Source organism: Hemiscyllium ocellatum, chromosome 34, assembly GCF_020745735.1.
Source record: "Hemiscyllium ocellatum isolate sHemOce1 chromosome 34, sHemOce1.pat.X.cur, whole genome shotgun sequence".
NCBI classification, from domain to species: domain Eukaryota; kingdom Metazoa; phylum Chordata; class Chondrichthyes; order Orectolobiformes; family Hemiscylliidae; genus Hemiscyllium; species Hemiscyllium ocellatum.
The window spans coordinates 9,392,573-9,460,396 of NC_083434.1; the positions used below are offsets into that span (position 1 = coordinate 9,392,573).

General features: G+C 41.0%; 1 protein-coding gene across 6 annotated transcripts; it reads right to left on the reverse strand.

Annotated features, from left to right (window-relative positions):
• Nucleotides 1–21,085: 21,085 nt before the first annotated feature.
• LOC132832277 (activity-dependent neuroprotective protein a-like) lies at nt 21,086–59,713 on the reverse strand. 6 transcript variants are annotated; one of them, XM_060850141.1, is made up of 5 exons: nt 59,584–59,713; nt 58,262–58,393; nt 36,114–36,232; nt 26,918–27,007; nt 21,086–24,652 (listed from the first exon to the last, which is right to left on the reverse strand). In XM_060850141.1, exons 3-5 carry the CDS (start codon nt 36,219–36,221, stop codon nt 21,971–21,973), a joined length of 2,880 nt encoding a protein of 959 aa, XP_060706124.1. In that variant the 5' UTR covers nt 36,222–36,232; nt 58,262–58,393; nt 59,584–59,713; the 3' UTR covers nt 21,086–21,970. The 6 variants fall into 6 exon arrangements, 4 of the variants coding, with proteins under 4 accessions (XP_060706124.1, XP_060706123.1, XP_060706125.1 ...); XM_060850140.1 differs by having other exon boundaries at nt 58,236–58,393; XM_060850142.1 differs by lacking the exon at nt 58,262–58,393.
• Between the last annotated feature and the right edge of the window lie 8,111 nt (nt 59,714–67,824).

The following is a 67,824-nucleotide window of genomic DNA, read 5'->3' on the forward strand; positions in this document are numbered from 1 at the left end:
TCAAATAAGGGAATAGGGTTAACCCTGGGAATTACAGGCCAGTTAGTCTTACTTCGGTGGTAGGCAAAGTAATGGAAAGGATACTGAGGGATAGGATTTATGAGTATCTGGAAAGACACTGCTTGATTAGGGACAGCCAGCACGATTTGTGAAGGGTAGGTCTTGCCTTACAAGTCTTACTGAATTCTTTGAGGAGGTGACCAAGCATGTGGATGAGGGTAGAGCAGTGGATGTAGTGTACATGGATTTCAGTAAGGCATTTGATAAGGTTCCCCATGTTAGGCTTATGCGGAAAGTCAGGAGGCATGGGATAGTGGGAAATTTGGCCAGTTGGATAGAGAACTGGCTAACCAGTTGAAGTCAGAGAGTGGTGGTAGATGGTAAATATTCAGCCTGGAGTCCAGTTACAAGTGGAGTTCTGCAGGGATTAGTTCTGGGTCCTCTGCTGTTTGTAGTTTTTATTAATGACTTGGAAGAGGGAGTTGGGGGGGGGGGTCAGTAAATTTGCAGACAATACGAAGATTGGTGGAGTTGTGGATAGTGAGGAGGGCTGTTGTTGGCTGCAATGGGGCTTAGATATGATGCAGAGCTGGGCTGAGGAGTGGCAGATGAAGTTCAACCCTGTCAAGTGTGAGGTTGTCCATTTTGGAAGGACAAATAAGAATGCGGAATACAGGGTTAATGGTAGGGTTCTTAGTAAGGTGGAGGAGCAGAGGGATCTTGGGGTCTATGTTCATAGCTCTTTGAAAGTTGCCACTCAGGTGGATAGAGCTTGTAAGAAGGTCTATGGTGTATTAGCATTCATTAGCAGAGGGATTGAATTCAAGAGTCGTGAGGACCTTGGTAAGGGCACATTTGGAGTAAGGGCACATTTGGAGTAATGTGTGCAGTTCTGGTCTTTAGGAAAGATGTGGAAGCTTTGGAAAGGGTGCAAAGGAAATTTACCAGGATGTTGCCTGGAATGGAGAATAGGTCGTATGAGGATAGGTTGAGAGTGTTAGGCCTTTTCTCATTGGAACAGTGAAGGATGAGGGGTGACTTGATAGAGGTTTATAAGATGATCAGGGGAATAGATAGAGTAGACAGTCAGAGACTTTTGTCCTGGGTACAACAGAGTGTTACAAGGGGACATAAATTTAAGATGAAGGGTGGAAGATATGTGGGGGGGGCGATGTCAGGGGTAGGTGGGGGCATGGAATGCGCTGTCTGTGGGAGTGGCAGAGTCAGAATCATCGGTGACCTATAAGCAGCAATTGGATAGGTACGTGGATAGGTGCTTAAGCTAGGACAAATTTTTGGCTCAACATCATGGGCCGAAGAGCCTGTTCTGTGCTGTATTGTTCTATGTTCTATGTTACAACACTGTGCCTACCATCCAGCGAGCACTGGGGCAGTGGAAAGAGAGAATGCTACCCTAAAAAATAAATTGACAAAATGTTGTGAGGAACTAGGGGTGACATGGACAAAGGCACATCAGATTGTGCTAATGTATATGAGATCTAGGAGGAGAGGAAGAGCCAATCTTAGCCTGTTTGAGATTTGGTTTGGTAGGCCGCCCAACACAGGAATTGACCCAAGACCTAGAGTAAGACAAATAACAGGCCAATGTGAGGATGAGATGTTATGTTACTGTATGAAACACTCTACACTTTTGTCTCAAATACAGAATCAAGTAAAGGCAGCACTACCCCAACCAACAGGAGGGAAGTTGCATGATCTAGAACCTGGAGACTGGATAGTAATAAAAGACTTCAGGAGGAAAATCTGGAAGGCGAAAAGGTGGCTGAGACCTTTGAATGTTCCTTACAACACAGACAGCTGTTAGGAGCGCAGAAAGAGCCATGTGGATTCACGCCAGCCATTGCAAACGTGTAGCTGGACCTGAGAAGACATCAGACGACACCAGAACCAAATAAGTGCAAATAGTGGCTAGACGCCTCATACAAATATGGGGCTGCCCCAGCTCGCCCAGAATATCACTAGTGTAATAAATCATATGAAGGCAGCAGTAAAACCACCTCCCCCAGCAGGTGACTCCTGGTTCCAGTGGCTTCCCTCCCTTTGGGGAGGATGGGGGTACTGGATCCTACACGCTCTACTAGTTGTAGGGCTGGTCATACTTATAGTGCTTAATATAGGACCCTGCTTGTATACCTGCCTATGGCATTTGCTTAGGAGTATGGTGGGATACCAAATGGTAAAACAATTAGAGGCCCCACAGCAGGAAGACTCAATTGCATGGATCCCACCATACCATAATGTTGAAGTGTGTGATGTATGAAAATGGGCTGTGTACAGGGCACACCAGAGTAAGTGACGATACCACCAGAGAGCTGTGTTACAGGTAGATGGTGTCTGAGGAAGGCCTGGTGCTCCCTAAGCAGTTTGATGTATAGATATCTGGCTCTGTATGTTTTTGTCATTGTTGTCATGAAATGAAGGGGGGAAATGTAATGGAAAGTTAACATTTATTGTGAAATCTATAAAAGCATAGGGGAACAAAGATGTAACGGTCTGACTGAAACAAGGGGTGCTGCAAACCAACAGAAAATGTAGAGGCAATTCACCTAACAGCAGGCTAAACTGCCATATCAGCAGTCAAGAAATGAGAAAAACAACTCTATATATGGAAAGGAACTCAAATGTTCCAGGCCTCTAGTCATGCAGGTGCTGATAATGGGAAGCGAATTATAGTATAAAGGGAGTAAATGAAAGCTATCAAACGCCCCCTTACATGAGACGTCTTGCCAATGTATTGGGGCCCTTTGCGAAGGTCTGAAATAAACGTTTTCTTTGCTCTTGCAAACATTTGAGTCATGTTGATCTAATTTCCACAACACACAGAGAAATACAAAAATGAATGAATTTTTCCTAAAGGCTTTGCTTCAGGAAATCTTATGGCATCATCCCTAATCATGAAAAGACACTGATTCACCTGCCTGGTTTAAAGTAAGGTTTTGACACAATCTATTAAGATCCTGCTGAATGGTTCTTTGAAAGTATCAGACTAAAGGCACAGATTTAATTCATGGTCATGGCATATTAGACAAATTTGACCATATGTTTACGTAATTCTAGTCAACATAAAGCTTTTAATATTTCAGCCTGCACTTTCCTCAGCTTAAAGTGATCCTCCATTAAAATTTTGTGAGCCAGTTGTAAAATCTGGATACTCAGATAAAACTACCACCTGATGGGCCATTGCCCATTCCTTATTAGCTGGTATTTGGATGACCTCCAATTTATCAAATCGTTGAATCTTACAGCACAGTACCTCCTTGGCACTCCCTCCAGTGAAATCACATCCCTTCTATAGTGTCCAGAATTGCACAGTATTTCAGCTTGTTAAAGGTTTTGCTGAAATCTATATAAACCCCACCAACTACATTATCCTCAAATTGCTTACTGCATCCTCAGAATATTAAACCAAAAATTGTGCATATCTTCATTCTGACAAAGCCATATTGACTATCCCTGATCAAACCTTGTCTCTCCTAGTGGAGATTAACACTCCTTCAGAATCTTCTCCAATAGTTTCCCTAACATATTTTTAATGCCCTGGTTTATCTCTCCCTTCTTGACAGGGGAACCACATTAGCTGCACCGCCCCTATGGCTAGAGAGGAATTAAAAATTTGATCATAGCCCTTGGAATTTCCTCTATCATCTCCCAAACCAACCTGGCATACAAGTCATCCAGACATGGAGATTTGCCCCCAAATCAGCCTGCCAAAACCATCTCACTCTTCAAGACAAACTGGTCAAGAACCCGAGTCTCTTTCCAAATTTTGTACCTATACTCTGACTCTTCAAAGCGAAGATAGATGTGAAGTCACTTAGCACTCTACCAATGTCCTCCAGCTCCCCACAGTTTTCAGCCTTAGCCGCTAATGGACCATATTCTTTCCCAGGTTATCTTCTTCCCTTTGACATGTAGAATAGCTGGAGTCTCCCAAATGTTACCTGCTAGTTTTCCACACCTTTTTTCTTTCCTAATTGTTTTATATTCCAATGGGGTCTCTAGTTAGATGTTTCCTTTGTAACTATTAAAGCCTTTTGATTCATTTAATCTAGTCCTGAATATTCCTAGATAATCCAGAGTTCTCTTGGCTTACTACACTTACAAAAGGAAGATGTTTAGCTGGTACTCCCATCAATTCCATTTTAAAGTCCCACCCCTCCGAAATGTGGATTTACTCATTAATAACTGCCCCTGTCTAATTTGGCCAGATCCTCATATTTTAATAAAATCTGCCTTCTTCCTTCTGCTGTTTGCAGAAGACCTGGCGGAGATCAGATTTAAGAACAATTTCTCTTGAAGAAAGGATTTAATTCAGAATACAGAGTTCTCAGATAATGCACATTCTGGCAGCGCGATTTGTTTATGTCATTGAGGAATTAAGGAACGGGAGTTTTGATAATGCTTACCTCTGTTTGCAATAGCACACATGCCAATGTCAGCTGCCAACAGAGCAGCCTTCTGTACAGGACTGTACAGAGAGCAGCTTTCTGTGAAAGGTACACAACACCTAGATTATCCCTTTTTATTCAAAAGGATGGAAGGGCATAGTGACAAGAATGTTAGCGAGAAGCATCCTGGTTATAAGATTGCGTGTGGTGAATGCAGATGAGAGGCTACCACACTGGAAGAGAAGCTAGATATCATAAAAAAAATTTTTTGAATGTAAGGACAGAATGTGATATAGCTCACTTAACAGGAATGGGGGGGGGGGGGGGGGGGGGTCTACCTGATGATTACGTTAGCAATATTTTTTAAATGTACTGTTAAATTTACTTTTGATAAACATGATTTATATCTTCATTCAGGCTGCGCTATACTTTGTGTTAAGACTTTTGGGTGATTTGAGTGATTGAGAGGGATAATCTTTGCTGGTCTGCCCCAATATTGCTGATAAGTCAGCGTGAGTATAATTTAGAAAGAACCACCACATCTTGTGAAACGGTTCTGTTTTGTGGTGCATCATATTTGGGATAGTCTTGGGGGGAGATGCTCCACCAGCCTATGCCATCCCATAAGACCTGACCATTTTTCCAACGTCCAATTACTTAAAATGTTCTTCCTCGCAGTGGGTAAGAATGTTACACAATCTCTTCCTGCATTCCCCCGAGGGGGCAAATTTGGCAACCCCAGAAGAAATACTGGATCCACATTAACTTCAATCCCCAGGATGTCCTTTTGGTCCCTTACTATAGCACTCCAGTATCTCTGGATCTTACAACATGACCAACAGCAGTGTGTGAGAGTGCTGATACTAACTTTACATTTGGGATACCCTGGTGATGCTCCTCTTGAACCCAGCTAGTCTCTCTGGCACCATATGAGCCCAGTGTAAAATGTTCGATTGCACGGCCTGCACTGTTAAATACTGAAATTTTCCTTACATTTTCCCAAATCTCCAATGATGCATCCTCTCCTACCTCTCAATTCCACGTCCTACAGAATGCCTCCATGTCCGCTAAGGCACGTCCTTTCTATAAATGATACAAAGTACTAACTGAAAGAGCGCCCGTACACCAGAGCACTCTTTCTCCACGTCTGACTTGAAAGGCTGAGCCAGGAGCACGGTCTTCCTCTGTATATAATCCCTTACCTGAAAGTACCAGAAAAAGGTCCTTATTAGACAATCCATAATTCTGATTTAGCTGGCTAAATGACATCAAGACCTCTCTCTCAAATAAATCTCCCAGACACGAGATTCCCTTATTCTCCCATAACTTAAAGCTGGAATCCATTGGCCCAGGTTTAAATCCTTGGGTTTTCAGCAGCGGGGCAAATGGAGAGGTCTTAAGGCCAATTGCCTAATCTTGCCTCATTATCCTCCAGGCTTTCACCATATTTAAAATGATTGGTCTCTTACACTGCTCGGTCACCATTTCATCTTAACCATAAATAATAGGTTAACTAGGCTCCAATGTCAAGCCAAATCGACTGACCCCTGTAGCCAGTCACCAACATATGCTAACAGGGCGCTTATTTGATATCTCTTCAAGTCCGGAAGATCCACCCCTCCCTCACCTTGTAAAAGCTGCAAATTGGAAGATTTAGTTAGGGGATGCCTGCGACACCAAATAAAAGAACCTAGCCAACCACTGAGCCTCCGTAATACTCGTCTAAGAAGCAATACCGGAAACATTCTCATGGGGTATAACAGGTGAGAAAGAACATTCATTCTAATCAGGGCTATTTGGCCTTAGCATGATAACGGTAATCCCTCCCACTGCTACAGATCCTGTTTTATCCTCTCCAGTAGTTGTACATAGTTAGCTTTATACAGCTGGTGGAAGGCAGCAATATTAAAAATTCCCAAATACAAAAAAACCTTTTGATGACCATCTAAATAGGAACTGCATTCCATCCTTCAGATCAGGCACCTCCAGTAATTCCCCCCACCAGCACGGCTTCTGATTGTAAAGTTGGTCCTGTAGCCCCCAAAAAATTGCCAAATAAGTTAATTGTTTGAATCAATTGAAGAACAGACTCCTCCAGCTTGATTAAGAACAAAAGGACATCATCAGCGTATCGGGATCTTATGCTCTGGCACCACTATTTCAGGATCCCTCTTGATCACCTCAGGTAACGGAACAATTGCCAAGGTAAATAACAGCAATGAAAGAGGTCACCCGTTGACTACCTCTCCCAGTATTAAAGGTATCTGACGTATTGCAGTTTGTGATGACTGCTGCCTTAGGATCATGATACACCACCACCCATCTAGCAAAAGATCCCCCCAGACCAATGTGGTCTAGGACCACAAACAGCTACGGCCATTCGATCCAGTCAAATGCCTTTTCTGCATCAAGGGAGACCACCAAACCTGGGACCAATCTTTGCTGGCGTACCTACACTATATTCATTACCCTCCTGCTATCCTTGGAGGAGCTATGGCCCTTAACAAAACCTCTCTGATCTTTTATAATTTGGGACAGGACCTTTTCCAACCTCAAGGCGAGCATCTTAGATAGAATTTTAAAAGCTACATTCAGCGGTGAAATTGGTCTGTGTGAAGCACATACCTTTCCTTTTTTTATTAAAAAAAGGAGTGCGATATTAGCCTCCTTAAGAGTGGGTTGTAGACAATCTTGTGCATATGAATAGCTATACATCCCCAGAAGTGGTACCACTAACACATTTATGCATTTCTTATAGAATTCACTTGGGAATACATCTGATCCAGGCACTTGCCACGCTGGAGATGGTTTATTGCTTCTTGCACCCTCATAGGCGCATTCAGAGAAATCTGTTCTACGTTTATATTGAAGTGGTCCAGGTTCTCATAAAAGGACTGCATTCTTTCTACAGCGTGTTCGCCTTTCTCCAAAGGATATAACCCTCAAAGATATTCCCTAAATCTAACATTTTTCTTCAACTGACAGGTAACCATACCAGCCTTCTCTCTAATGAAGATAATTGATTGGGAAGCTTTCTTCTTCCTAGCCAGATATCAAGATGGCTTACCTCCGAATTCAAACAAACAACCTTTGAATAGCAAAGGAGACTTATATGCTATACAAAGCATCGGGTAAAAAATGAGGTCTGCAGATGCTGGAGATCACAGTTGAAAACGTGTTGCTGGTTAAAGCACAGCAGGTTAGGCCGCATCCAAGGAACAGGAAATTCGACGTTTCGGGCATAAGCCCTTCATCAGGAATGAGGAGAGGGTGCCAGGCAGGCTAAGATAAAAGGTAGGGAGGAGGGACTTGGGGGAGGGGTGATGGAGATGTGATAGGTGGAAGGAGGTCAAGGTGAGGGTGATAGGCCGGAGTGGGGTGGGGGCGGAGAGGTTAGGAGGAAGATGATTGCAGGTTAGGAGGGCGGTGCTGAGTTGAGGGAACCGACTGAGACAAGGTGGGGGGAGGGGAAATGAGGAAACTGGAGAAATCTGAGTTCATCCCTTGTGGTTGGAGGGTTCCCAGGCGGAAGATAAGGCGTTCTTCCTCCAACCGTCGTGTTGTTATGTTTTGCCGGTGGAGGAGTCCAAGGACCTGCATGTTCTCGGTGGAGTGGGAGGGAGAGTTAAAGTGTTGAGCCACGGGGTGGTTGGGTTTGTGTCCCTGAGGTGTTCTCTGAAGCGTTCCGCAAGTAAGCAGCCCGTCTCCCCAATGTAGAGGAGGCCACATCGGGTGCAGCGGATGCAATAGATGATGTGTGTGGAGGTGCAGGTGAACTTGTGGCAGATATGGAAGGATCCCTTGGGGCCTTGGAGGGAAGTGAGGGAGGAGGTGTGGGCGCAAGTTTTACATTTCCTGCGGTTGCAGGGGAAGGTGCCGGGAGTGGAGGTGGGGTTGGTGGGGGGTGTGGACCTGACGAGGGAGTCACGAAGGGAGTGGTCTTTGCGGAACGCTGATAGGGGAGGGGAGGGAAATATATCCCTGGTGGTGGGGTCCGTTTGGAGGTGGCGGAAATGACGGCGGATGATACGCTGTATATGGAGGTTGGTGGGGTGGTAGGTGAGAACCAGTGAGGTTCTGTCTTGGTGGCGGTTGGAGGAGCGGGGCTCAAGGGCGGAGGAGCGGGAAGTGGAGGAGATGCGGTGGAGGGCATCGTCGATCACGTTTGGGGGGAATCTGCGGTCCTTGAAGAAGGAGGCCATCTGAGCTGTGCGGTGTTGGAACTGGTCATCCTGGGAGCAGATGCGGCGGAGACGAAGGAATTGGGAATATGGGATGGAGTTTTTACAGGGGGCAGGGTGGGAGAAGGTGTAGTCCAGGTAGCTGTGGGAGTCAGTCGGTTTATAGTAGATGTCTGTGTTGAGTCGGTCGCCCGAGATAGAAATGGAAAGGTCTAGGAAGGGGAGGGAGGAGTCTGAGACAGTCCAGGTGAATTTGAGGTCGGGATGGAAGGTGTTAGTAAAGTTGATGAACTGTTCGACCTCCTCGTGGGAACACGAGGCAGCGTCGATACAGTCATCGATGTAGCGGAGGAAAAGGTGGGAGGTGGTGCCAGTGTAGTTGCGGAAGATGGACTGTTCCACATATCCTACGAAGAGGCAGGCATAGCTGGGGCCCATGCAGGTGCCCATGGCAACTCCTTTAGTTTGGAGGAAGTGGGAGGATTGAAAAGAGAAGTTATTCAGGGTGAGGACCAGTTCAGTCAGTCGAAGGAGTGTGTCAGTGGAAGGGTACTGGTTAGTGCGGCGGGAAAGGAAGAAGCGGAGGACCGTGACGTACAGCGCCCGCAGCACCAACGGCCGCTGCCGACCGTGACGTACAGCGCCCGTGGCACCAACGGCCGCTACAGCACCCGCGGCACCAACGGCCGCTGCCGACCGTGACGCGCCATTACACATGTGGCGGCTACAGCGCCCGCGGCACCAACGGCCGCTGCCAACCGTGACGTCACTTCCGCCCCCGCCGACCTCGGAGCCTCCGCGATCGCCACGCGGACGGCCGCTTCCACGATCGCCGACGGACTCGCGACCCCCGCGGCTGCCGGGAATGACTGCGGTTCTTCCGTCGCCACGGCCATTTCCTCCCCTTCGGTTGCCGTCGCCGCAGCCACTTCCGCCCCAACTGACATCACTAACCTGCAGGACCACAACGCCTCAGGTTTCTCCGCCCCCACGCCGTCTTACGTCACTACACGTAACCCCGCCCTCACGCAAACCTTCGTCACCACGCATAACCCCGCCCCCATGCCGACTTTCGCCACCACACGTAACCCCGCCCCCACGCTTATTTCCGTCATGACGCATGACCCTGCCCCCACGCTTGACCCCGCCCCCACACCGACAACGTCGCCACGTCTAACTCCGCCCCTACATCAATCTCTGTCTCCCCCTAACCCCGCCCCCACTCCCAGCTCCAGTCCCACACCAGGTCCTAGCTCCCAGCCCTGCCGTGTTTTCACCATCCCTCCAGACCTCCCCCTCTCTGAGGATGAAAGATCAGTCCTCAGCAGAGGCCTCACCTTCATTCCCCTACGCCCTCGTATCAATGAGTTCAACACGCGGCGAGATATTGAACAATTCTTCCACCGCCTTCGCCTCCGTGCCTACTTTCACAACCAAGACTCCCGCCCACCCTCTGACGACCCCTTCTCCCGCCTCCAACGCACCCCATCCACCTGGACACCCCATCCTGGCCTCTTACCCGCCCTCGATCTATTTATAGCCAACTGCCGCCGCGACATTAACCGACTCAACCTGTCCATCCCTCTTACCCACTCCAACCTCTCACCCTCAGAACGTGCAGCCCTCCACTCCCTCCGCTTCAATCCCAACCTCACCATCAAACCGGCAGACAAGGGAGGCGCGGTAGTAGTTTGGCGCACCAACCTTTATACCGCTGAGGCCAAACACCAACTCGCGGACACCTCCTCTTATCGCCCCCTCGACCACGACCCCACCTCCCACCACCAAACCATCATCTCGCAGACCATCCATAACCTCATCACCTCAGGGGATCTCCCATCCACCGCCTCCAACCTCATAGTCCCACAACCCCGCCCCGCCTGTTTCTACCTCCTGCCCAAAATCCACAAACCTGAATGCCCCGGCCGACCCATTGTCTCAGCCTGCTCCTGCCCCACCGAACTCATCTCCGCATACCTTGACACGGTTCTGTCCCCTTTAGTCCAAGAACTCCCCACCTACGTTCGGGACACCACCCACGCCCTCCACCTCCTCCAGGATTTTCGCTTCACCGGTCCCCAACGCCTTATTTTCACGATGGACATCCAGTCCCTGTACACCTCCATCCCCCATCACGAAGGACTCAAAGCCCTCCGCTTCTTCCTTTCCCGTCGCACCAACCAGTACCCTTCCACTGACACCCTCCTTCAACTGAACTGGTCCTCACCCTGAATAACTTCTCTTTTCAATCCTCCCACTTCCTCCAAACTAAAGGATTTGCCATGGGCACCTGCATGGGCCCCAGCTATGCCTGTCTCTTCGTAGGATATGTGGAACAGTCCATCTTCCGCAACTACACTGGCACCACCTCCCACCTTTTCCTCCGCTACATCGATGACTGTATCGGCGCTGCCTCATGCTCCCACGAGGAGGTTGAACAGTTCATCAACTTTACTAACACCTTCCATCCCGACCTCAAATTCACCTGGACTGTCTCAGACTCCTCCCTCCCCTTCCTAGACCTTTCCATTTCTATCTCAGGCGACCGACTCAACACAGACATCTACTATAAACCGACTGACTCCCACAGCTATCTGGACTACACCTCCTCCCACCCTGCCCCCTGTAAAAACTCCATCCCATATTCCCAATTCCTTCGTCTCCGCCGCATCTGCTCCCAGGAGGACCAGTTCCAACACCGCACAGCCCAGATGGCATCCTTCTTCAAAGACCGCAGATTCCCCCCAAACGTGATCGACGATGCCCTCCACCGCATCTCCTCCACTTCCCGCTCCTCCACCCTTGAGCCCCGCTCCTCCAACCACCACCAAGACAGAACCCCACTGGTTCTCACCTACCACCCCACCAACCTCCGTATACAGCATATCATCTGCCGTCATTTCCGCCACCTCCAAACGGACCCCACCACCAGGGATATATTTCCCTCCCCTCCCCTATCAGCGTTCCGCAAAGACCACTCCCTTCGTGACTCCCTCGTCAGGTCCACACCCCCCACCAACCCAACCTCCACTCCCGGCACCTTCTCCTGCAACCGCAGGAAATGTAAAACTTGCGTCCACACCTCCTCCCTCACTTCCCTCCAAGGCCCCAAGGGATCCTTCCATATCCGCCACAAGTTCACCTGCACCTCCACATACATCATCTATTGCATCCGCTGCACCCGATGTGGCCTCCTCTACATTGGGGAGACGGGCTGCTTACTTGCGGAACGCTTCAGAGAACACCTCAGGGACAACCAACCCAACCACCCCGTGGCTCAACACTTTAACTCTCCCTCCCACTCCACCGAGGACATGCAGGTCCTTGGACTCCTCCACCGGCAAAACATAACAACACGACGGTTGGAGGAAGAACGCCTCATGTTCCGCCTGGGAACCCTCCAACCACAAGGGATGAACTCAGATTTCTCCAGTTTCCTCATTTCCCCTGCCCCCACCTTGTCTCAGTCGGTTCCCTCAACTCAGCACCGCCCTCCTAACCTGCAATCATCTTCCTCCTAACCTCTCCGCCCCCACCCCACTCCGGCCTATCACCCTCACCTTGACCTCCTTCCACCTATCACATCTCCATCACCCCTCCCCCAAGTCCCTCCTCCCTACCTTTTATCTTAGCCTGCCTGGCACCCTCTCCTCATTCCTGATGAAGGGCTTATGCCCGAAACATCGAATTTCCTATTCCTTGGATGCTGCCTAACCTGCTATGCTTTAACCAGCAACACATTTTCAACTGCTATACAAAGCATACCAACCATCATCTTCATTATCCTATCTACCTGCGACTCCACTTTCAAGGAGCTATGAACCTGCACTCCAAGGTCTCTTTTTTCAGCAACACTCCCTAGGACCTTACCATTAAGTGTATAAGTCCTGCTAAGATTTGCTTTCCCAAAATGCAGCGCACACATTTATCTGAATTAAACTCCATCTGCCACTTCTCAGCCCATTGGCCCATCTGGTCAAGATCCTGTTTTAATCTAAGGTAATCTTCTTCGCTGTCCGCTACACCTCCAATTTTGGTGTCATCTGCAAACTTACTAACTATACCTCTTATATAAATGGATTTGGATGGGAGCATAAATGACAAAAAAAAAGGACCCAGCACCAAGCCTTGTGGCACTTCACTGGTCACAGGCCTCCATCCTGAAAAACAACCCTCCATCACCACCGTCTTCTATCTTTGAGCCAGTTCTGTTTCCAAATGGCTAGTTCTCCCTGTATTCCGTGAGATCCAACCTTGCTAACCAGTCTCCCATGGGGAACCTTGTCAACCACCTTACTGAAGTCCATATAGATCACATCTACCACTCTGCCCTCATCAATCCTCTGTTACTTCTTCAAAAAAAAGCAAGTTTGTGAGACATGATTTTCCGATGCACAAAGCCATGTTGGCTATCCCTCATCAGTCCTTGCCTTTCCAAATACATGTACATTCTGCCCCTTAGGATTTCCTCCAACAACTTGCCCACCACCGACATCAGGCTCACTGGTCTATAATTCCCTGGATTGTCCTTACTCCTCTCTAAGAGTAGCATCACGTTAGCCAACCTCCAGTCTTCCGCCACCTCACCTGTGACTATTGATGATACTGAGATATGTGTAAGAGGCCCAGTAATCACTTCCCTAGCTTCCCACTGAGTTCTAAAGGGACACCTGATCAGGAGAATTTATCCACCTTTACCAGTTTCAAGACACCCAACACTTCCTCCTCTGTAATATGGTGACACCTTGCAAAATTTCCATCTATTCCGCTACTTTCTATATCTTTCATACCCTTTTCCACAGTAAATACTTACGCAAAATACTAGTTTAGTATGTCCCCCATTTTCTGCGGCTCCACACAAAGGCTGCCTTGCTGATCTTTGAGGGGCCCAATTTGCTTCCTAGTTATCCTTTTGTCCTAAATCTATTCATAAAAACTCTTTGAATTCTCCTTAATTCCATCTGCTAAAGATATCTCATGTTCCCTTTTTACCCTCCTGATTTCCCTCTTAAGTATACTTCAACTGCCTTTATATTCTAAGGATTCACTTGATCGATCCTGTCTATACCTTAGATATGCTTCCTTCTTCTTAACCAAACCCTTAATTTCTTTAGTCATCCAGCTTTCCCTATATCTACCAGCCTTTCCTTTCACCCTGACAGGAACATACTGTCTCTGGATTCTCATTATCTCATTTCTGAAGGCTTCCCATTTTCCAGCCATCCCTTTACTTGTGAACATCTGCCCCCAATCAGCTTTTGAAAGTTCTTGCCTAATACCTAATCAGTTATCTTTGGCCTTTCTCCAATTTAGGACTTCAACTGTTAGTGATGGAAAAGGATAGACCGGATCTATTTTAAATGGAATTATGGTCGCTGGCTCCAAAGTGCTCCCCCACTGACACCTCAATCACCTGGCCTGCCTTATTTCCCAAGAGTAGGTCAAGTTTTGCACCTTCTCTAGTGGGTACATCCACGTACTGAATCAGAACATTTTCTTGTACACACTTAACACTATGGCAGTCCCAGTCTATGTTTGGAAAGTTAAAATCCCCTACAATAACCACCCTATTACTGTTACAGATAGTTGAGATCTCCTTCCAAGTTTGTTTCTCAATTTCCCTCTGACTATTAGGGGGTCTATACTACAGTCCCAATAAGGTGATCATCCCTTTACTTGTTACAGGAGTTCATTTATTTGAGTTAGACCTTAACAAAAAAAAACTTTGTAAATATGTGTAATTGAAAAGTATGAAAAGATGACCTATACAATTTGAAAAGAAAATAGTAGACATTTCTACCAGTGGTTAGCACTGCTGCCTCACAGTGCCAAGGACCCAGCTTTGATACCCGCCTCAGACAACTGAGTGTGGAGTTTGCACACTTTCCGTGTGGGTTTCCTCTGATTTTCTCTTGCAATCCAAAAATGTGCAGGTCAGGTGAATTGGCTATGTTAAATTGCCCATAGTGTTAGGTTTATTATTAGGGGTAAATATAGGGTAGGGGAATGGGTCTGGGTGGGCGACTCGTCAGAGGGTCACTGGACTTGTTGTGCCAAAGGGCCTGTTTCCATACTGTAGGGAACCTAACCTTAAAAAAAAAATGCTGCCTTTCTAGTAAGAATATATAAAACTAGAATTGGAAAGAAAACTCAACAGTGGCAAACTTTTCTTATTTCCAAGAATACAGTGCAAGTTATGCTGTGGGAAGAATTGTTAGGAATAGATAGTCATTCCAAAGCAGTGATGGAAATAGTTGAGATGAAGCCTTAGGACTACACCCTCCTAACATGCACAGTCACAAAGAGACAAGCTACGAAGGTGCAAAAGTTGGTTTTAAAGTATTTTAATAATAAAGCCAACCATGAATTTTGCATTTTTGGTGTGACAGGTTGCCATATGATAGCACATGACAAACACCTGACCACAAGACTGGGGTGTCTAGGATTACAAAAAAAAAACCTGCAAGAGTCAGAAGTAGGAAAAGGTCAGCTTCACCTAGATAAATTTCTGCCAAGAGCTCTCTACTGAGGAGTTAGGGTTCAGTAACTATCAGGAGCGGTTACTCAATGCAGCAACAAGTTGTGGTTCAGAAACGTTCAGCTGTTTTCAACTCCAAAGTGGTCTACTCAACGAAGCAGTGCACTTGGGAAGAAAAGCTCATGAGCACCAATAGCTTTGTAGAGAAATGTGATCACATCGGTAATTAAATGCTACAGTGCTACCTTGTAAATACTGTGGGAACACAGTCTCAGGAAAAGAGATTGAGCAACCTATTGGAAGTCAGTTGCTATAATCCTTGAGAGCACCTGGAAAAACCTCTTAGGAAAACAATTTAAGAAATTTCAGTGACTCATAGTAACGTCTGATGTCAGCGTTTTGCTGAGAAACTTAGGACATCTGCACGATGTCTGCTACTTATGCGCAATTTGTGGTAGGCTTGACCACAATTTTATTAATTAATGTTCACCTCACCTTAATTTTGAATTAGAATAAAAAGCAGTAAATTTACAGTACTTTGCTAACATTTCAATAATTTATGTTTTTGTTTACTCAAGACCATGAAATCTTTTAACTGATTTCAGACTTCATTTATTCTATGAAAAGTTACTGGTCCCCAGATGGATCATAAAAACAAAAATGGAGAGTTTAAGCTGGATCAAAAGGGGAAATGGATAAATTGAAGCAACAGAGATTGCAGGGCTGTGGGTGAGAAAGAAAAACATCAGATCTCTCTTTCAAGGAGAGTTGGCACAGATACAAAAAAAAACCAGAAAATCAACTTTTAACTTGCAAATTTAAAATCTTGGTGATAAACTGCCATTGTCACAATGTAGGAATGCAGTTTTGGAACAAGTTAATTCTGCATGTTTTCAGAATTTGGGTATGGAGACCTAAATCTTTAAACCTCAAGGATGTACCCTTGGCTATTTCCTATTACCCTTGCTCTTTGCAATCTACATTGGTGTCCTTGAATGACATAGATTCAGACAATGATGTCACATTTCACATGCAGACTAACACCACCATATTCTACTGTACCACCAACTCTGACTGCCTATGTTGTCACAATTCTTGTCTAACATTACAGGTAGATGAATAGGATACTAAAAGTTGTTAATGGTATATTTGACCATGAAGTGAAGTTTTAAGTCCACTTTAAAATCAGTATGCTGATTCTTTAGCACAAATGTTGACTCTTTTTGGTGCAGCGATAATGTCTAGACTCTGCAAGATTGAGGACTTCTCTCAGCTCCTCTAGAAAACAGATTATCTTGGTCAGGCAGCAACCCTACGCTCTCCAACCTATCTGCCATGATTCTATCAAGATCTGAATGGCCTATTCATGTTTCTATTTCTCATGGTCTCATCTTTGTAATGGAAGCCCCATTTCTTTGGATGCATTATCAGAAATCCATTCTGCACCCTTTCTAAACCTCTTGCATCACTTCTGAAGTGCACTGTCTAGAATTGAACACAATACTTCATTTGAAGCCAGTCCAAATGTTAGTTGTTAAAAGGAGGGCACTTCAAGACCACTTTTTATCTAGTGAAGTCCCACAGGGATCAGTGCTAAGGCCACAATTATTTATATATTAAATGACAGATGAGCTAAGTAATTATACTGTAACCAAGTTTGAAGGTGACACAATAGATGGGAAGGCAAGTGGTGAGGGTGACTCAGTCTGTGGCGGAATATAGACATGGCAGTGGCCAAAAAACCTTTGCAGATATTACATTCTATCTGAAATTGCAAGGTTGGGCAAGTAGATTCGGTCGTAATTTCCCCATTTTAAATAAAAGTACAAAGGCCTTGCGCATAAATCACAAGCAGCTACTCAGCAGATACTAGGGAAGGCAAATCAACTGGAGCAAAAAAAAGTCTTGGTAAAACTGTTTAAGGAACTAGTTGGACCATATCCAGAATATTATGAACAGTTTTAGCTCATTATTGAAGGAAAATATGCCGGCATTAGAGTTAAATTTACATTAACTGTCCTCATCACCAAAATTCATCACTTCAGATTTAATGAAAATTTAAATTCAAATTTCATTTCATTTGCAATGGACTACAAATTCCTTATTTCCTCTTGAAGTTGATTACCATCATCTGCATATTTTTAAATAGGTGCCCTATGAAAAAAATGTAATGCTTCTTGTACTATACCTTGGGAATGCAATTGTTTTTCAGACTGGTGGAAGGTATATAATAAATTTACCAGTTTTTTTCATATCAGCTTGTTTCCATGCCGTCACTGTCTCTTTTATTTCATAGGCTTCTACTTAACATGCTGCATGGCAGGCTCTTCAAACATTTTCTCCCCTGGATTTATGAAGACAGTCAATCTGTTTATAGGAATAGCTTAGCACACATTGTAAACTACGGCTCTGTGAGTGTTCATCTAAATCCTACACTGGATTCTTCAGTAATATGAGCAGCACAGAAGATGACACTTCCTTCTTGGATATAGTCAGAGAATTTACCACCAGTTGTTTTGCATTTACAGCTAAACCTACTGAGGAAAGCGATTACACTGGGGGAAAGGGGGTGGGTGTTGGTGCATGCTGCTGTTTGCCCCCTAGGCAAATTTGCACACAATCCCAGAGATGAGGAGGATTCAAAGCATTTAAGTTACTCAACAGTTGGATTAGATGGTTGTACGGCAGGTTTTCCTCTGATAGCTGCAGATCACACTGTATGGTCATTGTACCATACAAGCGGAAAACATGTGGCCACTGCCTACAAATTCCTCTCTTGGCACTGTTGCTCAGCCAAACTGCCATCATTTTAAAATTTCTTTGTTTAATGCAGACTCATTTTTATTTCCTGAAACTTGGAAAAACAAGGACCTAATTTTTGTGGTAAATATCAGCAGTTTTAATTATAGGTTGCTGCATTATAAGCTGGCTTCAAAAGTTGCAAAATATTCATCAAGTTTCTGACCCAGTTTAATATCAGCCTTATAATACACTAGATAGTTACATACACATTAGAAATGTTAGGAGACATTTCAATATAACTATTTCATAATGAAAGAAATGACTACATGAGGGTGAGAAAAAAAATGACCAAAAACCACAAAAATGCAAAAGTTGTGCTTTTAATTCTGTACTTGAGAAAAATTAAACCAATGAACAAATATAAAAAGGTCAAAAATTCCAAACCTAATACAATACTTTATAAAAAGGTCTTCTGCCTGGGGGAGGGGGAGATAACTTTATAAAACAAATCACTGCACAAATACAGAGAAAACCCTTTCTTTTTTAAAAAAAGGTGTTTTGTATTACTATGTACAAATAATTACATCACTAAACCAACACAAAAAGCCTGTCAATACAACATAGAAGCACATGGACCACAAACACTTTTTTTATATTGAATATGCAGAAACTATGAACATACCAGGACAAATCATATCTAGCATACGACAAAAAAACAATGGAAACAAAAAAAAGTGGCAACTTAACTAGCTTATAAGACAAATGCTGGAAGTGCATGTAAAATGGACATACAAATAGAACAATGTCTTAGACGCTCAGTAATAGGCACCTTTTATAACAATGCAAAAAACTTGTCTATTTAAATAAGCAATAGTAGCAGAGATACAAACTCCAAAGTCAGTCAGTTTTAAAGTATCACCACAACTCAAAATACATTTAAGGGAAACCTTTACTCTTTCAAAGGGCAAACATTATTTGGATTCTTTATGCATATCCTGCATTTAAATATAATCAAAAGTAAAACACAAACATTACCAGACCAACAGAATGTGTTTGTTAAATCATTGTTTAAAAACAAACTTTTAAATATAGGTATTTATCACATACAATCCATGGTTCTTTCATAAGATGAGCATTTTAGGGAGGATACATTGGAGTTTAGCCATTAACAATGCAATAAATACATCAAGATCATTAAGCTACAAAGCCATGTAAACATGAAAAGAAACTGCACTATAAAAAGTGAGTTAATATCTAGGCTATACATTAAAAAATTAGCCAAGAATGCATTGCAAATAGTTCAATTTGAAAACCCAATTTACAGGAACAGAGTTCAATCAGTTATATAATTGAATTAGCTGTGAATGTTCATAGTTTAATTGTTAGCGATCAAGGACAATTTGAAAACATGCTATTTATAAAACCAGAACAATTAAAATCCTACCAAAATCGGTTTCTTTCTCTTTCCTCCCACTCTGCCTCTTTTTTTCTACTGTTAACAGATGCACTAACTTGAATTATGGTCTGTACAACAGGACTCCTGTTCTAGCTGGTAATTATCTTGCTAACCACCTTTTACTCATCCTTTTTTTTTTCCGAAAAAATTATTCCAAACTAAACGGTGTACAGTACAAGATGTGACTACACATCGGTTGGCTACAATTGACATGTTCCCAGGCTGTAGATTCATACTCAGGCCTATGAACCAGATTCTCTACTAAGCAGAGTTGCTGAAAAGGAAGACAAGTCAATAGCTTTTGAAAAATACAAGTGATATGGCATGGAAGAAGTTAACACAATGTATAGATGGTCAACATTTGATGGATATTCAACAGATTTCGGCAGCTTCTACTACATGCCATTTTTATAGAAATCATATAAGCCCTACAATGTGGAAACAGGCTACTTGGCCCAACCAGTTCACTGTTGTCCATTTCCACATTGACCTCGAGGCATAAATGAAGAGGTCAGAATAAAAACCACATTTTTGTGACTAGATGATCACCGGCAATAAATTGGAACGAAAAAAAATAATTTGAAAAACGCTAAGTCAAGAGAAAAAAAAGGAGGTATTGCAAAAACAAACAAAATTATTGCAATTGGTTTCTTTTTGCATCAGGGATGATTTAAGACCAGCAACTGCCTGCTGCTGCAAAGATCTCCACTGTTCTAAATCAAGGGCATCTCACGAATCAACTTAGAGAAAAATGAACCAAAGGCAGTAAAAATTCAGTGTTTTTGTCTGAAAATAGAGTACTCACATAAAAATGGAACAAATATACAGCAATGCTCCTGATAAGTATCATTAACTTCACGTGGCAATGAGGCTGCACTGTGCAACATCTCTTGGTCAGAAATATACTTCAAAGTGCACACTGGATTCAGCAAGTTACAACTCAAACTGAGCAAATTTAGAAGCTAATTTAAACAAAATCGGGAGAGACAGAACTGAACATTTCCGAAAGAAACGTGCATCTAACTTTATTACAATACAAATTCTGCAGGGCTTATGAAAAAGGAGATTCTGTAGCTATTCCAAAAACTTACCTTTATAGAACACTAATAGATACAATTTGTAAAAACATCCTTGTAAAGCTATAGAGACTCTACAAGAAGCTCAAGATTTACATAATTCTGAAACCACAGATTAGTCTCTGATGTAAAGGCAGCACATAATATAATGGGTCTGCAGTGGATTTTAGGGGGGGGGGGGGGGGTGGAAAAGAAGAGGGGGATTGCAGATGTGAATTTTTAAATACAGGGGACAGGCGTGCTGTTGATCTGAAATGAATACTATCAGCTTTAAATGGAGCTTTTCCCTCTGCAATATGCATCCATCAGTTTTCTGTGAACAATGGTAAGCATAATTATCTTGCCCACAAATCTGTATTCAGAAATGACAAGTATTTCAGGCAAAGAACACAATAGGTAATCTTCAATCAAAAACAACTTCCAACATTCAGAAGATTTATGTATCATTCTTCAAAGATAAATCAAAGTCATACTTTACCAGTACCTAAATAACAAGCTAACCATTCATCTCAAAAACTTTAAGTGTGGTTTAGCGATCAGAGGACACGTGTTATCATTTCCTCCATTCCTATACATTCATTCGCTACCCAGTGGACAATATATACAGTAGCAGGAATCAGTACCATTTTTAAAAATGTTGTTTAAAAGTTTTAGGATTGACAAGTGAAGGTTGAAACAAAAAGCAGTGCATTCTTTCCAGTACAGAAAGTGGATTTTAAAACAATGCAATTAACACTCCCAAGATATTTTTAATCATAGGTGTAGATAAATTCAAATACCCAAATTATCTATGATTAAACATTCAAGAAAAATAAAGTTGTGAAAATACAAATATTGAAAATTTAAGAGATTAAATGATCAGTAATGGGAAGTACATATGGGATAGTTCAAGTGGTCTGAGGATTAGTGATTTATAGGTTTAATCTCAAAGTTCTAACAGAAGTAGTTAAAATGAGATAAGCAGCAGCTCCAGCCCCCATTAACAACTATTGAAACTATCAAAAGAGCAAATTTACGCTCATGCAAAGAGCGACAAGGCCTGTGCCGGAAGCAACTCTGCATCAAGAGCACCAAATTTCTATTTTCTTACCCTCCTGTGAAAAAATAATTCAAAATCATTTATCCCCAGAGGAAGAGACTGCCACATGAACCAAATTTAAAACAAGGCATGAAATGCAAGGCAAAATAAATTGTACGTAAACTTAGTTGATCAACATTACAGGATTGTACATTAATCTCTGTAACAACATATTGACAGCACAATCATGCATTGTTATCCAATTTCAACAAATTCCTTCTTGCTTTTACACAAGGTTACATATTTCTGAAAACCATTGAGTAACTAGGCAGCATACTAAGTGGTTTTAAATAAACATGACATTTTTGGCTTCAAGTTCAACATTGCTATTTAAGTTCCGCTTGGCTTCTAGTTTCCAGCCATAAGACATTTTAGCCAAATTAGAACAAAAGGCACACCTCCCCTCTAAAAGCAAAATCATTTGACCCATTTGCTCTTGTACTCTGATTGTCTTGAGTATTGGTGTCTCCTTGCATTTATGTCAACTGGTAGACCACCCGTACCTTCACTTCCAATTGATTCATCCGCTTAAGTTTGGGAATAGCAGCTGTCAAATATTTGTATCAACATCACCCAGTTTGAGATTGTGCTTCACTTTCCTTAATTCAGTCATATTGAATCCCAAAAGCACATATGGTTTGTACTTCATTGCTTTCAAGCAGAGTCTTCGCTTATTGCCAAAGACAAAGGCAACATCATTTTTCCATAGCCACAAGATTGAAGATAACATCTCAATTTCTTTATTACTGGGGTATGGCTGCTTGTGAAAGTAGTCAAGTAGGAATAGCTTTCTTTCTTCATATGAGCGATCCTCAAAGCCTTTTGGAACTAGCGCCAAGACCGTGGATGGGTCCAGTAATGGTGGAGAATGTGGAGTGTTTGCAGAGTCAGTTAACACCACAGGGGAGACATCAAAATTATTTGCTAAAACATCAGTTTTTATTCGTTTAGGAGAAGGCAATGCCAAGTCTCTCTTACCCCCATTTGTAAGTTCATTATTGCACTTCGTGGCTGTTTCTGGAAATTCACGCTTTGATTGAACACCACTCTTTGACAAAATATCACTTTGCTGTTTATTAAGGCCTCGACAACGCAACAGATGAAGAGATATTGTTGAAGTGGTCATGCTGTCTGTGTATACACCAAGACAGTGAATGCACTTGAAAGCCGGTATCCTCAGCAGTGGATGAACCATTGACGCTACATGATGATCTTCTTGCAAATGGTTTTCATAGGTTATGCTTGAAAAGTGTTCTGAACAAAAGGGACATTTTGAACTTTGGGGCTCTATTACATTTTCTTCCATACTAATTTCATCTGTTTGCCTGCACACCTCAATTACTAAAGGTGCATGAGGGGTAGACATTTTGTTTGGAATAAGCGTTAAATGGATATCATTAGGACCCATTTTAGCTTCTGGCAATTTAACTGTTAAATTAAAACTACCACCATTTATTTCATGAACAGTTGATACTCCATCTTTAACATTTTCAACAGCTTCAAATCTCAATCCAGCATGCATGGCCTTCACATGTTCTGAAAATTTTGGGAGCTCATGGAATGTCAGAGAACAGAACAAACAAGTCAGGCCATGCATTAGCAAATGGGACATTAGTACATTTTTATCCATATAACTTCGACAGAAAAGACACTTACTTGTTTGAGCACGCACTCTCTGCAAGTAAGTAGCACAGGCTACAATCTTCTCTGGTTTATCAGAATATTCCTCAATCTTATGTGCTGTCGCAACATGATTATCATAAGCACTCAGTGGCAGCAATGCACTACACACTGAGCAACTCTTCCACTGTTGAGCCTTGATATTTTGTGCAGTATAGTCGACAGCAGCTGCAGGTTCTGCTGCACTCTGCTTCTGCTCCCCTGTTGCAGACATCACTGCAATTTCAGCAGGCAATCCTTTTATTTGTTGTTGAGAAATATTGTTTGTATTTGTTTGGGAAATATTAAGTGGCACTTGCGATGTAGAAAACACCCCAGGTTTGTTACTCAATATACTACCTGGAGTAACAGGCAAAGAAAACTGAACTGGGGTTAGAGTGTATGCAGGTACACCATTGACATGCTTGTTGCTTTGAATTAAGTGTCTCACTGTCTGGGAATTAGTTGGCAGGGCATTTCTTGGAATATTAGCTCCTGCTGCATGATCCACAGTCAATCCTTGTGGCATCAAAAACGCCTGAGGAAGGACCGGACTTACTGCTCGGATTGTAAGGTTATTCTGAGTGACCTGAAAAGTAGCAGATACCAGGTTAACAGGTGCTGGTTTTGGAAAACCTCCAGGACCAGCAGTGGACACAGTTACTGGAATAACATTGTTCTGCAAAGGAAAAGAACTCATGCTTGGTCTTAATGATCCCAAAGCTACTGGTTTAATATTTTGAGGAAGTGTCAATATATTAACAGCCTGTTGCACAGGCGATCTCACACAGGAAGCTGATGGTATAGGTAAGGTAATATTTGCTGTTGATGCCACACTTGGAAATACTGATCCAATTGGTCTGATACTTTGTGCTGGTGCAGCCGATTTAACACAGGAAAGCACATGTCCTGTTAATTTGGGATTAAGTGGTGGTACTGGTGATCTCACACTCGGGAGTACTGGCAGAGAAACACTGCTCCCCAGAGCCTTAGGAGCAATGTGCAGCCTAGGGCTTAGCTCAGTTACGTGCCCAATTGTAGCTTTTACAGGACCTACCACTTCTTTATGTCTATCCAGAATATGATATAGAAAGGCATCATAGGTGACCATTTTCATTTGGCATCCTTTACAAAAATACTTATATACAGAAAGTAATACCGGTTCCTCCACCTGACCAATGTAATTATTTAATAAATTGCCAAAGTGTGAAAGAAAAACATGTTTCTTCATGGCATACAATGACACCTCTTTGTACGAGCATACCCTGCAAAAATAAACAGGCTGGACTAGGTTTGATATTTTGCCCTGAAACATTTTGGGTTGAATCGGTCTTATTTGATCTGTATTCACATGGTTGGCAGTGTTGTACACTTTCCGAGTATCAGAATGAAATATTTTAACATGTTTTTTCATACTTTTCTGATGAGAGATAAATGTGCAATTAGGACAACTAGTCATCAGTTCTACATCCATCTCATCCTCATGGGAACATCGCATATGACTTTTATAAGCGGAAATAAATTTTGTTGAAAAATTGCATAGACTGCAGCAATATGGTTTTGTTCGGTAAGCCTGCAAACAAGAATAAAGACATTTTTAAAATAGAATAGAAATGAGAGAGATTTACATAGCACTTTACAGTCAAAAGGTTGAGAGTTGCTTTGAACTGACCTGTGAAGTACAGAGTGATTTCTTCTACAGCGCAATAGTCAAGTTCCTGTGACCTTGCACCGTACAAGAATCACGCAATACAAATAAAATATTGGCAATGCAACTGTGCTATAGCCAGCACCCATTTTAAAAAAAGTATGCGCTTTAGAAACAGTATCCCCTATTCATCAATCTCATTACAGCAAGTTTGCATTGATAAAAATGCATGCTATAGCAGAACAACCTATACTTTATAAGTGCAGTTATGTTTTATGCAGCAAACAAGTAGCCAAATTATACACAGGGTTTAAAGCAGTAACTGGATATTTTTTGATTTTCTAAAAAGGTTTAGTAAAAGAATAAATGTTGATTAAGACATCAGGAAAATCAGATAAATCTTTAGTGTTAATACTTCATTAACAAGATACGTTAACACAATCTCTTCATACTTAAACTATCCAAATAATAATCCAATATAACATTTCCGATGTGACTTTCTACTAAAAGTAAAGACTTTTTGTCTAACAAGGTTTTGGGATTTGAACCCAGACCTTCTATCCCAAGAGACAGGGATACAATGACAAGACCGCAAATCCGTTTTTTTTAAATATAAAGTCAACTATTCAGACAAAGATTGCATACCTGTTCTTCAAGTATTGCTATTGTGACATGATAAGAGTCATACAGAATGGAGACAGGCCCTTTGGTCCAATTTGTTCATATCAACCACTTCCAAAACCAAACTAGTCCCACTTGCTTGAATTGGTCCACATCCCCCCAAACCTTTCTTATAACATTTAAAAGACATTTGGACAAGTATATGAATGTCATAACTGTACCTACATCCACCACTTCCTCTGGCAGTTCATTCCACATATGATCTATCCTCTAAAAACAGATGCCTGTGTCCTTGGTAATTTTTTCTCCTCTCACCTTAAAAATACGCTCCCTAGGTTTGAACTCCCTCAGCATAGAGAAAAGACCCTTGCTACACACCTTATTCACCTCACTCAATTTCATAAATCTCTATAAAAGGTCACCTCTCAACATCCTCCACTACAGTGAAAAAAGTCCTAGCCTAGTCAGCTTCAGTTTAACTCAAACCTTCCATTCCCAGCAACACCCTGGTAAATCTCTTCTGAACCATCTGCAATTTAATGATATTCTTCCTAGAGAAGGGTGATCAGAGTTATACATAGTATTCCAGAAAAGACCTCACCAAGATCTCCCAACTCTTATACTCAAGAGTCTGAGCAATTAAATAAGTGTGCTAAATGCCTTTAACCACCCTGTCTATATAGAGTTAGAGATGCACAGCACAGAAAATGGCCCTTCAGTCCAACTCATCCATGCTGGCCAAACATCCTAAACCAATCTAGCCCCATTTGCCAGCACTTGGCCCATATTCCTCTAAACCCTTCCTATTCATATACCCATCCAGATGCCTTTTAAATGGTGTAATTGTATCAGTCTCCACCACTTCCTCTGCCAGCTCATTCCATACACACTAGTCTCTGCATGAAAAAGTTGCCCCTAAGATCTCTTTTAAACTTTTCCCCTCTCACCCTAAACCTATGACCCCCCTTGTTCTTAACTCCCCCACCCCAAGGAAAGACCTTGTTTATTTTCCCTATTCATGCCCCTCTTGATTTTATAAACCTCTATAAAAGGTCACCCCTCAGTCTCGGACACTCTAGGGAAAACAACCCCAGCCTATTCACCTCTCCCTATAACTCAAACCCTCCAACAATCTTTGCAAATCTTTTCTGAACCCTTTCAAGTTTCACAACATCCTTCCTATAGGAGGGAGACCAGAATTGCATGCAATATTCTAAAAGTGGCCTAACCAACATCCTGTGCAGCCTTAACATGACCTCTGAACTTCTACAGTCAATGCTCTGACCCATAAAGAAAAGCATACCAAACTCTGTCTTCACTATCCTTTCTACCTGCAACTCTAGTGCGATGAAAATTTCAGAGTCATATGTACCTGAAGTCCTGGAGATATCAATTAACAGGATAAATGTTGATAATGGATTCAAGGTTAACTGAACATACCCCAAACTCAAAGCAGGTGGCACCTATTATCTTTGTTAGAGGCATAATCCAGCAAAAAATTTGCATTAACAAATGCAAGAATTCATTTTACGTGCATGCATTAAAATTCAAGGAAATACTTGGGATTACCTTCGACTTTTTGACTGGCTGCCATACTGAAACGTCATTCCACGTCGTGTTTTTTATGTAGTATTCCCCTGGATTATAACTTTTAAACTCCTGAAAGCATATAAACATTTTCATTTGTCACAAATTTACATAAAAAGGTTTCCAAAAATAATTTTTTTTAAAATATACATTAAAAGGGAAGACCATGGGTAGCACAGTGGCTCAGTGATTACTACTGCTACCTCACAGCACCAGGGACACTGGTTTAATTGCTGACTCAGGCAACTTGTACATGGAGTTTGCACGTTCCCCCCGTGTCTGCACGTTTCCTCTGGGTGCTCTGGTTTCCTCCCATAATCCAAAGACGTGCAGGTCAGGTGAACTGGCCATGCTAAATTGCCCATCGGGTTAGGTGCATTAATCAGGGGTAAATATAGGGTAGGGGAATAGGTCTGAGTGGGTTACTCTTCAGAGGGTCAGAAGGGACATGTTGGGCTGAAAGGCCCATTTCCATACTGTAGGGAAGCTAATCCAAGACCAGTAAATTGATGACTCACAGCAAGCATAACATATCTCCAAACAGCTTTTGACATGGCATTCAGCAATATTCTGGACCAGCTGCAGACATCAGGAAATGAACACATTCAGCAGAAATGAAAGTGGTACATTACTTCAGATTATTAGTTAACCAGCTCATAATATTAGCAATTACTATACAAAGTCAATATCATTTGAGTCAATTGCTCACATATCAAGAACATGGATGAATCCTAAACATTTACATCTGAATCACAGCAGAACTACAAGGGATGCACAAAAGTTACAGCAGTCAATTTTCTGAAATTCAGACCAGACAGAATTACAGCAAGATCGGAGAAGATCTGATAACTTAGAAAGCATTAAAATTAGTAACCAAAGTTCCACAAAATTTACAATGGAATATATGTTTTACACCAATATTTTCCTACCACCACCTTCCCAAATCATGATTTAGATGGGGCAATTTATATATTTTTTTAGTAAAACACTTTAAAGGGAGCAGCTTTCAGAAGTCATGGGTTTTCATATACTTCAGGAGGGTTTACACGAACAAGGTAAACAGCTAGTATGTTAAACACAAGGAAAATTGCCATTGCTTGGAGAACACACACACGCGTGAGGAGGGCAAGAAATGGCAAAGCTAGATTTCTTTGGGTAAGGAGTTTAAATGATAGTCCCAGGCCAGACCTGAGAAGGTTGTTTGAAGCAGAGAACATTTAACCTCAGGTAAATGAAAGCTCCAGGAAAAAGGAGCTCAGATTTCCCATACTGGATTCTGAAGTCAAAGTTAATTTAAGCCTGTTTGTGGTGGTAGAAAAACATTTCTCTCTGGTGAGTGTACCTAAAAATACCCCTTGTACACAGTGTTAGCAAGAGTGTGAGCATCAGAGGAGCAGGAAAATGTATGTTGTTTCGGGTAGGAGCCCTTCATCAGGAAGGGCTCCTGCCTGAAATTTAGATTTTCCTGTTCCTCGGATGCTGCCTGACCTGCTGTGCCTTTCCAGTACCACTCTAACCTGGAGTCTGATCTCCAGCATCGGCAGTCCTCACTTCAGCCTATTATCAAGAGTGTGTATTAATGAGACTATATTTTGACCACATGCTTCAAGGTATTTTAAGGTGTACAAAGAGCAGACAGTTTGGTTTATCCTATTTTATTTTTATTTTATTCCCAAGTAAAATAATTTTATTGCTAAAACTAAATCTGCAACATTGTATTTTGTTTTAGTAAGACCACATCAGCAAAACAAAATAAAACATGACCTATCAAGCCAGATTTCAATCTGGAGTCCGACTTGACCAGTATCATCATCAACTGGGATATCACATCTCAACAAATCAATGTTCTGATGAAGTAGATCATTCGACCATTTGAGTCTTCTCTATCATTTGATAATGTCACGGGAGCTGAACTAATCAAAAGGTCTTAACTCTTTCTCTCCTGTCAATCAATCAATCAACCTATCCAACTCTGCATTTAAACAGGAAAAGGGACAACATTCTTTTAGATGCCTTGAGAATATTTGTTTCAATAAGATCTCATTTTTTTCTAAACTTCAACAAGATTCAGGCCCACTGGTGCAACTTTCCTGGAGATATAATGCCTTAAATCAGAGGAATCAATTGAGCAAGCCTGTTCATTTAGTAATTTGCTTAGAGGATTGTGGAATAGGCCAGCATTTATTGTCCACCTGTAACTGCTCGAGTCGGTGATGGCAAACTGCACTAAAAACTGTAGAAATCCTTGGACGTCAATTATATACATACATACACACAAACCTCAAATCATCCAAATATCAATTATCTGAAGATCTCAAGGTCCTGATAAAAACATTACATCAAAGAGGTTTTTCCAACACTGATCCAGTCTTTTGTTTAAAAATTAAAAATGAACTCTGCTTAATGAAATGCTGCCAAGAATAGTCCTGGACATAGATGGGAGTCCAGGCACTCACTTTAAAAGGATAGACCACTTGCCCACTCACTCTCTCTCTCAGCATTGCTACAGGTCCATTACATACGAGCGTGTGTTTGCTTAGAAACAAACCCTGAGGCAGAGAGATGGAGCAAGGCAGGCAGAGTGAGGGAAAAAGGAAACTTCAGAAAACTCGAGCTCCACAGGAGAGGCATTGAATCAATTATCCAAACGAAATACTGCCCACTTATCTTGCTCAGATAAATCGAGGTTCTTATGTATACACACAGGCACTGAGTTCCAAGAATTTGACGCCATAACAAAGCAGCAGCAGCAATATAAAAACAAAACACATTAACAGTACAAGTGGGCCATTTTATCTTTTCAGCCTTCACTGCCATTCAGTAAAATCATGGTTATTGGTTTGCATTTCAACTGCTGCTCTCATTCAGCCTAATAATCTTTGATTCCTTTTCCAAAAGGAATCCATCCACCTCAGTTTTAAAAATATTCAGCGATTCGGTCTGCACCACCTTCTGATATGGACATTTCCAAAATGTCTCAGGCTCCTGAGGAGGAAAAAAACCTCTACTTGCACAACTCCAAATTTGTAAAAACAATGGTCCCTTGATCTGATATACAATAGGAAACACCCTTTCCACACCCACCTTATCAACAATGTATGTTCAGGATCTGAATGCTATACTTCAAATCAAGTCTTTCTTTGCTTAACTCCAGTGAAAACAAGACTACTTATCCTCATAAGTCAAACCAAATCATTCCGAAAGAAAGACCAAAACTGCGTATCATATTTAAAATAGGGCACTGGTAAGACTGAAATGAAAAACAAATTAAGCATAAGATGTTGTGAGATAAAAAAGACATCATTTCATTTGTCTTAATTATTTGCTGTACATTCATAGTGACTAATGCACTAGAACAGAGATCTCAATGCACCCTCAATTTCGTAGCTGTTACAAGTCATGAGTAGATCACATTTTGCCGTACAATACTCCCTCTGCCAGATGTTTTCCCCAACTCATTGAACTTATCTCCATCTGTATTATGTCTTTTACACAGCATATTCTTCTACCCATCTTGTTGTGCGAAAATCTAGCTACCAAGCTGTCATTCCATTCATCCAGCTCAGATATAAACCGTAAAAGTTGATAACACAGCATAGACACCTGTGGGATTCCACTCATCACACCTGCCTAGTTTTTTCTCCCCGATGCTATAAAGTTACTCTCTACATTATTACCTCTTACTTTGCATGGCAACTCATGTGGCACCTTCTCAACTGCCTTTCAGAAATTCAAATAGAGTATGTCAACAGTAGTGTTCTTAAATCTTTTCACTGTAGGGATGAATTTCAAGAAAAGAATCCAAAGTAGTAGATTGTTAATTTTAGTAAACAAATAATTCTGGATGTAGGTTTGCTCACTCCAGAACCTCAACCCGAGATACAAATCTTCTCAAAACTTGCAAACAAATAACAAGATTTGCTATTTAACAAGTGCCAAGCACAAGTAACTCCCTGAAAGCTATTTGTTAGGAAGCAGAGCTAGAGACAGACCAGGACCCACACCCTGGTCACTGTAGGGAACAGGACCAGGGTCAAGGTAAATAGTTGAATTTAACTAACATTGACCTTGCATTTCTAGTGATACACATGGTGACTGGCTAGGGTGAAGTAAAGACTGAAGATTTCTGCAACTAAGTTACCCAAGAAAATACTCATGCCCCTACCCAGTGTGAAGCTAGGGTTTTTGAAGAAGCATGCTTCTGCCTGGAGGAGACTTGCTCTCCCATTCCCTCAACCTCAATCTCACTTCCTCATCCTTACAATTAGTCACGTACAGACAAGCATGCAAAGAGACCACCACTTATGCACATAGACAAACTCATTGAGCCTTGTTGCCCTGCCTTCTTGGCACTTGCACATGCTGCTCTTCACTACATGCTACTACTTTAGAAACAAAAACCTGGTCACCACTGCTTGCTTTTCCACTGTACTCTGTGTCCAACCACAGGCTGCTTTTTCTCAGGTGTTTTCTGAGGATTTACAAGTGAGCATATCTTATAGCACATACAGGTGAGAAACAGCCTATGACTGGACAAAACTCTACAAGGTCCAGCAAGCCACATCCTTTGCTGACCAAAAGGTTGGCTGTTCACTAAGTCTGGTCTATAGGTGCTGCATACTACTCCTTTCGAGAACTCTATCAAATCAGGTAAATAAGATTTCATTGCCAATAAACCACGTTGTCTCTTCCTGATTTAAAAAAAACCTCAATGGAGGTTACAGCTGTACACAATGATTGATTTAACATCTCCTGTGATAGATATCAAGCTAACTTATCTATATAGGTTCCTGCTTTCTGCCCTCCTTCTTGAGAAGAATTATATTGTAACTTTCCAGTCTGGTGGAAAATAGGAAGTTTTGAAAACTCAAATGCATCTATTACCTTATTAGCCACCTCAAAGCCTTAGGAAGTCCATCAGGATTCAGGCATTTGCCAGTCACCAACTCCATCTGTTTGTTCTGTACTATTTCCGTTGTAAGTTATCAATTTCCAATCTTCCTTCCCCACCTTCTGATTTACAGAAATTACTCTAAGCAGAATCAAAAGATTTGTTTACTGAAATTTCCTCGTTAGCTACTATTATCTCCTTACTATCTCATTCCAGAGAACCAATACTCCCTTTTACTTATATTTTTCATATTTTAAAATACCTGTTGAAACTCTAGCTTTTTTTTTAAAAAAAACACACTTCTAGCCAGCTTCCCTTCATGCTCTGAAGTTTAGTCATTCTCTGTCGATCTTTTTATTTTGTTCAAACATCAGACCTGCCAATCACCTTTGTATATCTACATGCTTTTTCTTTAAGTTTGAGATGATCCTTAACTTCCTCAGTGAACCACAGGTGGTGGGTCCTCCCCTTAGACTTTTTCTGTGAAAAATGCACTTAGGCTGAGTATTGAAATATCTGTTAAACATCCATGATTTCTGATGATCAATTCCAGCCCACAATGCAGTTCAGCTAGCTCAAACTTGTGTGTGTAAATAGTTACCATTATTTAAATTACTAACTTTGGATCCAATCTCTTTCCTTTCATTGTAAAGATTGTAAGATTCAATTATATTGTATCGTTGCTACCCAAAGTGCCTTTACTCCAAGATCATTAATGCTGTCACATTACACAGTACCAAATCTAACTAAACCACTGCCTGATAGCTTCTTACAGTAACATCCTATAACCAAATTTCAAAGATCATCCATGAGCATTGGCAATCAATTTTCTAGTTTATTACAGTTTAAAAATTGCCAATCCTTGATCACAAGCATCTAGCACACCTTTTTAGATATTCAGTCCTACATTGAGATTATTAGGGGGCCTGTAGGGCACTCTGACTAGTACTCTCAATCCCGACAGATTCTACGTCCTGCTCTTCTGAACAAAGGTCAGGATGGTACATGGCTTGGAGGGGAACAAGTTTCCGTGTGCCTGTTGCAATGCTACTTAGAATTCTAATGCAATTATATCTCTCAAGATCATCAACTTTTCTCTACTTTTATATTCTAGGCCCCTTGCAATAATCAACATTCCATTTACCTCCCTATTCATTTTCTGTACCTGCAAATTCTCATTTTATGATTTGTCCCATCTTTGCAGCTGATGAATAAAATTTCAAATTTTATTCAAAAACCCAGTAATTGAATGACAGTTTCTGCAATGGTAGCTATTAAACCAATCAAATGCTGTAAAGACCCATTTGGTTCACTTTCAGAGAGAAATCTGTTAGTCCAACTGAGTCTTTGAAGGAATAATATACATGTGACTACAGATGCACAGCAATGTGTTAATGCTTAATGGCCCTCCATAATATCTCAGCAAGCCATTCTATCCAAGGGCAGTCAAGACTCCGTAATGCTGGCCTTACGTGGAGTCTTGATCCCTTGGGGAAAAAAAGAGGGGGAAAAAAAACAACGCACCGCAACTCAGTGTTCTGTAATCTCCATGTGAATAAGTTTATTTTCTATTCTACCTGCCAGAGTGGATAAGTTCACATTTCCCCCACATCATAACCCAACTGGAGATTTATGCTCACTTAGATAAGGAGTCTGCAAAGGGTTATAAATAAGTTGCACACTATTTGCATATTACTCTTTCATCTAAACATCTGTGTCATTGACAATTTAGCAACCATATATTGGTTCCTTCATTAATATAGACTGAATGTAGCTGAGAACCCAGCACTGATCCCCTGGCACTCCACTAGTTACATCTTGCAAATCTGAAAACTACCCACTTCTCCCTACTGTTTCCTCCCAGATAACCAAAGCTTTATCCAGGTTAAGTTAAACCTACACCCAGAGCTCTTGTCTAGTCATTTTTGATGCGCAACCTTGTCAAATAGCTTCCAGCAATCCAGCAACATCATACCTATAACTTCTGCTTTATCCAAGTTTGTTACTTTCTCAAACTCCTCAAATAAAATGAGTCAAAACACAATTTCACCTTCACAAAACCATGTTGACTCTGCCTGATTACAAAAAGATATTTTAGTGTACTACTTTAAACTCCTTAAGCTCTGGTATCTTTCCTCTGACAGATATTAAGCTGACCGGCCTGCAGTTTGTCGCTTTCCTTTCTTGAATAGAAGAGTCCCATGTTTTATTTTCCAATCTGATGGGATTTGCCAGAATCTACAGAATACCACAAAATCATAATCGTTTAGAATATTATTAACCACGTTTTAAGACTCTAGAATGAATCCTGTTTTAAAGTCCCTTTCTTTCACCTCCTGAATCACTATTTCTATTGATATTTTGTATGCTTTCACCGTTTCTTTAATCCAAAGTCTTATTTTCTCAAGAATCCATAGAAAACTTCACTGTTTTGTAGCTAGATTCCTCTCACTCATTTTCCCTTCTGTTCAAGTCATCATTTGATTTCACTTTGACATTCGATCTGATCTGACAGGCCATACCCACCACCAAAATGCACATTTTCCTTTCAATCTTTAATGCTCTTGATCACAAATGACATATGCATCTCATTAGCCATTGTAATGAGGTTAGCCAGTTGGATCTCAGAATAGGAGCTCTTGACTAGACTGGATTAACAGTCCCAAACAAGGATTCCAAGCTGACACAGATAAAAATGGAGTGTCAGGCATCCTGCTCATTCTGAGAGCTGGCATTGGAAGCTCGCTCAGCATTAAGGCCTCCATGTATAAATAAAGGGTAACTTGGGGGCAGGATATCTGCCTCTGGCATTATTTCAATGGCGATGACAGTAGGATTGATGTAACCATGTAAGAGCACTTATCAGCTGAAGCCCAACTAGACTTCAAACAAGCACTATTTGATTTTATCGCATGTTGAACATTTGAGTTGTAGGGACGGATGTAGACACCCTCACCAACCTGACTGAGCTTGGGGAACACCACTTGAGTGGAAGCATAGCCACACTCAGGACATATCCCAAATAGAGGAACTCTACGTCAACCCACAAAAATATCCTAAACAAATGCAATCATCCATCAAACAGTAGTAGAAGGCTTGGGGTCAGGTTTGGTAGGGTGAAATTGGTTGAAAAAAGAAAAATTCACCCAGATTGGCTCAACATTTTATTAGAAAATAGCTGCTGAGCTCCTGAGTCATTATAGAGTTCAATAATTTTAGGGCTTGAATACCTGGTCCCATGTCCTTCCTCCAACTCTCACACCAGACCTTGTCATGACATAGGAGAAAAGGTGAGGACTGCAGATGCTGGAGATCAGAGCTGAAAAAGGTGTTGCTGGAAAAGCGCAGCAGGTCAGGCAGCATCCAAGGAGCAGGAGAATCGACATTTCGGGCATAAGCCCTTCTTCAGGAAGAAGGAGGGGATTCCTGAAGAAGGGCTTGTACCCTAAACGTCGATTCTCCTGCTCCTTGGATGCTGCCTGACCTGCTGCGCTTTTCCAGCAACACATTATTCAGCTTGTCATAACATGGGCTGCTACAACAACAACCAAACCACTGTCAGCAACTGAAGCTCCAAATTAGCAGCTAGTTATGGATGCTCCCGGACTGACCTTTACCCATTTCTTTGTCCAACTGTTGTTCTGTTTCATTTCCACCTTTCATTGCTCCTACCACTTCCCCCTCCACCCCACCCCATATTCAGCACGTATACCAACCATTTCCCAATCACAATCAACTCTGAAGGTCACCCGATGTGAAATGTTAACGCTGCTTTCTCTCCAGAGATGCTACAAGGCCTGCTGAATATTTCAAGCTATTTCTGTTTGTTTCTACTTGTCTTCGCTCCCCATCCTTCCAAAATAGCACATGCTCTTTAATATTCAGGTCCCAGACTTTGCTGGATATACAGTACATATGACCGTTATTTGATAAAACTAGGGATTTTACAAATACTTCATGCAGAGGAATACTAATAAATTAGTACATGCTAAAAATAGGGATTTAAATCCCTATATTACCAACTTCTAGAAAGTTGGGGCATGATAACACAAAAGTAAAATCACAACCTGAGGTTATCAAATTACTGATATCACAAAGATCTTTTAAATCCCTTGTTCTTCAGTGAATGAGATCCAAGGCTGAAAAATGGTTAGAATACACATGATAAATTATGGAAAAATATAAAATTCCAAATTTTAAATTGCATAATTCAATTAAAATTAGAAATTTACTTGCTAGCTGTACAGAGGGATAGTTTTATTTTCTACAGGTATCCCAATTACATACCTCCAATAGTTCTTTACAGTATTCCAGACCAATATCAGACAGGATCCTTTTCACCTTCTTTCTGGATTTTCTGATAGTTTCCAGCTTGGTTACAGGAAGTTGATACATTTTTACCTTGACTTAATAAACAAGGAAATAAAAAGGTCAGCACTGGGTGAAAACCAGAGACTTTTGCACATCTGAAATGTTTAGCCCCATATGAGGCCTGGTCAACAGGATAACAGCACCTTTACTAACCTCACCCATCAGTTGCTTTGGCATAAATGAATCAGTGCTCGGCTTAGGCATTTATCGATGCTGGTATACAGCAATTTTCGCATTAGTAATTTCACTCAATATTGCGACTGGAAATTACTTTTAAAAGCCTTTGCACTGCCACAGTAGGACAGACTTCTCAGATTGACACAATGTGCATTAATCCAATGATAAATACTCTTTACACACGTAACACCGCAAGTGTACTCTTTACAGAAAACATACTAGAAGTGATTCGTTCACCAACATTGACATCTTTCACACTGATGTGCACAAAGTTATTGGGATCAAATATAATAGTTGATTATCCCTAGCACTACTTATTTGTCAGACATTGCAAGTCTCTCCCATCTACAGGCTACCCCTTATATGGCTTCCTCACTCCTTTACTGATTGTTTCACAAAGTTAAAGTCAGTCTTACATGGCAGGAAAAGATAGTATTACTTTATCTCCTCTCCTTTTACATACACTTGTAGGAAAACCTCTTGCAATCGGTTATTATTTCACTAGCTACTCATTTTCTTTTTTCACCAACATTTTGTTCATCCTTTGGCTTCTAGAACACAATTCTTACGTTCCAACTTCTAGAAAGCCGGGGCATGATAACACAAAAGTAAAATCACAACCTGGAGGTTATCAAATTACTGATATCACAAAGATCTTTTGGAATCATTATAAATCCTAATCATCTCAAATGACATTCAACAGCGTTACTAGTACGAAGCCTCAATGGCTTACTCACCACTTGCATGAATGAGTGCAACTCCAACTTCACAAGAAAAAGCATGTATTTTCAATGTCACATTTACCATTTTAAACATTCAATTCCTCCACCATTATTGCAAAATGACTACAGCATTAGAATCTACAAAGAGTCAATGCAGCATCTTGCCTAGGCTTTGAAATCATCTTCCCAATCTGCAGCCTCTGGCCCCTGAATTAGAATGTCTGATAGGGCAAAAACAATAAGTTACCCTCTAAGATACACACCATCCTGAGTTACAGATTAATCCAGAATGTTTAGGGTACATGGACTATCCATAGTGGTCCTCTGCAAGAACACACCAGTCTATTTTTACTACTCTATCCGCAGCCCTGCAAATTTAACTTCAGGTACTTATCAAATTTCCTTTTAAAAGCCTGAAGTGAATCAGCCTCCACTTCATGCAAAATCAAAATGTATAACTTCTGTCAAAATCCTGGAACTTAATGGTAACCTGATGAAATTATTCTTGTTTGAGCATTTGAACTATAAAAAGGTGGAACATATAGCGTCAAACCTAAATAGTAATTTTTATTGTGTTAAGCAGGGGAAGACAGACTTTAGCTACCATTTTAGGTATGTTCGGTATGAGTGTCTAGAGATTTGGTTAATTTTTTTCTTTATTCATTCATGGGAGGGTGTAGTCACTGGCTAGGCCCAGCATTTATTGCCCATTCCTAATTACACAGGGGGTTGCTAAGAGTTAAACACATTGCTGAGAGTCTCGAGTTACATATTGGCCAGACCAGGTAAGGATGACCGTTTCCTTCCCGAAAGGATAGTGAACCAGATGGGTTTTTTCCAACAATTGACAATTGATTCATGGTCATCATTAGACTCTTAAATTCCAGATTTTGTTTATATTGAATTCAAATTCTACCATCTGCCATGGCAGGATTTGAATCCAGATTCCTAGAGCATTATCTGGGGATTTGGATTAACAGTCCAGCAATAATACTACTCGCCCACCATGTCAGTTTACACGCACGTTAAATGAGGTCTTTAAAGCCTGGAGGTGAACAGCGCAGTGTATTAGAAAATAAGCACTCTGATTCAATCAGACTGAAATGATCTATAACTGCAAAAGCACAATTAAGTCTCCAAGTAGCCTTGACTGAAAATAATTTCTGAAGATTTAAAAGTCAGTAAGACAAAAGCAGAAGCAGATGGCTGTTGAGATGTCAGATACAAAAGATTCCTGACAAGGCTATTAAAAGATAGCAGTTTAAAAAGAATGCATGGAAACTCACAAGAGAGCTGAGTCAGCAACCTATTTAAAAGAGTCTCAGGAAGAGACATTAAAGAAAATGTCTTTGTTACAGGCGACTGACTGTGTGGAGTTTGCACGTTCTCCCCGTGTCTGTGCGGGTTTCCTCCGGGTGCTCCGGTTTCCTTCCACAGTCCAAAGATGTGCAAGTCAGGTGAATTGGCTATGCTAAATTACCCATAACGTTAGGTAAGGGGAAAATGTAGGGTATGGGTGGGTTTCGCTTCGGCGGGTCGGTGTGGATTTGTTGGGCCGAAGGGCCTGTTTCCACACTAAGTAATCTAAAAATAGCATTGAGTGAATGCACAGAATTTTGCTGTAAAGGAAACCAATTAAAACCATGCCAGCTGAACAAGGGCAGTTAGCGCAGTGAAAGTGATGAGTCTTGGAAGACTCTAAGTTTGTTGTGGAAATAAACTTAGAATCTTGATTTCTGACAAATTGCATCAAAATGGTTTCAAATGGTCCTTGTTTGCCGTAACAAAGTTAATTTTTTTGTGCATAAAGTTCCTTTGTTAAAAGTATACTGGTAGACTTTTGTGAATATGTTAGGTGACTAACCATTATAAACAAAAGTAACAAAACAAAAACTTAACTGTCAAGCTGAATTTCACTATAGGACTGATTTATCTATTAAGATAAGCTGGAATTACTGCCACTCAAGGTATCATGAATGGTCTGATTGGAAATCACATTTCCAGCAACACATTTTTAAGCTCCGATCTCCAGCATCTGCAGTCCTCACTTTCTCCTGATAGTACAAAGAGTCAAATTTCATTATAAACATGGCTAAAAGTAAAATGCCAAAGCAGAAGTAATCTATTTGGATTACACTGAACAAGGTCAGATTGCACACACTGAAGTAGAAGAGCAAACTGTGAAGTTTCTCATGTTGAAGACAAAATGGGGAGGAGAGAGCTTGGTTTACATCCCTGCACAAGTTAGTTTTATCTGAATTTGTTCAGAATTTCAGTACAGTAGTGGCTCTTTTGACAAGCCCTTCAAATTAAAGAAAAAAACTTAAGTGGGTAAAATGAATGTCAGAATGCCTTTGACAGACAAAGCTGTACTCCCTGGCGCATTGATTTTAGCAGCAATGAATAATACAAAGTCCCATAAATTGGCTGTTGATGCCAAAGACTGTTCTCGCGCAGTGTTATAACAGAAGCACTGGGGGACTGACAACAAATTACTTTTCACAAAAGGTGAATTTGTTCCAGAGATTGAGTTTGACACTGGTTTTACAATATTGAAGTCTACATATCTAACAACTTTGCAAAGACTTATTTATACTGACCATAATCTACAAATGCACTTAGTAAGGTTTCATAAGAAAAATCTGAGATCGTTTCAGGAGTTCAATGTCAAAACGACAATTTAAAAATCACAGCAGGAAGAAACTATATCAAGAGAAAATGCGAAGAAAACAAAGGTTATGATCAAAATTAACTTGTGCAGTTTATGAACATCATTAAAATGTACAAAACCTTTCATGGCAATGTTGTTATCGCCAGAGTGAAATCTGTACAAGTAGAATAGAAAGGAAGAAATTGCAATTGAAAAATGAAAATGCATTTTAAAGATTTTCATTTTTCTCTCTGCCTCAATGTGATGAAGGCTCAAAGTTTTCATTGATTAAAACCCAAGTTTTCAAGGTAGAACACCAACATACAGCTAAATTGAAATGATAGATTTGTTTAAAGAGTGGAATCAAGATTCCTGCTTTGTTTATGTGCATCTTAAATAAGATCTTTAAGTGAATAACTCCGTGCCTTTGCCAAAACAAAAATGGTGAAAAGAAAGTGGTTCAGTGGTTAGCAGTGCTTACTCATCGCAGCCAGGTACCTGGATTCAATTCCACCCTTAGGTAACTGTGTGGTTCATGCTTGTCTGCGTGGGTCAGTGCAGACTCAGTGCCAAATGGCCTCTTTCCACACGAAGCAGGTATGCAGAAGCAGTCACACCAGAGTATAGACTCAGATATAGGAGAGATCACTAACAGCAGAAGTGCTGGTATTAACTATGTCTAAGCAGTCTTGATTGTAAAAATAAAATCCTGTGTGGCTTAGAAATCAGCAAGTCAAAAGTCCCATTAGCAGAAGCATATTGAACTGTGAGGAAGCCATTCTATTAGACTCAAAAGATACTAATTAACATGTGCTACTTACACTTGTAAGTGATGAAGTCAGCAGCTTTTTGAGGGTCTCAGGAAAATACATCAACTAAAAAAAAATTGTTAGAAATGTTCTGTGCATTCACGCAATGACCATGCCAACTAAACAAGGATCTTTAAAGTAAAGACAGAAATGACCCTTCACTGAAGTTTCAGTACTGTAAGGTTGTTGTAAGAGTAAGAGTAAAAGACATTGACATTTACTTTGATATTCACAGTAAGACTCTTTAAAATGGTCCTTCTCTATAATAAGATAAGCTTATTACGCAGAGGACAAAATGACATTGTTCAGTGACTGACCTACATTGTAAGTAAAAATAAAAACAAACTATGAAACCAGGTCTCACCCGCTGATCTGATAGATCAAACATTACCATCAGCTGGGATCATAAAGTGGGTGCACTCTCAAAAAGCATGTTCATAAGCAACAAAGAGCAAAAGGTTGTCCTTACAGCAAAGCTCAATTCCATGAATAAAGCATTTTAAATGTCACCTGCCCATTACTTCAGTACCTCTGTCACCATCACCCATAGATCTGTCCAAAGTTAACCAGAGTGGCCACTGACCACATATGACTATTCTTCTCCAACTACTACTTCCTCATCGTTTGTAAAGGCATTCAATGAAGATGGGAATAATACCTCAGTAGTTAACTTGCTGGTAGTGTGAGCAATTAGAGAATGTTTACACTTTTGAAGTATGACCAAACCAAGAAAGTTCATTAACCATAAGACATAGGAGTGGAAGGGCATTCGGCCCAGCGAGTCCACGCCGCCATTTAATCATGGCTGATGGGCATTTCAGCTCCACTTACCCGCATTCTCCCCGTAGCCCTTAAATTCTTGATGTCACAAGAAATTATCAATCTAAATTCATCAGATTTATCAGATTAAAGAATGTTTGTTCTGATTCTTTTTAGACTAAATTCATATTATGAGAACACATTTAGCACGATGTTTTTAGCTGCATAGAAAAGCAAAATGGTCACAGGCAAACGTTAAAGAAAAATAAATCAAAATCGTCAGCGGCATAAAACAAAATAAATGAAAGCAAAAACTTCTAGAAGATAGAAGCTTAATGCCAACAGTTAGCCAAATAAAATGGTACTGACAATTTGGGAATGGAGGGTCACATTCTTCCAGTAACTTCTGGATCACATTTACATTCTTCTGCTACTATTTTTTCCAAAGAGATAAAAATATCTACTGGTTCAAGAGTGACTATCACTTCAATTTTCACTCCGGTTTCTTCTAATGTATTCCTTTAGCCACCATTGTCTTTCTGATGTTCATACCCAATTCATAAAAGGTGGTAAAAACAATGACTGCAGATGCTGGAAACCAGATTCTGGATTAGTGGTGTTGGAAGAGCATAGCAGTTCAGGCAGCATCCAAAGTGCAGCGAAATCGATGTTTCGGGCAAAAGCCCTTCATCAGGAATGCCCAATTCAGATTCAAACTTAAAGAAACAAGAGGAAAGATTGAAAATGGATTATGTTAAAAATGGAACAAGGACATATTTGTCTATTTAGGACAAACTGACAAATTGGCAAAGGTTAGAAGGATAAAGACAGCAAAAGCAAGTTTTATGAAGAATGCCCAAGTTTATAAGAAAGAACTCATGCTACTGTAATCAAGTTTCCCATATAGCTTAGAGAGCTGGGAAATAAAAAGGGAAGAAAACAGATATATCTTTGAAATGTAATATATTTGGACATTTGACTAGAGCTGAAAAACTACACAAATCTCTTTGCAAAGAGAAAGTGGTGCGCAGCGGAAGTAGGAAGGAATCAACCTTTGTGTACTTGAACAATGGATGGCAAAGCGTTTGCAGACAAGCAACAATAAATGTCTAAGAATGGCGCAAGACAGAAAGCATACACGATGTGTCACTTTGCAGGAGTAGTTTCAAGCAGATTATGAAACAGAAAAAAGTGAGAGAAATACTTTGTTTCTGTAGTTGTTTTAAAAAAAGTGTTACACATCTTCAAGTCCTACTACACTATGTTGTGATGGAGTTAAATGAAGAGCAGTAATATATTTTATGAGTAGAAAGTACTCATCTTTCATTGATGAGTAACTGCAAGTTGTTGCAAGTGGTTAAATAGTGACCAGCCTAGGTCAGATCAAAGTGCTCATTCAATCCTGGAACTTCAGTCGTCTGATGGGAAGATATATAAATGGCCCAAAACTGCTTTAAAAAAAAATTCCCTTTTAAGTCAATGTGCAACATCACATTATTCACTCAAGTTTAGTTGAAACCTACAAATGTGTAAATTCTACACTGAACTATTATACCTCAACCAATTTTACAAGCTGAACAGTAACAAAGAAACAACCTAAAACTTCTCATTAGGAACAGAGAATTGAAAAGGTAATAAAAGATTAATAAAGATGAGACAGTAGTCAAACTAATTTCATGCGAACCCCTCAAACATCTTTTCACTTGTGGGGTCGTGGGTTTCACTGGCTGGCCAGCACTTATTGCCTGTCCCTAGTTGTCCTTGAAGTGGTGGTGGTGAGCTGCCTTCTTGAACCACTGCAGTCCATATGCTGTAGGAACACCCACTCTGCCATAGTTGTAAATTGTAAAGCTGGCAAACTGCTCTCTGCCTCAAAGTCTATGAATGTGTTTTAGCCTCAAATTATTGCACATTTTTCCAGTAACACCGTGTTTCAAACTCTCCAAATGTGTTTCCACAGCAATGAAATGGCATCAATTAAGGCCACAAATGCATTGTGATTATGATGCATTAGACTCCAACAATAAACCACTGCATCCTCCAAAACTTCCCTTTCATTGTTCAATTTGATTGAATCTTTAACTGGATTCACTCATCCTGGCAGTGAATATTCTGCAACACCACTTTCACATTATTAACCTTACCCTGCAATCAGACTAACATCCTATTTAAGTTGCTGATATCAAACAACAGGACATCTGAGCCAGCTTATCTGTGTCAATTAAAAAAAAGTAAAGCTTCCCAAATATCGAGGCATCCATGAAGCACTACATCATTCACTCAAATTTAAATTTACAAGTATATAAATTCAAGACAGAGAACACTTAACTCTACCTCAACAATCTCTCAACCCCTCCAAAACCAGCTTTGCCAGAATTTCAGATAACTGGATTCAGTATTTATTAATCCAACACTAATCGCTAGCCAATTCCATTCCTCTCCCCATCAGTAAGGGACATCTGATTAGGAGACCATGTCGATGACACTTTTGTAATCATCAAAAACACGGAAATAGAAAAAACACACTGGATCATCAACACCACACTCACAGGAATCCGATTCACGAGAGAAGAAGAAAAGGACAGCCAACTCCTATTCCTAGATGTGATAGTACAGAGAACACCGAATGGAGAATTCACCACAAGGGTACACAGGAAAGCAACACACACAGACCAAGTCCTAAACTACGAAAGTAATCACCCCAACACACACAAACGAAGCTGCATCAGGGCACTATTCACAACACACTGCAGTACACCAGAACTGCAAAAAGAAGAAGAGGAACACCTATACAAGGTATTCGCCAAAAACAGAGACCCGCGCAACTTCAACAGATGCCTAAGAGAAAGACCACGGAACGAGGACATGCCACAACCAAAAGGACTAGCCACACTACCATACATCAGGAGTGTTTCAGAACTGACAGCTAGACTACTGCAACCCTTAGGACTCATAACGGCACACAAACCAACAGCCACGCTCAGACAACAACTCACTAGAACGAAGGACCCGATACCCAACATGAGCAAAACTAATGTAGTATACAAAATACCGTGCAAGGACTGCACAAAACACTATATAGGACAAACAGGAAGACCGCTAACAATCCGCATACATGAACATCAACTAGCCACGAAACGACACGACCAGCTATCCCTAGTAGCCACACACGCAGACAACAAACAACATGAATTCGACTGGGACAACACTACTATCATAGGGCAAGCCAGACAGAAAACAGCCAGGGAATTCCTAGAGGCATGGCATTCATCCACAAACTCCATCAACAAACACATCGACCTGGACCCAATATACCAACCACTACAGCGGACAGCTGAAACTGACACCCGGAAGCGGCAAGGACAGACCACTATAAATACCGGAAGAAACATCAAAGGAGCGCTTCGCAGGAGACTCCAAAGCATTGATGATGTCGCCTAGCCAGGGGACGAAACGTTTGCAACAAAAACTTCCAGCTCGGCGAACAGAACCACAACACCATGCCTGAATGGCAGGCAGAATCTAGTACTGAAATTAGTTCTTGTGGGAATTTGGTGCACATAGGAAAAGGACTGCCTCAATGTTATTATGACTAGTAAATTACATTAAGTATTAATCAGATAGATCAGTAATAAGATTCTATTAACAGGTGCAAGGTTTATTAGTATTGGCGAGTCATTTTAGCAGGAGTAAAAAAGGTTAACAAAAAGAAATGGTAGGGCTGTACTAACCTTGAGAATGCATGCCCTGTGCAACTTGGAAACTCCAGGACACATGCAATAACAAGTTATACAGCAAGTGTAATGAGTTTCACCTCCACATTCCGCTCCAGTGGCCTAATGGATAAGGCACTGGCCTCCTAAGCCAGGGGTTGTGGGTTCAAGTCCCATCTGGGTGTCTGACTCTTCCTTGTGTGTCCTTAATCTGCTTTGAAAACAACTGCTTATCTGCATGCAGTTGATAGGGTGTTCCCTGTCGCCGTACGCAGCACTTTTGAGGCAGTGGCACAGTGGTTAGCACTGCTGCCTCACAGTGCCAGGGACCTGGGTTCAATTCCCGACTCAGGCGACTGACTGTGTGGAGTTTGCACGTTCTCCCCGTGTCAGCGTGGGTTTCCTCCGGGTGCTCCGGTTTCCTCCCACAGTCCAAAGATGTGCAGGTCAGGTGAATTGGCCATGCTAAATTGCCCGTAGTGTTAGGTAAGGGGTATATGTAGGGGTATGGGTGGGTTGCGCTTCGGCGGGTCGGTGTGGACTTGTTGGGCCGAAGGGCCTGTTTCCACACTGTAAGTAATCTAATCTAAATTCCAGGACATGAGCAGGAGGCAGTATCACTGCAGTGAGGCTGAGACCCAAGTGGGTTTATTGACATGGTCACTCCCTAGCTGAACAGAAAACGGAGAAGGGAATGGGTGACTGCCAAACAGTGAAAATGCAACAGCTTTGGTAGGACAGAGATCTCAGAGTGCATCCCAGTCCCCAACTAGCGTTAGAGTCTGTACACTGACAAGAGATGGTTTGGACTGTGGTACCCAGTTAAACCAAGTTCATGGCATCACAGGTGGCTCAGGTGTAGAGATTGCACAAGACTACTAGAAAGGTCAGTGATAGGTAATTCAATAGTAAGGATAGGAACTGTATAGGCTGGATGGTCTGTGCTGGAACAGAGTTCGTAGTGGGGTGTTTTGCTCCTGCTAGCAGAAAGGTTTACAATTAACTTTACAGGCTGCGAAAACTAGGATATCAAAGAAAACTTCCACAAAGTACTTCTAGGTACTTCTAAAATTGACAAGTTAGTTAATAGGGAAGGTCAAAGTCATTATAGATCAGGGCTACTGTGAACATTCTGTGAATACACAAAAGTGTATCAGTAACCCTGATTTAGAGATAGGCAAGTAGAAAGTGCAGATTGTATATGAAAAGGTGATGCCGTAGCTCTAACCTAGACTGCCTTTTCATGAGCTAATTAAAAGAATTATGGCTGTTGAAGATCTGGAACACAATCAAACTGCTGTAGAAACTCAAGTCTGGCATGGTCTCTGGACAGAAAGCAGAGGCATGTGACCCTTCCTCAGTTAAGTTTTAAATAATCCTGCAGTGTTCAGGAAAAATTGAGAAGGACAAAAAAAAAGGGGTGAAAGTAATGGTCAAGGTGAGCATTGCAGTAGTCCAGTAAGAAGCTGCCTCAAAGAAATCAAAAAGGACAGAGTGAAATTGGTTGGAGCGAAGAAACAAAATCAAAAGTATAATTACATTGTTTGAGTAGTCTACTGCCATCAACTAAATGAGAAGAAAGCAGAGGAAGAAGTCTGCAAAATTGAAGCGATGCAAAAATTATAGATAAGTTACAATGGGGACCTTCAATATAATTAGGTAGCTCTAATTAATTTAGACAAAGATAGTAAATAATATGGGGGGGGGGGGGGGGGGCAGCGGGCTGCAAAACATTCTCAAGTGTGTTCAGGAACGTTTCTTTTGATAGCAGTACATTTTCAGTCTAATGAGACATTAGGCACTGCTAGACCTGGCTCTTGAGATCAAGAGAGTAAAATGATGGCTTGACAGCACAAAAATAATATTGCCTTGAAAGGGACAGGTAGAGCAAAAAATTCAAAAGCTCCCTGGATGACAAGAGAGATAGAAGTTAAGAAAAAGAAAAAAATAAGTGTGCTTACGACATGTAGGAAATACGGCGGCGGAGGACCAATTTCAAACAAAGCACTGACTTCGAATTTTCCTTTACTACAGACGCCACTAGGCGATGGTGACAGGAAAATTAAATTACTAAAAAGTTTGAAATTGATAAAGTTGACAAGGCAAAGGCACCAGATGAAAAGGCGGTGGCGAGAAGGGAAAACTAGAATTAGCCTTAGATTCAGGGGTGTTGCTAGGGGACTGCAAAATTGCAAACTTCATGCCTCTGCTCAGACAAGAGATAACCCAAGCTAGTGTAAACTAACTTAATTTTAAAGGGTTGGTAAATCTTTCTGGAAACAATAACTTTGAATAAAATTATCACACGGATAAACAAATTAACAAGTCAACAGATTTTGTTTTACAGGAAAATCTTGTTTAACTAACTTACCAGTGTCTTGTTGAGGTAACGAAGCATTAATGAGGATAATGCTGTTGATGTGGTGTACAAAGACTTCCAAAAGATCTGATGCAGTATTTTACAGCATACTTATGAGTAAATTTAGAGCTCATGGAATAAAAAAAGTAGCAATATAGTACAACATTAGCCAAGTGACGAAAACAGAGCAATGGTTAATGGATATTGGTCATGGCTGTGGAAGTTTTCTATTGTAGCTCCCAGTGTTTAGATCCTTGCTTTCTTGGATTTATATATCAATGGTGACAGACAGACAAAATCTCAGTCTCAGTCCCATATCTTCCTCAATTCTGCTGTATAGAGAACCCAATCATCTGTACTCCCTTCTGCTATACACACACACACACACACACACACACACACACACACACACACACACACACACACACCTTATTGCTGCACAACTTCCGCTTCCAGAAACTGCTGCTGGTCATGGTGTTTGAAGCCTGCATAGGATAGAAGACACATTATGAGCAACACTACCATGCTCTGCATACACACGACAGAAGCTGACCTGGAGTCCCAGAAACAAACTGTAAATCACAGAAATGACCCAAGTTTCTGTCGACAAATATGGGTTAACAAGTCTCAACAGATTTGTATAACAGGAAAATCTTGTTTAATGAACTTACAGTTGTTTCATCATCTCCTAATGAAGCACTGATGAGGATAAGCAGCCAGCAACATTCCAGATGTTCAGGAGGTGCAGATCCAACCTGCAGCCATGACTAGCACTGAGTGATGTCATGAACCACAAGGTTCAGAGAGTAGAGGGGAAAAACATTTTCCACATTTAAAACTCTCAAATTTTGTATTAGCACCCAATTAAGTTTACATTCAATTTTAAAAAGAAAACCGTCACACTTGCTTGTTTATCATATCTAACATTTCTAACCCAAACGAATGCTCTCAGTTGCAGGGTAACAGCCAGTGGTAACTTGGCTTTTATTTTCACTAAAAAGTAAAACCTAGTCAAGGGCAAATGAGTGAGGAACCCAGGCCATCTATAAAGAAACCAAAAATGTACAACTTCCACTTGGATTGGGAAAGTGAATTCCTGTTCACAGCTGCAAAAGAGTATTGTCTTATATGTCAAGTAGAAGAAGGGGAATTTGGAACAATGACATACAGTAAGTTCAAGAATAGCTGATGATGAGCTTTCAAACTGGTCTTCAGCCCAAGTTATTTTTCTCTAAACCAGAAATAAAAAGGTAAGGCCTGCAGTGAAACATTTTTCATTTGCTATCTCCTGGAAAAACAAAGTATAACGTACAGATGGCAAAATAATTAAAGCAGCAATAACTGTGGCTGCTGACTTTGTTATTTCTTTGTTTCAAAGTCTGAATAAAATCTAGAGTACATCACTTGAAGCTTCTGTAACACAAACGGATGGAACCTTTGTTCAAAAGATGTTTTTCAACAACTACAGTACCACCTAAAGGACTGAACGCTTCATGCTGCAGCTCGATGAATGCATCAATGTGAGACATCCCAGACTCTATGCATGCTTTTTAAGAACATGGTACTTTGATAATTAAAAAGAGCTCTCTCTTTAAGGGCAGACGGGTGAGAAGAACAAGAGGTGAGGTACCTCCAATGAATTCAAAAAGGTATGTCTTTGAGAAAAACCATTTCAATCAAGAAGCTGGCTTCCATCACATCTGATAGTAAACCAGTATTGCTTGGCATAAACAACTTTGTTTTATTTTGCAGAATTGATTCAGAGTGCCCTTCTTTTGTCAATGAAGATTGTACAGGAAGTATAAGTAAGACAGTCATGTGGACCTTTTAGAAGAAATTAGTTCAGACTTAGCTGGAATACTACATCTGATTTGTGGGTTCTGCACTTCAGAATAGACAAGACAACATTGTTTGAACTTTCTTCAATGTTTTTAAGAATTGTCCCAGAAATTAGGAATTTCAATTATGAAGACAGATGGGGAAGCCGTGATTGTTCTCCTTGATAGAGAATAGACAGATTGCAGTACTGAAAAATCAACAGAAGTACGCACTGAGTAAATAAGGAAACATTCCCATTTGTGACGGAATCAAGAACAAGGGCACAGCTTTAAAGTAAACAGGAAAAGAAACCTATATAAGGAATTATTTTTAAACCTTTGCATTAAGGTCTGGATTTTTTTCCCATGAGAGGATGGAGTGTAATTGGAGTTCCTTGGCAGAGTCTTGGTGGATATTTAAGCCAGACAGCAAATATCTTGATCAGTATGGGGAATCCTGGATTCCAAGGAAAACACAGAAAAACGGACCAGAGGAATCTGGTGTCTTCATAACCTCATTGAATGGTGGAACAGGCTCAAGGGGCTGAACAGCCTCTTCCTATTTCTCATGGATCTGATGTAGTGTGTTCTGGAGGCATGCTTAATCAAAGGAAAGGGAATTTGATGGTTATATGAAAAAGGGTTACACAGAATGAAGGCAGGAGAATGCCATTAGTAGAGATGCGCATTTAAAGTACCAACACAGACAATCATTTAGAACTATTACAGCCTTTGACTTATGTCTACTATCATTAGTTGAATTAGCCTGATTCCATCTCAAGCATATTATTTGGCGTTGAGCTCATCTTAGAATACTATAGATTGCCTAACATCAAAATTGCCTATTTGTACCCCTGTAACATCACATGCCCTACACAGTCCATCTGCTGCTGAAACCCATGCCAAAATTTTTTCACTTTCAGATATGCCTGTTCCAATGCTCATCAAACCTGGCTTCCTTCCTGTTTTGCACCCCTCAAACTTAGGAAGCATGGTTTTGACAAACTATTTTCTAACTTGCAACCTTGCATGCTTACCATCCGTCATGGATTCCTGGTACACAAATGCCCAAACTTGAAAGTGGTTGGCATGGTGGCTCAGTGATTAGCACTGTAGCCTCAAGTGTCAGGGAACCAGGTTCAATTCCAGCCTCCGGCGATTTTTTGTGTGGAGTTTGCACATCCTCCCACAATCCAAAGACTGGGCAATTTAGTATGGCCATAACATTTGGTGCATTAGTCAGAGGGAGATGGGTCTGGGTGGACTACTCTTTGTAGGATCGGTGTGAACTTGTTGGGCCAAATAGCCTGTTTCCACACTGTGGGGTATCTAACCTACCAACAACCTTACCATTCTATTCTTACCACTGCTTCCATTTCCTCTAATCTTTTCAGTGTCACCAAGAGTCGATACAAGCCAAAGGAAGACTTAGGCACCATTACAATACATTGTAATAAGTTTATTGTACAACTGAACTATGCAACAATTCAGCAGTAGTGGTAATAATACAGCTTTAGTATACAGACCTCTGCAAAAAGCATGAGCACTAGCATAATGGCTTTATTAATTCTGACTAAGTGTGTAACTGTCAATTATGAGAAGAGGAAAAAAAAGACCATTTCATCCAGAAGTTACTGCTTTCAGTCAAACCACTTTCAGTGGTACTCACCCCAGGGAAAAAAAAAGAGTTGCATGAATAGTTCCTAAATATCAAAGGGAAAGCAAAACTCCAGAATGTACATTAAATGTCAGCTTAATCATTGCCTTCTGAATCCTTTATGATCTGAGTTCCATTTTAGAATGTAGATTGCAGCCGAAAACGTTGCTTCTGTCTTGAAATTTCTCTGTCGATTCTCGCCTCAATAGTAACCAATTAATCTTCAAAAGTATCAGATTGAGCTTTGGTGTCAGAAAACCTGTGGCTCCAACTGGTGAAGAACTAATCCAGACATAATCCATTCCAAAACTGGGATCCAGCAAAATGGATCCTTATTTTGATCCAACTTCAAGAAAAGAAGTCATACGTGGGATGTGAGCATCACTTTGGCCAGCATTCATTACCCATCTGTGGTTACCCTTGAGAAGGTGGTGGTGATGATAATAAGCAGAGAATTCTATGTTCTGCAAGTGGATCCAAACTGCTGTTACAGAGAAAAAGAGAGTTAAGAGATTTTGACCTAACAATACAGGAAAGACAACATATTTCCAAGTCAGGATGGTAAGTGATTTGGAGAGGAACTTACAGGCGATGGCATTCCCATGAATTAGCTGCTCATCCTTCTAGATGGAAAATGGTTGTGTGTTTGGAAGGTGCTGTCTGAGGATCTTTGGTGAATTTCTACAGTCCATCTTGTAGATGGTATACACTGCTGCTACTGAGCATTGGTGGCAGAGAGAGTAAATGTTTCTGGATTTGGTATCAATCATGCAGCCTGCTTGGTCCTGGAGAGCATCAAGCTTAAGTACTGCACATTGTTAGAGTTGCACTCAAGGCAACAGGGGGGGGTGGGGGTGGGGGGGTTGGAATTCCATCACACTCCTGACTTGTGCCTTGTGGACAAGCTTGAAGAATCAGGTGGTGACTTCTGGCCCTGTTCTTGTAGGTAGTATTTATATCGCTAATCCATGTCAATTTCTAGTCAGTGGTAACTCCCAGGGTGTGAATACTGGCGGTCCAGTGATGACATTGCCACTGATGCAAAAAAAGCAGTGGTTAAATTGTCTCTTACTAGAGGTCATTGCCTGGCATTTGAGCAGCATGAATATTACTTGTTGTTAATAGCCAGGTTGGTGCTGAAAAATGTCACATTTGAAATGGACTGCTTCATTATCTGAGGAGTTGCAAAAGCACCAAACATTGACTACACATTGACAAACAGCCCAGATGGAGGGAAAGTCATTGCTGTAGCTAAAGATAGTTGGGCAGAGATACTACCCTGAGGAACTCCTGCAGAAACGTGTGGGAGCTTAGAGGACTAATCTTCAACTACCAAAACCATCTTCCTATGTGCAGGCCAGATATGACTCCAAACAGATGATTTTCTTCCCAATTCTGTCTCCAGTTTTGCTCAGGCTTCTGATGCCACATAGTCAAATGTGGCCTTGATGTCCAGAGCTGTTGCTCTGGAATTCAGCTCTTTTGCCCATGTTTGAACCAAGGAGGTAAAAGGAGTCAGGTAGTCCTGGTGGAACCTAAACTATAGCTGCACTGCAACTTCACTTTCAACAACATAGTCTACAAACAAACCAACGGCACACCCATGGGATCTCTGCTATCAGAATTCATAGCAGAAGCAGTAAGGCTAGAATAAACAGCCCTACCAATCATCAAACCAAAAAAGGTGGGTTTACTACGTAGATGACACCTCTGTCATCACAAAACGAAACAAGATAGAAGAGACATTTAACATCAACAACACACTCACAGGCATAAAGTTCACCAAGGAGGAAGAAACTGACAACAAACTCGCATTTCTGGATGTCAAAATAGAAAGAAAGGACAAGGGAGAATTACAAACCTGCGTATACAGAAAACTGACAAACACTGACCAAATACTCAACTACACCAGCAACCATCCCAACACACATAAACGAAGCTGTATCAGAACACTATTCCAATGAGCCACCACACACTGCAGCATAGACGAACTTCAAAAAAGAGAACAACCTGTACGACATATTCAAGAACGGATACTCAAAAAACAGTGCGCAGATTCCTCAAGAACAAACCATGACAAGCAGACAATACACAGCCAGAAACCCTAACCACCTTACCATATATCAAAGAAGTTTCAGAAATGACAGCCAGACCACTAAGACCCCTCGGAATCCTAGTAGCATACAAACCCACCAACACACAAACAAAAACTAAAAAAAAAGACCCAGTACAACCCATGGACAAAACCAACGTCATCTATAAAATTCCATGCAAGGACTGCCACAAACACTACGTAGGACAAACAAGAAGAAAGTTAGCCACCAGGATACACGAACACGAGCTAGCCACAAAAAGACACAACCCTTCTCCCTCGTAGCCCTATATACGGATGAAAAGAAAACCCACCATTTCGACTGGGACAGGCTAAGCAAAGACATGCCAGAGAATTCCTAGAGGCCTGGCACTCCAACCACAAAGCCATAAACAAGGACATAGATGGCATCTAGATCTATCAGCCCCTCAGAAAATGAACAGGAAATGACATCACCACAAACCCCAGGAACCCCATCCAGGAGAAAGATATAAATAGAAAGCAGGAGACAACAGCTTCACTTCACTTGGAGGTCGCCACTGATGATGTTACCGAGCCAGGTAATGAAACGTCTGGATATCAAACCTACAGCTCAGTGAGCAAACCTACACCCTAAACCTCAACCCGAGCTACAAACCTTGCGAACTGCAACATTGGTTAAGAGGATATCAAGCTCTGGAGCATAAGAATTCAGTATCCAGGGTCTATAACCTTTATAGTATTCAGCAGCACCTCAACTATTTCTGGTTATCACATGGGATGAATCTGATAGACTGAAGACTGGCATCTGTGGTGTTAGGGACCTAGTGGAGGAGTTCAAGATGGATTGGTTACTCTCCACTTCTGGTTGAAGATTGTTGCTAAAGTTTTAGCCTTTTGCGTTGTTGGTGATCTTATTGGAAGCTCCTCCTCTGGCGAGTTGTTTAATTGTTCACCACTGGATGCAATAGGACTGTGGATCTTTGATCTGATTGATCGATTGTAAAACCACTGGTTTCTTTTGATCACTTACTGCTAATAATGTCTTGTGTGCAAGTAGCCTTGTTATGAAACTTTACCAAAGTTAATACCTCATGTTAGGGTAGTCCTGGAGCCAATCCTGGTATGCCCTCCTGCACTCTTCTCTGAAACAGGGGTGATCTCCTGGCTTGATGGTAATGGTAGAATGGAGGGAATATGCCAGGCCACGTGGTTGCAGATTGAATTAGAGCATGATTCTGATGCCCACAACACTTCATGGATGCCCAGTCTTGAGTTGCTCAATCTGTTTGAAGTATGTCCCATTTAGCACAGTGATTGTGCTGTGTAGCACTATGGAGGGTATTCTAAACATGAAGGCAGGACTTCCTCTCCACAAGGAGAGTGTAGTTGCCCCTCTTACTACTATTGACATGGACAAGTACATCTGCAGCTGGCAGACTGGTGAAGATGATACCAACTGTGTTTCTTCCTAAGACTTGAACAGTTGTGCTGCTGCCAAGCCACTGTGGTGAATATTGAAATCCTCCACCCCAGAGTATATTCTGTCCCTTTACCATCCTCCGTGCTTCCTCTAAGTATTGTTCAACATTGCGGTTTGCTTACCCATTTTTGACCTGATGCCCTGATACTGCATGGTTTCCAAATGTAGAGGTCTTTCAAAGCAGCTTTCTCCTGACTGCAGTCCAGCATCACCACCTCTACTAATCTTGTCTAATAAAAGAAAATATATCCATAGATGATAGTAGTGCCTAGGACATTGCCAGTGAAACTGCTCTCCCAGTTTTGACACTAACACCCAGATGTAAGTAAAGAGGACTTTGCAGGTTCAGAGCTGTTTTTGCCATTGTTATTTCTGATGCCTAGGGTGACACTAAGTGGTCTGCTCGGCTTTATTTCTTTTGAGACTTTAAAGGGCATGATACATGTGAAGGGCAGTTGAGAGTCCTTGCAGTGGGGCTAGAGTCTGTAGATAAAAACAGCACTTTGCTTGCCCGATGGACATGAGTGAACCAGATTAGTTCTTCCAATAAATCAAGTCAAGTCAAGGGAGCAAAAGGTAGTGGTGTAAAATAAACAGCTAAACAGACAAGTATTCATGCAACCATTAATATACTGCAGTTGACACAAAGCAGCTTAAAAGATGCCACCATGAAGTGACTGGAAGAAACATTAGTAATGTTTGAGCATTTTATACAGGATGCTGGTACAGTTGTTCCTTTTCCATTGCCTTTTTTATCTTTGATGAATATAATCTGAACTACAGAGCTGAAAGAAATATCAGTATTTTAATAAGTATACCTGTTAACATTTAATGAGATCACCAACAAAAGCGAATAGTTTAAATAGGTCATTTAAAAAAAAAACTTCTAGCAGGAAGTAAACAGAATGACCTAAGGGGGTATATGGTAAGGTGGGAATCCAAAAAGGTAGACATGTGCTGCAGGACTGGATTTACTAAGCGGAAAGGGTGAGAAAAGGAATTGACGCAGGCAGTTGAACAGGTAATTTTAATCTTAACAAGAAATCCATCAACTCCAAATCCAACTCAATATTTAATAAAGTTGTGGAGAATCACTGATATCCAAGGTGGGCGGCACGATGGCACGATGGTTAGCACTGCTGCTTCACAGTGCCAGAGACCTGGGTTCAATTCCCGACTCAGACGACTGACTGTGTGGAGTTTGCACATTCTCCGTGTCTGCGCGGGTTTCCTCCGGGTGCTCTGGTTTCCTCCCACAGTCCAAAAAAGTGTGCAGGTTAGGTGAATTGGCCATGCTAAATTGCCCATAATGTTAGGTGTAGGGGTATGGGTGGGTTGCGCTTCGGCAGGTCAGTGTGGTCTTGTTGGGCCGAAGTGCCTGTTTCCACACTATCTAATCTAATCTAAATCTAATCCACATCCCTGTCCTCTCCACAATTCCAAGTTTAAAATCAGGGCCCCTTGTGGTACAGTGTCTCTACCTTTGAACTGGGACGCATAGGTTAAAAAGTCTCACCTGTTCTGGGAGGTATGTAATAACATTAGAAAAAATATAGATAAAAACAAAAAATTCAATAAGTAGTTATAGTCAGTATATAATGGGAAAACGCAGTGTGATCTTTGCTTCTTATGACCCAAATGTAGGGAGCAACACTGGCAGAGGGCACTGAGACCCGATCGTGTTTGATATGACCAACGTAGGTCTAATGACTAAGCATACTTGATTTAGCAATAAATCAATAACACTGAACTTGACTACACAAAGATACAGGTGAAATGGCCAAGATGGGATAACGTTTCACTAGTTACAAGGGCAAAACAAACAGCAGAAATGACTGAACAAAATCAACAGCTGCAGTCACATCTTGTTGAATGGAGTACCAAAGGTTAGACGCTTGAAAGTTAAGTGCAGTTAGCTGAGAGCTTGAGAAAAAAGATTACTACTTCACTCTTCCTCCCTGCCCCACACTATACAACAGGTACAGAAGAAAACCATGTTGAGGGGGATTTGGGTGATGAGGTATACAAAGTCATAATCAGATTGTCTCACTCACAGACAAGGCTGTTGGAATAGATAAGTCTTACAAGGTAGCAAAGTCTGAAGTTGGACATAAATCTGAGTAGGAGAGATGATAGTCTAAATTTAAATGAGGAATTGGATGCAGTGAAATCAAAGAGCAAGACAAGAGGTATTGAGAGAAAGATGATCATCAATACAGTAACGAGTTGAAAGAAATTGTATGACTAGGAAGTGAGGCAGTCGAAAAAGATGACAAGGGACAAAGTACAAGCTAAACTGCTTGAGGAGGATAGCGTTGCCGAGGAGAAAATATTATTTGATGAAAAGACGTCAAAACCACAAGAGTCGTGTGGATAGTTTCCATCACAGCAATATCAGTATTTAATAAAGTTGTGGAGAATTACTGATATCCAGGACTGTCACAAAAACTGCAGAATGGAAATCACAGAGGTGCAACAGTGCAGGAAGCTTCCTACAGGTCAAGTTTTCATCCCACATTCAGACAACAAAAATTGAAATTGTTGAGGCAAAGTCCATGTTAAAAAAATGTGAGGAAGCCAAAATTCATTACAGATTTCAATTTGAAAGTCCAATACTAAAAAAAAACAACCACTCATTGGAATATGCTTTGTCAGCAAAATATTATGACCTAGAGGCATCTTGATTTGTATCGATATATTTTAAGAGCAGTCAAGAAAAACTGCACCAAGTAGGTTTGGCAGGAGGAAAAAAGCTGACTTGCATTTCAGCAATACTTGGTATATTAATGAGTTGGTCTTGTTACCACACAGGGTGGGGGAAGAGATCATTAATTCTCTCTGTACTTGGGGTGTAATTGGGTTTGTAATTATTTAATCTTTCCTCCCACCATTCTGACATGGCAGAATATCACTGTTCCTCTCCTATTGTCAGAATCCGAGAACTCCCTCTCAAACAGTATTGTATTCCTACACCAATGCACTGGAACACTTAGGGCATCCTCCACTACCTTCAAGATAACCTTCACATTCCAGAAATTATTTCTTAAAAAAAAATGTAGCGTTGAATGGACAGCCTTTGGCTAACTAAGTTGTTTAAAGTTAAAGTTAGATGAGTTCTTGAAGGAGATCAATAGCTTCTGAGCTCTAAGAAAGGATAAATAAGTCTTACTTCCATAGTATTCAATGGGCATGAGCTTGGTATACACATTTGGAATGCATTGGTTGTACAATGCTTGGGATTTAAGCAGTTATTTGTAGTACATTCTGCGTACTGAAGCATATTTTCCCTCATTTCAGTGCAAGCTTGCTTACATGTCTCAGTTGAGGCAATGGTATAACAACCCAAACCATATTTGCATCAACATTGAAATGAGACAAATAAACATAGTTTTGATGTCATCATTGTGAGGGGTTGCAATCATCAGGAATACTGAAAAGGTTGGAGTTTGTTTTCCTATAAGGCATACCGAGAAGTGAACTCTAAAACTACAAGAGGGTAGAAATATGTTGGTTGCAAAGATGCGTCCACTTGACAGATTCTGGCTTACAAATAAGGCAATTACTTATAAATAAAAGTGAAACTGTTAGTCAGAAAATGGAAATGCCCACAACATGAAGGAAGCAAAATTTAAGTGGAAACCATAAAGTGGGAGAAGAGAAAAGACATGAAGAAGATACTAGTAGAGCATCAACCAGTTGAGCCAACTAGATTATTCCAGACCCCATGGAAGTATTGAACAATTGCTGAGGTCACTGTCTTTGTGAAGTGATTTGGTGGCCACGTGATTATGAACAACCAATAAAGTGCAGCACTTACTAACCAATGACAGATCAACTCTCCAATCACCTTGTTTCCACAGGCCAATCACACCATTCAGAACTCAAAGAGCTGGTTACCACGGAAACAATCACGTGGTTAACACCGAAACAAGCCAAATCCCGCCCACGCGGCTGTCTTCTCTGGCATTTGCTGAAAGCCCTGTCAAACAGAATGAATACCAGTTAATCACGTGATTATTTCTTCCAGTCTGGTAGCTAATCAGGTGAAATTTGATTAGTTTAGAAATAGTACTGTACTTAAAAAAGAGCATTCCACATCTTAAGTACTTCAAACTAGCCAAAATCAAGTTGATCCAGGTATCAATAATTGTCCAGTTCGTTATAATACTCCATTAACCCATGGGATGGGATGGGGTTAAGCAAAAGTATTTGACACTTGCAACCAACTTGGCTCGCTCGATGAGCGATGAACTACGTTTAGAAGAATTCTCGACAGTTGCAGACAGCTTGTATAAAAAGATATTCCAAAATCTTGATCAAGCAAAAAAAAAGTTAGCCCTCACGTGAAGTGTACATCGCAAAACATTCAGTGCAATATTTCATCATCACTGCACATCAAATTTAAACTCATTACATCCGTGCAGTTTACAAAGTGCTGCAAAGTACACAAAAAGAAAATCAGATAGAATAAAGCAACTGCAGAAAAAAGTCGTGTGCGCCTATTTGTTCCAACGTTTATTAAATATTTTGTATTTTGCCACATTCTGAAATATAATCAAGTATCTAAATACGTTACTGTGAGTACTTATGAAAGCTACTTCAAAAAGGCGCAAGGCAATATTCTGACACAAATTAACGAAAAGTATTGAATCATCCTTGCACAAATACAATGTGCACCAATACAATTCACACCAATAGTTTTGTTTGCGAGGGAAACCCTTATATGCCCCTTCCCTCAGCTTTGCAGGACGTCATATCAAATGGTCCAAGTTTGCGCTAATGAACAAGTTGAAGGCATCATCTATGGGAAGAGGGAGGGAGTGCAGTCCAGGTAGTCCTGCACCAGGAGTAGCCAGCCAGTCACTGGGCAGCAGTGAATCCCTCACCTGTTGGGGGATAATTATGTAGAAGACACAGCAATACAAAACAGAGAAAAGGGTAAACAAAACTAGCTACGAGGAAAATAAAAGTAAATAGAAAGTTCAGTCGAAGGGGATGGATGTGCATGCCTCTTGTTGGATTGGGACTGGGGAAAGGGGAGGGGTTGTGGAAAACACTAATAGAGACCAACACCGCTACCTCAGCCCCTCACTACCAAACAGAGCTGAAAGAGGGAGCTCTTCATTCCCACTCAAAACATTGCGCGCCAAATCCCTCACCCCGACTAACCTTAGCCTGTTTTCCAACTTCCCGCTGTCTCGCTCTTAGGCAGTCAAACCACAATGATTTTTTTCCTCTAATTTCTTATCTTTTATCATAATTCACTTCAGAACCGCAACGTTCTTGACAAAATGGCGCTCGATTCCACCTGGAAGTGACGTATTACATGATTTACATAACGATGAATGGACCAATTGGAATGGAGTACAGAATGCACCTATTAAAACATGCATGAAGCAATTTGTTGAAACTTACTCCAAAGCTTATAATGCAACACATGACAGACTTCGTAAATGTTGTGATTTGTCCATTTAAGTTGGGTGATGGGCCCCCAAAATGGGTAATCCTCGCGAGAATGATGGGCCTACGTCATTGAGGCATACTTTAGAGAGGCGTTGCCTTATGAGTTCGGGGCAGTCAATGGCCATGTGGGGAAAGTTAACACTTGACCTATTTTGCATATGATGGGATGTGGGAGCATGGTTTAGCACATGCAATGGCAAGTCATCAAATTGTTACTTGATGGCAAAGGAAACTCTATGAATGGAGGTTATCCAATGAGGGTAACATTAGGAAATTGAGTTATTTATTTCTAAATGTGTCAAGTATCTGTTAATCTCAATGATAAAATCAAGCATCCAATAGCAGCTATGTTGACTGAGAAGGGTTACATATGTACAATCCCAGGGTGGACACTCATCAAGTGACATGCAGGTAAATAACATTATTGACCCAAAAAATGGAAGGATCACTTTTAAACAAAAACAACTTGTTGTTGAAGTTCAGCAGGTCTGGCAGTACCTGTAGGGAGAATGCAGAGTTAATTTTTTGAGTCCGCTGACTGTTCATTAGAATGCTAAAATATGCAACTGAATAAACTAGTTAGGTGAGGCTAGTTAACTTTGATTTGTCAAGTCAGCATTATGAATGGTGAGAAAGATAGTTAAAAAGGGCATAGACAATTGGTGGAGTGGATGGATAGCTGACAAATGAAGTTCAATGTGGAGAAATGTGAGGTGATACATTTTGATAAGAACATGGAGAGATAATACAAAAGTTCAGGAGCAGAATGACCTGGACATGTTCATGCATATGGCAGGATAGATTAAGAGAGGAATTAATAAAACATATAATATCCTGGCATTTATTAACAGAGACCTAGATTATGAGAACAAAGAGGTTATGTCAAATTTGTTTAAGATATTAGTTTAGCTTCAGCTGGAATAATCCACCCAAGACTAGGCACTGGACATTAGGGAAGATGTGACGACACCGGAGAGAGCACATAAGTGGTTTATGAGAATGGGTTCCAGTGTATGAGGAATTTCAGGGACTAAGATCGATTGGAGCAGCTGTGAGGAGATTTGATTGAAGTAATCGAAATGATGGGGGATCTGGACAGACTAAGTAGTGAGAAAACACTCCCACTCATGAAAGGATTCAGAACAAATGGGCACAAATTCAAAAGTAATTCAAGAAGAAAAAGTGATATGAGACAAAGCTTTTTATGGAGAGACTTGTTAAGGTCTGGAAATGAAGCATGCAGAGGCAAGTTCAACTGAGGCATTCAAAGAGGGGAAATTAAATGCTTACTTGAAAACTTAAATGAATAATAAATCAGGATTTAGTTTTAGCTGATAGATACATCTCTTCTGTAAACCTGCAAATGTGTTGGCCAATTCTCTTGACACATCTACATTTTGACTAAATTACAACAAAATTAATAACCGTGATATTGAATTACCTTATTTCTAATTAACTATCTTCAGATATTTGGACATACAGATCTGTTACAACATCCTTGGTGCCATCAAATTTTTAAGTCAGGTAACTTTGTAGATATCTGCAACTGATATACTGCTGCAATAAATTATCACTAATTTCCCTTGGGCTTCTTTTTATATGTTACCAAATTTTGTGGCACTCCTCCTCACACTCTATTTTGAAATAATGATTGGGCAATTTGTTGTCAAGTAAGAGAATTTTGGGAATTGGATTAATGTAGCAATTTTTGTTTACAATTTCCATCAGTCATAGTGATTTTTTTTTCCTGAAATAGGCTAACTAAAGACTTAATGTTAAAATAAAGAAAATAGACAACTCTTAGACTCCTAAGTGGTTACATAGTTTTTCCCCCTGTTTTAGATTACTCTTGCCTTCTCCACTGCTCCAATTATTCTGTAACAGTGAATTACTTGTAGAGTTTTGTAATGATGGCCAGGTAGATTTCAAGTGTTAATTTTAAGCACTTTTTTGTGTATGACAATTGAAAGACGAAGCTGAAAATGTGTTGCTGGTTAAAGCACAGCAGGTCAGGCAGCATCCAAGGAACAGGAAATTCGACGTTTCGGGCCAGAGCCCTTCCCATTCCTGATGAAGGGCTCTGGCCCGAAACGTCGAATTTCCTGTTCCTTGGATGCTGCCTGACTTGCTGTGCTTTAACCAGCACCACATTTTCAGCTCTGATCTCCAGCATCTGCAGACCTCACTTTTTACTCAAAGATTTTAACCTACTGCGAATCCTCTTGCAAGGATGCCTTCCTTGAAGAAGCTCTCTTCCTCCCTCTACAAGGATTTCAGTGAGTCTCTCTCTCACTGCACCCCCCAGGTCATCTCCTCTGCACAGAAGCTCTTCAGCCACGTTCTCAAACAGACTCATTACCACAGCCACATCTCCTTCCTCAGCACCTGCCTACGGAACCGACTGATCCCACACGGACTCCAAACTACATTCCAACCAACAAAATTTGGACCCAACCAGGACAACCTGTACCTACAACAAATCCGAAGCCTCCAGCAACAGAACTCCCTCCGGATCCTCCGCTCCACCCTTGCAGCCATGTGTCGCTACCTACATTCCCTGCAATTAGACCTACCCCAGCTCAGGACAACACTCTCACAGACCTGCAAAGGACCTCTACTGTTCTTCATCCACAGAAGAATCCACTCATTCCTGATGAAGGGCTCTGGCCCGAAACGTCAAATTTCCTGTTCCTTAGATGCTGCCTGACCTGCTGTGCTTTAACCAGCAACACATTTTCAGCTCTGATCTCCAGCATCTGCAGACCTCACTTTTTAATTGAAAGAAGAACACATCATGCAGAATTCCAACAGGGTTAAAAATGATTTTTGAAAAATCGTGATAATTCAAAAAAAGTAACTGATAACTTTTTATTCAATAATGCTTGGCCCTTGACAACCTATAAAAAGACTGAGGGAGTGAAATAAAGTTCAATATCCAGGGAAAGATGAATTATAGTACATGATGATAGAACAATCATTAATTAACAATCAGCATTATGTTTAGTCAATTTAGTTTTCACAGGCAGAAAGGGAAAAAGGAAAAAAGCTGCATAGGTAAAAGTTAACTACAAAATGTCAACTTACCTGCTGAGAAGATTACATATATTCTATTTGTTTTGATTAATTAATTTATGTCCTTTTTTCAGTAAATGTTTCATAATTACTGAAATTGAGTTTAATGTTGTGATGCTCTATATTTCTTTGAAAGTATCAGAAAATTCCAATGGAGACACAAGATAGTCTGATTTGATCTATCAGAGATGGAACTAGGTATAATGACCAATTCTGATGTTCTCAAGACTAATGAATACCAAAACTGCGTATTGAAGTTTTACGTATTTTAGATAGGACGGATAGAAAAGTGTAGCTAATTTCCATAGGATGCAGATACATTATCTTCCCATGATAAATGGGTGGCTCAGTGGTTAGCACTGCTGCCTCACAGCACCAGAGACCTGGGTTCAATTCCCATCTCAGGCAACTGTCTATGTGGAGTTTGCACATTCTCCCAGTGTCTGCGTGAGTTTCCTCTGGGTTCTCCGGCTTCCTCCCACTGTCCAAAAATGTGCAGGTTAGGTGAATTGGCCATGCTAAATTGCCTGTAGCATTAGGTAAAGGGGTAAATGTAGGGGAATGCGTCTGGGTGGGTTGCTCTTTGGAGGGTCGGTATGGACTTGTTGGGCCAAAAGGCTTGTTTCCACACTGTAAGTAATCTAAAAACTTATAAATTAGATATTGGAATTCTTGTCTGATAAATATCTTCTGGATTCGAGTGGTGCTGGAAAAGCACAGCCGTTCAGGCAGCATCCGAGGAGCAGCAAAATCGATGTTTCGAGCAAAAGCCCTTCATCAGGAATACAGGCAGAGTGCCTGAAGGGTGGAGAGATAAATGAGAGAAGGGTAGGGGTTTGTATAAGTACTGGTAAATTAAAGATATGATATATTTTAATTGATTTGATGCTATCAATCCTTTTCAAAGCTGATGATTGGTTCAGAACAATGAAATATAATAAAGTGATTGGCATGGAAAAAATACTAGAGTTATGATAAAAGGAAGATGTATACAATTCAAACTGACTTTTCATGATTGTACACCTATACACTTTGCATTATGCTTGTCAAAAGACAATTCTAGTCTCTCCTATAAATTAAGAATTTCAAATGTATGAGTTACTCCTTTGGAAGCTAGTTTGCTTCTCATGTTAAGTATAGAATACATAAGTAAATGGAAGAGCAAAATGGGTAGAAAGCAGTACTGCAGTCTCTTCAACAAAATGTTGCCAATGAAAAGTAACATTAAGAGATCCCTGAGAATGAATGATGATGGTTTTGTTAAAAACCAGTAGAGTTAAGGACTATTTGGGATGGGCAACAAACTAATGAAGTCCAAACGTATGAAATAATTGTATAAGTAGGTTATCCATAGAAAGGGAAGCAGATAGATAAGTGAATAGGAAAAAAAAATATAATCTTCAAAAATATTCTGTTCATTAAACTAACCCAAATTTGAGCTATCATTATACTATTCTGTAATCTTATGTAGTCTATATCCACCCTGGGTGATATTTTTGAATCATTGTTAGCCACAGGTGAGGTCCAGAATACTGGAGAGTAGTGAATGTTGTGCTCTTATTCAAGAAAGGCCGCAAAGAAATACCTGGCAACTATAGACCAGTAAGCCTAACAACTGTGGTCGGTACATGACTTGAGAAGATTCTGAGGGATGATATATATGCATTTGGAAAGACAGGGTTTGATTAGGACTAATCAACATGGCTTTGTGTGTGGGAGGTCATGCCTCACAAATTTGTTTTGATGACAAGGGAAAGTTGACAGGGGCAGGGGGGTGGAAATAGTCAACATGGATTTCAGTCAGACTTTTGATAAGGTTCCACATGGTAGGCTGCTCTGGAAGGTTAGATTGCATGGAATCTAGGGGAGCTGGCAAATTGGATACACAATTGGCTTGATGGTAGGAAGCAGAGGGTAATAGTGGAAGGATGCTTGATGGACTGGAGATCTGTGACTAGTGGTTTAACTCAGGGGTTGGTATTAGGCTCAGTGCTGTTTGTCATCTATATCAATGATTTGAATGAGAATGTATAAGGCGTGATTAGTAAGTTTGCAGATGACACTAAAATAGGCAGTATTGTGCATAGTGAGGAAAGTTATCTGAATGAGTAGCAGGACCTTGACCAGCTGGGGAAATGGGCTGAGAAATGGCAAATGGAGTTTAACAGAGATAAGTGTGAGATCTTGCTTTTGGAAAGTCAAATCAAGGTAGGAGTTTCATGGTGAATGGTAGGGCCTTAAAGGATGTAGTGGAACAGAGGGACCTTGGAGTTCAGGTGCACAGTTCTTTGAAAGTGGAATCACAGGCAGACAGGATGGTGAAGAAGGCTTTTGGCACATTGGCCTTCATCAGGCAGGGCATTGAGTATAGAAGTTGGGAAGTCATGTTGCAGTTGTACTGGACATTGACGAGGCTGTATTTGTGTTCAATTTTGGTCACCTTGCTACGGGATGTTATTAAAATGGAAAGAGTGCAGAAGAAATTTGCAAGCATGTTGCCTGGACTCAATAGTCTGAGTTATAGGGAGAAGTTGGACAAGCTAGGACCTTTTTCTTGAGAATGTAGGAGACTGAGGGAGGATCTTATAGAGATGTATAAGATCATGAGAGGCTTGGATTGGGTGAATGCACTTAGTCTTTTTCCCAGGCTTGGGGAATAAAGGACTAGAGGATATCAGTTTAAGGTTAGAAGGGAAAGAAGGCAACTTTTTTTTTTAAAACACTGAACGTGGTACACATATGGGAATGAGTTGCCAGTGGAAGTGGTTGAAGCAGGTACATTAACAACATTTAAAAGGCATTTGGACAAATACATGGATAGGAAAGGTTTAGAAGAATATGGGCCAAGTGCAGGGTAGTGGAGTTAGCGTGAATGGACATTTTGGTTGGCATGGACTGGTTTGTGCCAAAGGGTTGTAAGATTCTATAACAATGTGAAATCGTCAGCGTGAATTAAAGATTGCTCCATAAAATGACACAGGTGTTAGGCAAAAGTTGAATATATGTGCTGGCAGGTGGGAGTAGATTGGGTTGGGATAGCTGCTCGGCATGGACAGGTTTGACCAAAGGGTCTGTTTCCGTGCTGTCCATCTCTATGACTCTATATGGTTAAGATTAAGAAATATAGAGGGAACTGCTACTCAGTCTATTGTGAACTATTGTATGGTGGAAAGAAATAGATTAAGAAAAAATAGTGAAGCAGAAGTAGATCCATCCTGGACAGTTTTAATTATGCAAATTCAGATAGGAATGCAAGTGTTATATATAAATCTTTGGTAGGTAAGTAGTCGTAGTACACTTCATTCTCCTTGTTGGAAAGGTGCAATGGAGTCAACCTACTCCTGCTGCACCCCATGGCAGTGTCATGACCAGTCTCCCTGCCTGTTTTAAATTTAATCTGTTAATTTAGATATTTAACAGATCCTGCTGTGTCTTTGCCAACCATAGTCCAATTAATCAGCACCCGTTGTCATGCTGCATATGTCATTGTTCCCTTCCTAAAGTTTTTCATTTCTGAGGACTGAAGATAGCTGCAAATGTGTTGCTGGTCAAAGCACAGCAGGTTAGGCAGCATCTCAGGAATAGAGAATTCGATGTTTCGAGCATAAGCCCTTCATCAGGGCTTATGCTCGAAACGTCGAATTCTCTATTCCTGAGATGCTGCCTAACCTGCCGTGCTTTGACCAGCAACACATTTGCAGCTGTGATCTCCAGCATCTGCAGACCTCATTTTTTACTCGAGGACTGAAGATAAAAAACTTTGACTTTGTCTTTTTTTCCCAAATAAGTAATTTAAGTTGTAAATCAAGAGATGAATTTATATAATGAGATAAAAGTAAACCTTGAGGATTCACAATGAGTGAACTGAATTGACTTATTTCACTATTTATTTGTTAAATACAAGGGATAAAAGTGTATTATAGCTCCATTTTGATTTACAGAAGATATTAAGGTACAGGACTTAAATATAATTTTAAAAAGTCATCTTTCTCCTTTCTTTTGCATGTTTGATATCACTGGCGGGGGTCTCTCCACAATGGGCACTGAGCCCACCAATGGCCCCACATCATAGTCCATTCCAGGAGTACAATTCAGACATAGTGCATGGCTGCAGCTGAAGCTCAACATGTTCTAGGTAGAAATGGTACTGCAGATGCTGGACATTAGAGTCAAGATTAGAGTGGTGCTGCAAAAGCACAGCAGGTCAGGCAGCATCGGAGGAGCAGGAAAATGGACATTTCGGGCAAAAGCCCTTCATCAGGAGAGCTTTTGCCTGAAACGTTGATTTTCCTGCTCCTCCGATGTTGCCTGACCTGATGTGCTTTTCCAGCACCACTCTAATCTTGATCCCAACATGTTTGATTCTAATGCCAACTGCAGACGTTGCTGTGATGCTCATTTTGCCACTGCTTTGCTGCCACTAGTGTCAGACCCAAATAATGGCCAAGTTGCTGATCATCAGACACTGGGCCTACCATGCCAACGTTACCTCCGCCAAATGTTATCAACCAATGCTGATACCAGGTTCCATGCTTGCCCCTTCACCAACTCCTCTTCCTCCACAAGTCCACAGGGTCCAGTAGCTGTAATCATGCTCTTCACAGAAGAAAAAGGGGAAAAAAAGAAGAAACGCAAAGGCAGATGGAGTGGATTAGCCCTGGGCTTGGGAGCTCTACTCCACCACCATCTTCATGTTCAGTGGTGAAGGATCTCTGACTGTGATAATTACATTCGATTTCCTTTTCCAATTAATTTAAAATCAGACGAGGCATGTGATAGGCAGCAATTGCATAACTCCAAGTTTTGTATACTACTGAACTTGGAGTTTTGTCCCAGGTGATTCAAGACTGCCTCTTCGAACACATCTGAAAGCAG

Coding starts and splice junctions, on each gene's coding strand:
- LOC132832277 (XM_060850142.1), bottom strand. CDS start 36,221: ATGTATCAACTTCCTGTAACCAAGCTGGAAACTATCAGAAAATCCAGA. Junction 27,008..36,113: donor ACTGTAAAGAACTATTGGAG/GTATGTAATTGG, acceptor ATATGCTTTCAG/GAGTTTAAAAGTTATAATCC. Junction 24,653..26,917: donor AGCCAGTCAAAAAGTCGAAG/GTAATCCCAAGT, acceptor TCTTGTTTGCAG/GCTTACCGAACAAAACCATA.